This window comes from Phallusia mammillata, chromosome 3, assembly GCF_965637545.1.
Source record: "Phallusia mammillata chromosome 3, kaPhaMamm4.hap1.1, whole genome shotgun sequence".
NCBI classification, from domain to species: Eukaryota; Metazoa; Chordata; class Ascidiacea; order Phlebobranchia; family Ascidiidae; genus Phallusia; species Phallusia mammillata.
In genome coordinates, this window is record NC_137254.1 from 2,123,254 (window position 1) to 2,195,342 (window position 72,089).

The following is a 72,089-nucleotide window of genomic DNA, read 5'->3' on the forward strand; positions in this document are numbered from 1 at the left end:
CAATTATTTCATGCGTTTTAAATATCTGCAAAGCCAAACTCTCGACCTAAGTTATAAGCTAACTAGCGTTTCAAGTTTCTTGAACAAACAAAATAAATAACTCAACAACGTTACTGCGCCACGGAAAACCCCTTAACTACATCACCATGGCCAGTTGTTGCGCATACGTGTAATATTTTAGGAGATAATTGGTTGTAGAGCTGCGCCGTCTAAATTTCGTACGTTTGAAATTAAGTCTCAAAGTAAGATAAACCAGATGAGAACGAGTTAAACGCTGCATAGTGTTTCTGCACTGAACGTAAAAGATCCTGTCCGTTGTTGTTAAAAAAATACCATTGAATACTGCGCAAAATTTCTCCGCTAAAATAAGTCGATAGTTTTCAGCTCAAACTCTACACTCCTATTAACACAAAGCGTTAAATCTCTGGGGCTCTGAGTGTGTGCATTGATGCATGTAACTTGACCATTGGTGAAGTTACGACAATCGGTAGTTGTCGTCACGGTTAAGTAGACACGAACGATGTGAGAAAAACGCGTTAATACAGCGCTGACTGACCGGCCAAATGCTTCTGCTGTAGTTTAGCATTACGTCTAAGTCCTTTCATAATAGTCTGCCTATAAGTAAGCTTTGACATAAACCGATGTTTACGTATTTATTAAACTAATTTAGTGCGTTGAAATGACGTCGGTTTCTACACAAATGCAATACAAACAAATGTACATCGTTCTACCAATCATACTGTAACGCTCATATTTTTGCGTTTTACCTTACAGAAGATGTGATAATTTTGCAGAGATAAAACCTTTCGTCTGTTTGTTCATAACTTGGGCTATTTTACGCTGTAGAAATTGATTCTGATCTGGGCGATCCATGAACAACAATGAAATACAATTTACTGCACACTGCTGCTAAAAGAAAAGGCGAGTTTGACAAATGCCCGTCATTTATAAACGCATGACAAATCAAGCGGTCATTCGGCTATTGTCCAAATCGACGTTAACTGGGTGCGCGACTTTAGGATGCGGTTCGCTGTTGCAAACTTAGATGGGTCGCAGTTTTCCATCGTATATGTTGCTAATGTATTTTTTTAAACTGCAAATAAACACCTCGCCATACCATGATGTAGAGGAAATAAACCATTCTAATATCACATGTAGGCTTGCAATAAAACTGGGCAAATTAGTTATTGTTATGTCACAAAGTTGTAGGAATATACTGTTGTTTTCAGCTGACACGTGTTGACGCTCAACAGAAATAGAATAGAATGCTCGATTTGAAAGTTTGCTACTTAATTCCATTAAAATTTAAGTAAATGTAAAAATCGCTTTGAAACGTCCACCGCTCGCATTAATGATAAAATTAAATGCTTTTGTCGATGAAAACAGTCAGTAACCGGAATATATAAAATAGCAACGGACACAAGTGGTGTTAGGTCGCGCTTCATGAATAAATATAATCAAAATGACCGTAACTGCTCAAGAACTCAATGCACAATAAACTTAGTCCTTCCAATATTGCTGTTTCCCTAAACTCAGGCTTCAGTTATTTAAACATCATATTTGCCTCATTCCATCCAACACATTCCATCGTAACGTACCCGTACTTTGTCGTCTTTTTCATAGCGTACCTGGTTTGTAGAATATTATTCAACCGACTTATTTATTTATACTGGATCCACCACTGCAGATAAATATCTCTTGCAACATGTCAGAGTTTAAATCAGGGAGTCGAACCGGAACTAAACCCGAACCAGCGATCCGGGTTGAGCGGTTAATTCCATTAAACCCCAACCGAACCCGAACCGCTAATTACGATTTTCTAAAAACCCGAACCGGAGTTGAACCCCGTATTTCGTTTGGCGTTGAACCCGAACCGGAACCGAACCAGTAAAAAATGCAGTCTGTTTTATATTTTGCGAATTTGTTTCAAACACAGCACTGAAAGTACAATATAAAGTACAAAAAGAGTTTTATAAGGCCACGTAGATGATGGATAAAATAAAATTAAAATGAATAAAAATTTGAACCGGTTTAAAAACCGCAAACCGGTTCAGACCGGATAATTTGGCCGAACCGGAACAAAACCCTAACCCGAAAATATACATTTTTAAAAACCGGAACCGAACCCGAACCCTTAAAAACAAAACCAAGTGAACCCGAACCGAACCTTAACCCATATGACAAGCGGTTCGACTCCCTGGTTTAAATATGCACAGGACTTCTGTTTTGCTTTTGTCATTTTTTACCAGTTCACTAAAAAGGCTAAAAAAGAAAATGACGCTTCTGCAAATAATCTCATACATGCAGCATCACAAACTAGAACACTGTACATGGTTTTATATCAAACTTGCTTTGATTATGATATCGTTTAACATTCGCCATTTTCATTGATATTAAGCACTTTTCAAGCAAAAAGTTTTGTAGCGGAAAATCTAAGTCTAAAGTGCCCGACAAACTTCTTTACAAAACCATTTTTAAAAATGTTTATTGGTGAAATAGAAGCCTAAATACATTAAGTTTAACCAAAAAACCACTTCAATAAATGTGTGTCAACATGTGGCTTTTCAAAGTTCTACCCTGTGTAAATCTCTTTTCACAAACATTACATCGATGAGGTTTTTCTTTGGTATGTGTCAACATATGTGTTTTTAAATGTCCACGTCGCCGAAATCTTTTTTTACAAACATCACATCGATAAGGTTTTTCTTCAGTGTGTGTCAACATGTGACTTTTCAAAGCCCCACTTTGAGCAAATCTTTTCTCACAAACATCACATCGATGAGATTTTTCTTTGGTGTGTGTCAACACGTGCGTTTTTAAATGATCACGCCGTTTAAACCTTTTTTCACAAAAATCACAGCGATGGGGTTTCTTACTGGTGTGTATCAACATATGGGTTTTTAAATTTGAACCAAGACTGAATGTTTTACCACAAATATCACACCGATGTGTTTTTTTATTAGTGTGTGTTAGCATATGGTTCTTTAAATTTCCACTGATGCTAAATTGTTTCTCACAAACATCACATCGATCAGATTTTTCTTTGGAATGTGACAACATGTCTGTTTTCAACGTTCCACGATGGCTAAAATCTTTTCTCCCAAACATCACATTAATCAAAGTTCTTCAGATTCGTGTCAAAATTCTCACAATAAATGTTCTACAGATAAGAATGCTACATAAAACAAAAAAGAAAGTCATGTAATTGGTAATGCTGCGAAGCCTGAACTAACGTAATTGCAATCTAAATTTAAGTTCAAATTAAAATGAAAACTTATATTTCATGCCTTACACCGCTCATCTATAGTTGTATTAAAAACAGAGAAACACTCAGTGCGTGCGCTTTCAAATACCTGCAAAGCCGAATTGTCGAGTAAAGTTACACGTCAAACGGCACCAACTGGTTTCGCAATTTAGCAGTCAGCTGTTCAACAATTTCCTCTACAAGCGTGTCCGATTACAAGCGTCATTTATTAGTCACAAATTGAGGCAAACAATTGGGAGAACATGATCCTCAGTTGGTGGCAAAAGAGCTGAATCGAAATAAAAAGGTATCGTAAAATAATATTGGCTGGACAAATTTTTAAACGCAGATGTCTCTAACGTTTACTTGTAAATCAAACTCGTTTGTGGAAAAGTTTAACATGTAATAGTAATTTTAGTTTAGCTTGCTTTGTTTACAAAGTATTAAGTTACGCGCTCAACTTATTTACAAACTACTTGTGAAGTACAAAAAGCAACAAGCCCATTATTAATCTTTCCACTAGCTGTAAATCAGTTGTTCAGCTACGACCTCAAGTCTTTCACACCTGCCCACATTGCAATGTTACCCTGAAAAGTTAGAACCAAAACTTTTTATCGAATTTGGAGAATCAAATACGCTTTTAAGCTCTTCAGTTTGTGAAAATCAGATTATTTGTGTGTTTTTCACCTATGGCAACTGTTTTATTTTGGACAGAAATAATCTTTAAAGGCTTCATGCCGTAGCAATGGGTTGGACAAATTTAGCTGTTCACCTACGCTTACGTAAAAATACAAAACATTGGTAGTCTTAAAACAATACCGCCATATTTCATGCACAGCATGTACAGGCCTATTTTGGATTTATTTTAATTTACTGGATCCCACGCAGGCCAGACAGGGATGTGGCCGCAGGTCGTAAAATGCCCAGGTCAGTGTTAAATTCTCCATGTAGTGTTGATTCCATGAAACGTTTGGCTGCGTATGCTCCGATATGTTTTAAACATGCATAATGTTACACACATTCAACCACCGTAACGCATACGAACAGTTCGCATGTGGTTATAGGAAATAGCGAAACGAAAGGCTTCCAAATAAACAAACATAATTGCCCCAAATGTTAGTTAACATCTCGCCAACTATTTGGTCATGCAAGCCAACAAGTGGGTCACACGTTGTTACAGTTTTAACAAAATAAGCACAAACATGTCATGCCATTAAACACACAAACAAACCTAAGTTAAAGCCAAGTAAAATTCAACAATTGTCGTGCTACTGCTGTTGGGAATTTGCTCAGTTTATAATCGAACAAACAAAATCAACATAGTTCTGCTCGGCTGGTGCCTTTTGTTTGTGAATTCTATACCTCCGTTTCTGGTTGAATAAAAAAAACTTTTCCAAACACACAAGTTTTCACATTAGCATACAGCACATGTACAAAGATGCAAGTTAACACATCTACGTCACAAACAGACTTTTTGACGTCATTAACGTGTATGCGTCACTGCATCTCATTGTGTAACGCTTATAACGTAAAACAAGGCTTATCAAACAATTTTTTTAAGCCGCAACAAACGTACAGGATGGTTCTCCATTGTTAAATCTAACATGTTTATTTACATGTCACTCCGAAACAAAGAAATAATTACCGTGATACGTGACACTCGAAAAGAGGTTTTGTGATTGTGACGGGATTTAGGCGTAACAATTTATAAGGAACGTCTGCTAACTTACAAAGGGAAATAATTACAAGTATTAGATGACGTCCATAAGAAGGTTGAAACATACAATGAATTAATATACACCAAACATAAAAAACGCATTGCTACATGGTCATGCAAATAACCAAACAAATTAAACTTTGTTTCACACAAAGAGCATGCTACCTTATGTCTTCAAATTTTCAATTATTTTAAACAAATGTCAAACACATCACTTAGAATGAGTTGCTGTTTGGAGTTTGTTTATGGTGTATCAGCATGTAGGTTTAAAAATATCTACCTTAAACAAATGCTTTTTTTAGCAAACAACCTGTTGGTGTGTGTCAAGATGTGTCTGTTCGTAAAAAGCACTAATTCTTCCCCAAAATATCAATGGAGTTTCTCATTGGTGTGGGTCATCAAGTGCTTTTTCAAATTTGCAAGTTGGCGAAATCTTTTTTTCACAAACATCACATCGATACGGTTTTTCATTGGTGTGTATCAACATGTGTGTTTTTAAAGTTCTACGATCGCGAAATCTTTTTTCACAAACATCGCATCGATGGGGTTTGCTGTTGGTGTGAATTAACATGTGTTTGGTTAAAACTCCTCTTTGGGTAAATCTTTTTTCACAAACATCACATCCATGTGGTTTCTCTTTGGTATGGGTAAACATGTGTTTTTTCAAAGTTCCAGCTTCACGAAATCTTTTTTCACAAACATTACATCGATGAGGTTTCTCATTGGTGTGTGTTAACATGTGTGTTTTCAAATTTCCAATTTGGCGAATTTGTTTTTCACAAATATCACAACGATGTGGTTTGTCATTATTGTGATTCAACATATGTTTTTTCAAATTTCCACGGATACTAAATTCTTTTTCACAAACACTACATTGATGAGGTTTTTCATTTGTGTGTGTCAACATGTGTTTTTTTAAATATCCATTTCTAGAAAATTCTTTATCACAAACATCACATCGATGGGATTTTGCTTTAGTGTGAGTCAACATGTGACTATTCAAAGCTCCACTATGGGTAAAGCTTTTTTCACAAACATTGCATCTATGAGGTTTCTCCTTTGTGTGCGTCATCATGTGAAGTTTCAAATGTTCACTTCTAGCAAATCTTTTGTCACAGACATCACATCGATGAGGTTTTTCTTTGGTGTGTGTCAACATGTGCTTTTTTAAATTTCCAAGTTGACTAAACCTTTTTTCACAAACATCACATCGATGAGGTTTCTCATGGATTTGTGTCGACATGTGTGTTTTCAAAATGTCCGCTTATTGCAAATATTATTACACAAACAACATCACACTTTAAAGATTTATGAAAAGGTTTACTGGCACAATGAAACAAGAATACTACCTGAAGAAAGGTACAACCTTTAGTTTTGTAATACTTTACAATTAACTGGCACAGACGAAACAACAAGAATACTACAGGAAAAAAAGGAGGTACAACATGCAGTTCTGTGATACTTTGCAATTAACTTATGCGTTTAACTATGTGCAATCCTAATACTCGAGTAACGTTTAAGCTAACTGAAATCAAGTGGCTGTGTCAGTCTGCTGTGCTACAATTTTCTTTTCCAGCGTGTCCGATTACAAGCGTCATTTATATTGGTCACAATTTGGGCCAAACAACTGATAACGCATGAATGTAGCCGAGTAAAAGTAAATATTTTCGCGTAAATATGCAAGAAAATATATTTTCAGTTCAAAAGTTCTTATCTGAGGGTGAAGCGGTCGATGTCACGTCAAGACAAGTAAAGCCTTAAGATTACAACTATAAACTAAAACCAATATACGCTCAACAATTAAAGTGAGTTAACTTGTAGTTAAAGTCCTTCTATTCAAAACAAACTGATACATGCATTAAGCCAATAATTATTATAAACCCGTGTTTCCAAGGGACAAAACTCAAGTCCAAACCTTTGTGGAAATTCTAACCAGGTTTAACAATAATTCCTTAACGCCCTTAAAACACGTAACGCCCTTAAAAACATTTTTACTTTACTAAATCTAACTCAACTTAACATACCACTTTTAAAATAACTGAAATGGTGTGATCTTAACATGATAGACAAACTAATTCGTTCTTTCAAATCTAACTAACATGATACACTAGCTTTTCCTCGCTAGTGTAAACCTTAACTGGGGTTGCACGCACACGAAGTGATTTGGGCATTAACGGGTTGACAAACTAATTCGTTCTTTCAAATCTAACTAACATGATACACTAGCTTTTCCTCGCTAGTGTAAACCTTAACTGGGGTTGCACGCACACGAAGTGATTTAGGCATTAACGGGTTGTGCAGCTGCGACATCGACTTACGGCTTTACCACGTTTTCGTATTACAGGAAGCAATTCGACGCATGGCCAGAATAGCTAACTTCCATGGATTTAGAAACTAAGAGAACAGGCAGCTGGTGGGGTTTCAAAACTGATTTTGTGAATAATTATTCAACAAAACCATCACAACAAAAATGGGAACATGTCACATAATTTGATCCCACTTCTGCACACCAAATGACGAATAACAATGAGTTATTTTGTGCTATTGTTATGTAAACAAACAATTCAATTCGCTATTAAACAAAATATAATTTTAGAGTTAAAAAACATTTCAACAAAATGTTTCAACTGCAAAAGCAACAAGCATGGGTTTTACTTCAGTGTAAATCAGTAAGGGGGGCTTTCAAATATCCATGTTAGGGAAATGTTTTTTTTTCCCAAATATCTTGCAGAATATTTTAGTGTGCGTTAACATGTGTGTTTGGATTTTTCCTTTGGTAAAGAATTCTATGTTGAAACATCACATCCAAAGTCTGTATAAGTTGCCCAACGCACTGTTATGCGATAACCCCTCGTGGGTCAATTTTATATCCACAATAATGGGCCGTTGCGAACTTTGAATAGGTACTAGTTTCTCATCCATAGAATGGGTTAAAACTTGAAAGTAAAGTCAGTGCAACAACATAAGGTGAATTAGACTGAACATTTAACTTGCAATTTACAAGCACCAAGTTTTATGCTCAAATATTTGTGAAAAATCTGTCTTTGAGCAACGTTGATTTTGCCTCAGTTGCTTCATTTGACAGTTTTGGTTAAAAGACGTTTTTTTGTTTCTCTACTCCAATATTACAGGCCATAGGAAAAGTATCCAAGCAGCAAAGCAGACCAACGAAATCGCACTAACGAAACTAACTAACCAATACACAAGCCTGAGCTCGCCACTGTAACTTAACTGGGCTGTTAATGCCATTTATTATACGTGTTAATGCCATTTATTATACGTGTTAATGCCATTTATTATGCGTTAAATGCCATAACACAACTCATATAGTAATCGGTTGTGCAGCTGCGACCTCCGCCTTTAGTACGTGTTCGTATCCCATGTGGTTTAGGAAAATGCAACTCACTACGTTCACAGGAAACCCTGTCGTGCAGAATGGAACCAAGTAGCGCATGTACGTTAATGATGTCACAATGCCGATTTACAACGTATCTCTGTTACTTTTCAGTTGTGTTCTTGTGCGTGTTTTTAACGGGACTGTGTTTTTTTTTTCACTTTAAAACTAGCAGCTTTACGTATGACACAGTGGTCATCTTTCGTGTTAGAAACTGAGAGACCACATAACAGGTGGAATATCTATTTTTTACACTATAACGATCCAACAGAAACTACAGTGATAAAAAAACATGACCCGGAAAACAAGGTTTATTTACACTACACGACAAATGACGATATATATTGTGTTCTTGAGTTTCGTGATGAGCATTAACGAATATCATGTGGCAACAAATTCAACTTATTTCATTACAAGTAACATATCAAAGTCTTGTCAGTGCACAGTTTTGGTGTGGTCTTATAGTTCTGACCGGGACGTGATATTCTGCAAGGTGATTCAGCTAAACCCTAAAATTGACCCTACTTGTCGCTTGGGTAAACTCACGAATGAAGTAATTTTTAAACCACTACTATATGTCAAGAAAGAAATGCAATTCCCATTACCAACTAAAATGAATTAATTGGTTCAATTGTGACATAGTTTAACATTCCCTTTTTTGTGGGTCATTTTTATTATTTTTTAGCTCCCTACAAGATAAATTTAAAATGCCTAAAGAAAAAATAATTTCCAAATGTCTAAATCCGTTAAACACTTTAACAAACAGTACACAAGCATGTTTGAAAATGTCCATTCGTGCCATTTTTTTATTTATTTACAAAACACAGGAAGGGAATTTCACTTTAGTGCCAATACGTAATTCAAAATCTTGCACACGTTTGGTGTTTCAGATTGTGTATTATAATGTGTTTATTTCAAATATTTACTTCTGTCACACCTGTACTTGAATTGCATCGTTGGAGTTTGTTTTATTATCCGTCTTTTTAAACTACTACTTGTGGTGAAGAGTTTTTACAAATATCACTCGTTTCTGATTGGTGTGTGTCAACATGTGTCTTTTTAAGTGACAACTTTGGTTAAACCTTTTTTCACAAACATCACATCGATAAGGTTTTTCTTTGGTGTGTGTCAACATGTGCGTTTTTAACTGACCACCTTGATTAAAGCATTTTTCACAAACATCACATCGATAAGGTTTTTCTTTGGTGTGTGTCAACATGTGTGTTTTTAAATTTCCACTTAAGCTAAATCTTTTTTCACAAACATCACATCGATGAGATTTTTCTTTGGTGTGTGTCAAAATGTGTGTTTTCAAAGTTGCACTTTGGCCGAAGCGTTTTTCGCAAACAATGCAGCGATGAGGTTTCTCTTTGGTGTGTGTCAACATGTGCGTTTTCAAATTTCCACTTTTGCTAAAGTGTTTTTCGCAAACAATGCAGAGATGAGGTTTCTCTTTGGTGTGTGTCAACATGTGTCTTTTCAAATTTCCACTTACGTTAAATCTTTTTTCACAAACATTACATCGATAAGGTTTTTCTTTGGTGTGTGTCAACATGTGCCTTTTCAAATTTCCTCTTTCGCTAAAGCGTTTTTCGCAAACAATGCAGCGATGCGGTTTCTCTTTGGTGTGTGTCAACATGTGTGTTTTCAAATTTCCACTTTTGCTAAAGCGTTTTTGGCAAACAATGCAGCGATGAGGTTTTTCTTTGGTGTGTGTCAACATGTGTGTTTTTAAACTTCCCTTTAGCCTAAATCTTTTTTTGCAAACATCACATCGATGAGGTTTCTCTTTGGTGTGTGTCGACATGTGCCTTTTCAAATTTCCACTTTCGCTGAAGCGTTTTTCGCAAACAATGCAGCGATGAGATTTCTCTTTGGTGTGCGTCAACATGTGTCTTTTTAAATTTCCACGCAGACTAAATCTCTTTTCACAAACAACACATTGATGTGGTTTCTCTTTGGTGTGTGTCATCATTTCTTACTACCTGAAAAAATACAGTGTTTAGTTGTCGTCACGTGACGGCTACTGACGTTAACGCAATCATTCTGAGCGTCAATAACTAATTTACCATGTTTATCTCCTGCCAATAAACCAATCATTATTATAAACAATTATACTGTCCCTTTAGTAGTGCAGATGTTAAAATGTTGTAGAGATAATGCCTTTGTTTATATTCCCGTATTACACAAACGGACGCTGCAGCAGTTGATTATAAAATGCTTTTGTTGCATGGTTTTAACTTAAAAAATCGTTTGCAAACGCAAAACTGATGGATGATACGATACTAAATTATTTTGTCCCTGCTAACGTCTGTAAAACCGCGTTTCGAGAAGCAATAGACGCAAAAGATGTAGCAGTTCAACCCAGTGTAGGCCAATGGCGTATTGAACAAATTGGGCGTTGCCAGAAAACAAAAAAGTTGGTCGTTTCTCTCAAACATTGCATGTATCTGTCCGGCAGTGGAAAATAACACGCATCATGAAGTACGTAATCTAGAGGTGAGAGCTGCATAGCGTTTCTTGATTACATGAAGAACAATTTTTGTGCTAGCCCGTCGTCACAACAAGTGTCGTATTACTGTCCTAGTTTATCTCTAAACAAGCAATACATCTTTTGGGGTAAACAATTTGTTTTACTTGGATAATGCATCAACCAATACATCACTGCACAGATTAACTTTGTTTCACGCCTAAAAATAAAAGTCAATATGTTTCAGCTAAAACTCACGAGAGCACAAGAAAACCTGCAATGCCTGCGGCTCTGACTGTGTGCATCGATGCGTGTAAGTGACTTTATGTGAGAAAAAAATGCCTACATACAGCGCTGGCTGACAGGTCAAATCTTTCCTGCATTGGTTAAGTGTTACGCCTGAGGCCTTTTAATATATCCTACCTTTATGTAAGCTTTGACTTGGACTGGTGTTAACACATTAACACAATTATTGACCTGATTCAGATCGTTAAAACAGCTTCAGTTACTACAAAAATGCAATACTGTACAAACAAAACAAAACGCCTCACCTGCCACGCTGTACAGAAAATAAACAACTATTGTTGCTTGTAAAAAAATACACTGTTTTTGCGCAAATTATTTTTGTTACATTTGCAGATATCATAATGCGATAAAAAATGCCTTCCACTACCAAAAATTGCAGTAATTTCAAAAATCGCTCGAGTGAAATGCTGCATAGTATAAAAACAACCTTTGCACCACCCAGTCGTCACAACCAGTGCCTCTTACTGTTCTAATGGTTCTATAAACAAGCAACACTTGTTTGTGGTACAACAATTTGTTTTAGCGCGGGAAATGTATTTAATCAACACCTCACTGCACAGATAACATCGTTTGCCTAAAAATAAAAGTCAATACGTTTCAGCTAAAACACCAGACTTGTATTAGCACTACATAACCTGCAATGCCTGGAACTCTGACTGTGTGCATTGATGCGTGTAACTTGACCAGTGATAAAGTGGCGTCAGTGCATTGTTGTCGTCACAGTTAAGTGGACAATGTGTAAAAAATGCGCAGGCTGGCAGGTCAAATAATTCCTGTGTTGGTTAATTGTTATTACGCTTTAAGCCTGTCATTATTTTGCAAGCTCTGACTAAGACTCATGTTAACCAAGTCATTAACTACATTCAGAGCGTCAGAATAGCTTCAGTTTCTATTGTTACGCTCATATTTTTGTTTTACCTTACAGAAGATGTGATATAAGGACAAAACCCTTTCCTGATTGTTATCCTTTTTTCCAAACGCTAGATAAGTCTGCTTTTCTCCATCGAATACGAGTTGTTGCCCTGTACAGAATTCAGACTTGACTTAATGTTTGCTCTATGTCTACAAGTAACTTGCCATCTTTACAGTACAGTGTTGACACTTGTAAAGTCGTGTCCACGTGAGGCAACGCTCTGCTGCAAAAGTTTCATTCATTTGTCTTTTTTAGGTTGATACTAAGACGTGGAATTGATTTTGATTGTAGAAAATGTTGAGCCTTATACAATCACTGTTGCGCTGTCTTTAACTATAATTAAGGAAGGCGTGACTCCACCCACATCCAGACAGCACAGAGGGGCGATCTCGTATGTTCTTAAAACTTTCTTTAACGCGCCTTTTCTTGCGCTCAAACTCCAAGACACACGGCAGCACGGCGAGTACAAGGGTCAAAAGGCGGTTTCTGAAAACATGTTCAAATTCAGACAAGGCAACAGACAGAATTTCAGTGCCGAAGTCATTTAAATGCAAGCGATCAGTAGAAGGTCTATAAATTCAGCATCAAGTAACATCACATATAAACATCACTTAATCACACTAGTGACGGACAGTAAAACGTTAAGCAACTATAATCTTACCGGAATAACATAATTCGGTTCAGAATAAGACGTGGGTGGACGACGACACGATTAACGTCTGAATGAAGGTTTCACGTAAACTCAAATCCAAAAGCTTAAAAAGGTTTCAACATGTGCTCACCGGTCACTACAAGTGCAAGACTCACAATAAACGGTTCAGTTTTTACCAGCATAATTTTCCTGTTCGTTAACCAAAAACAACACAAGTAACCAATTAAAAAACGCATGCAGACGCTGAAAGTTCCAGTCACTAATAAACACGAGGCAGCCACGCTTACAGTTACGAATTTTTAACTGCTGTTTATTGCAGTGACTTTGTGGTTAAACGTAGAGCGTGGTAATAAATAAGGGTCAAAAATATCAACTATTAGCTGAAATAATTAGTTTTCATTTTGTTAGTGTTATTTAAGTTTGTTTCCTCATTAAGTATTGTCATATTCGGATGTCCCTTTCTTTGATTTTGCACTTGCGTGGTTTTATTTACGCATGACTTCGTTTTTAGGCATTCTGCCATATCGTGAAATTTGTTTGTTATTCAGCAGCATGTGTGTTGCTAGTGCAGGAAAATTTGTTGCTATGTTTGCTACTTGAATTAGCGCTGAAGCTATATGCTATCGCCACTGGATATTCTCGCTTTGGAGACATGGATTTTATTGACAACTTTCTTGGTTCTTGTATGAGTAGTGTGATATTTCCTAATAAAGTCTGCACTTTGCATATCATTTCTGCGTTGAATGTATTTTATATTTCAAGGCATTTTTAATGTTTTTTATTTATTTGAAAACTAAAAAATAAGATAAATGAGAAATGGTTGTTTTGTGATGCATCTTTACCTCTACCTATGGTTATAAATTGATCCTATTTTTGCGTTGTCTCTAAATTGGAACGTAAAATAAGGGTGACATGCTTTGACAGTAAACTTTTAATTTCATACTTCAAAATCTGTTATTGTACACTAGTGGCAGAAGGGTTAAAATACATATAACTATTATAACTGTCTGTGTTGTCTCAAGATCCTACGTTCACCAGAAGTTGAAAAACTTCAAGAAACTTAACATTCCTCCTCATGTTTTTAATAATGCATATATTGACGGGTCAATTTATCAATGTTGTTTGTTCCTTGACAAACAAATAATGAAATATTACCTGATTAAGTATTACAGTGACAAATATTTTTGTAAATCTTTATTTTTTTTGTATGTAAGCAAATTCTACAAAACGTTTGGTCATTTAAGTTCTCAAAACCATTTTTTTGAACTTGTTTTAGGGAGCCAAACCGCTTGTCATATGGGTTCAGGTTCGGTTCGGGTTCACGTTGTTTGGTTTTTAGGGCTTCAGTTCAGGTTTCAACAAATTAATATATTCGTGTTGTGTGTTACGTATTTCGCGCTTCGCCGAACTATTTTCGCACCCTGCGTTTTAATTACATGATTCGCATTCTTGTGCTGCCATGCTAATTGATTTCGATGCTATTTAAATTTTCGGGCTGGATTTGTTTTATTTATTCATATGATTTGCTCTGATCAGGAATACAGCATTGGCGACGAGGAAATTTTTTCTTTTATTGTTTACCTTCACGTTAATGGAAGTCTTCTTTATTTCTGTCGATGGAAAAGTTTTTCGACTTGATGCAAAAACAATGAAAGTTCAAGAAAGACGTCAACAAGAACAAATGGAAGTGTTATGATGACGCTACTGAAGAAGACATCTCCAGGTGAAAGTTCTTCTCTAGCTCGAATCAGCGAACCCCAGGCGACGCCTTATTTCTGCGCGTTCGGTTTTACACTTTCGTTAAGGCTCATAAAGCTCCCGAGACCAGACAAGTGCAAGTATTTCTGACGAATCAAAGCGGTGCTTTTTACAAGTTTCTAACCAACTTGATATCGCACAGTTCTCCGCCCAAACAGGTAAATTATTTGGAAGAGATTAAAGCTTTCATGAATGATCAGTATAACCCTAAGCGTTTCGTGGTAAGAGAACGATTCAAATTTTGGAGCAAAAATCAACGTAATCCGGGAGAATTGATGCAGTGACCTGCAGCACGCATTCGTCAGGACGCTTGCTATTCAGATTGCCACTGTTTTGCTGGATTTACCAACGAAACTGTTTGGAACATTTAGTAAACAAACCCAAGAGCCGTAAGAACCCCAGGAATTTAGGTTTTTGGATACGAGAAAAGAACCGTAATGTTATAAGTGCGGGGAGCCTGGACATCTTGCAACAACATTTCGATTAAAAAAAACTTTAGTTGTAAGTTCAAAAGAAACTTGCAAGCAGTATGTCGTAAGAAGATGCCAATTTCGAGCGTGTGATCAGTGGCATCTCTTGATTGACATCTCATGCCAAAACCTATTTCTATAGCGTTGAAATCCAAATCGTTCAACGTAGAACTCGGTATCGCTGCAGGTGGCCCTATAATATTTTGTCAATCAAGGTTTGGAGAAGTATTGAGCGGCCAAAGATTGAAGCCATAAGCGTTGCTTATCGGTTATTCTCTTAATTATCGGTTGCTGTGGAAAGGTCTGTGTTCCAAATTCAAATGCCACAGTAAAATGTATGTTGGCGGTTTCATATTATGAAGTAAAGAGGCCGCTTGTGGAGAGCTATGATGACATGGATTCAATTTCATTATCAGCTGCAACAGTAAAACGTAGGATTGAAGACATGTCCAATGACGTTCTTGACCAAATTGTCACTCAAGTAAATGTTTCTCCATGGTATGCAGTTCAATTAGACGAGTCTACTGATGTAGCCGACCTGCCTCAGCTTCCTGTATTTATTCGATATATCAACGAAGGAGAAGTATTAGAAGAGCTTTTGTTTTGCAAATCATTGCAATTGCATACTAGAGGTGAAGATATATTCAAAAGTCTTGACGATTTCTTTCACGATCGTTGTATATCCTGGGAAAAATGTGCTGGAATATGTACCGATGGTGCGGCAGCATGTACTGGCATCAATTCGGGGGTTGTAAAAAGGGTTCAGGACAAAGCACCATTCGCAAAATGGACGCACTGTTCTTTGCACATGCAACCACTTGCCGCCCAAAATTTATCAGAGGAACTGCATGATACTTTGAATTCGGTGACAAAATGTGTCAATTACTTTAAAGCAAGGCCACTCAACCAGCGTTTGTTTTTTTGTTTTTGTGATGAAATGGGTGCTGATCACACGGGATTACTATTGCTCACAGAAGTGCGTTGGCTGTCACGTGGTCAAATACTCAAACGGATTTATGAACTGCGAAAAAAATTGTTATTTTCCTCCAAAAACATGAACATTTGGCTTTGTCTGAAAAGTTTGGCCAGGAAAAGTTCATTGCAAACGTAGCTTACTTAGCCGACATATTTGATTCGCTGAACTGTTTGAATCAATCCATGCAAGGTTCTGGCTTTACAATTCTTGATTATATTGCAAAAATTACTGTTTTCTACAAAAAGCTGATCCTGTGGCAAAGTTATGTAAAGCGAAATGAGTTTGACATGTTTCCAGAACTACAGCAATACATTGTCGACAGAGATGTGGCTATCCAAGATACCATACTTGGACACCTTCAGCAGCTTAGTAAAAAGTTTGAGCACTACTATGGCAACATTCTCGCCGTCCAAAAGAACATGACTGGATAATAGATCCTTTTTTCTATCGTAGATTTGCCTAAACTGCCTCTCCGTGTTGCGGAAGAATTTACAGAAATGACAGCTGATGCATCAAACCGCATTTCTTTTAACATCTTTAAAGTAAAATACCCAAAGGTCTCCGCAAATATTTACTTTTGGGTGTCAATCCACTCAACCTACCCGACTATGTCAAATTTTGTTATTCAACTTCTAATCCCGTTTTCAACCACATGGCTGTGTGAAGCAGGATTTAGCTCCATGAGCATTTTAAAAACGAGACATCGTAATCGATTGGAAGAGCATGACATGCGGTTAAGCTTGTGCAAAGTCAAGCCGCGGCTTAAAAAACTTGTGGACAGTATACAGACGCAACCATCTCACTAACAGTGAAAACAAAATGTTGAACAACTTAACAAGTTTGTGTTCCTAAAATTTGGTTTATGTTTTAAATGAAACTCCATTATCTTTTAAATGAAAAAACTTTTTTCGTAACACTTTTGTGTAGCCTTTTTTTCGGAATACTTTTGTATCGCCGTATTTGTTTGTAATTACGTATAGTTTGTGTAGTTGTTCTTTCGTTATAGCAATACTTAAAACATTTTTCTCAGTGCCAAAAAATGGGGTCGCATGTAAATTCTGATATTATACTTACAATGGGCCAAACTCACTTTCTGGTAAGCTCCTGCCGCATAGCGTTTTATAAATACGGTGTAACGCGTTTCATCATAATCCACCAATCGTGTCCTCTTTTTGTGCCCCATAACGCCTTAACATTGCGTACTATTTCTGGCTTGGTGATTGTTCAGTGCAACTGTGTCGCTATGTTTTCTTCCACCAAGCGAACTAAACTCAACTTAAGTTCTTTGGGTCAACACTTCTGTTTGTTGTTCAAGAATTTTTTTAGGAAACCAAACCCCTTTTTACAAAAACATAATGATTAAGTTACTCTTTACCATGCATCAACATATGTCTGTTCAAACCGCCAATAAATCTTATTTTTTAGCAACACATCAATTACTTTTCTTCCTTTGTGTGTTTTATCGAGTGTACTTTTAAACTATCACAACGGGCAAATCTTTTTCCACAAACATCACATCGATGAGGTTTCTCTTTGTAGTGTGTTAACATACTAAATTATTTTGTCCCTGCTAACGTCTGGACAAACGCGTTTCAAGAAGCAATAGACGCAAAAGATGTAGCAGTTCAACCCAGTGTAGGCAAATGGCGTATTGAACAAATTGGGCGTTGCCAGAAAACAAAAAAGTTGGTCGTTTCTCTCAAGCCAACATACATTAAGTATAACCAAAAAAACACATCAATAAATGTGTGTCAACATGTGACTTTTCAAAGCTCCACCCTGTGTAAATCTCTTTTCACAAACATCACATCGATGAGGTTTCTCTTTGTAGTGTGTTAACATGTGTCTTTTCAAATTTCCACTTTGGGTAAATCTTTTTTCACAAACGTAACAATGATGAGGCTTCTCATTGGTGTGCAACAACATGTGTCTTTTCAAGTCGCAACCAAGACCGAATCTTTTTTCACAAACGTCACATTGGTGTGGTTTCTCATTAGTGTGAATCAGCATGTGCGTTTTCAAATTTCCTCTGAAACGAAATCTTTTTTCACAAACATCGCATCGAAAACATTTCTCCTTGGTGTGTGTCAACGTGTGAGTTCCTAAATGTTGACTGGTTCGAAATCGTTTTTCACAAATATCACATTGATACCGTTTTTCTTTAGTGTGGGTCAACATGTGTTTTTTCAAATATCCAACTTGGCTAAATTGCTTTTCACAAACATCACACGAATGTGGTCTTTCATTTGTGTGTGTCAACATGTGTTGTTTGAAATCCCCTCTTCGGATAAATCTTTTTTCACAAACGTCACATCGATGAGGCTTTTGATTGGTATGAATCAACATATGTGTTTTTAAAGTTGCATCGTAACTAAAAAGTTTTTCACAAACATCACAACGATGAGATTTCATATTATTATGTGTTGATTTGTGTGTTTCTAAATTTCCACCTTGATTAAACCTCTGATCAGCAACATCGGACTTCCTTGATTTTTTCCTCATGTTGGGGCGAATGTCGCCTTTCAGATCGTGGTTGAATGCAAAGGTTTCTCTCTTGTCGCTCACATGGATGTTTATTTATAGCAGTTAAATCAAATCGCTTTTCATTTTGCGAGTATGACTGTGCAGGGCGTAAAGTTTTTGCTTACGGTTTTTTTACAAACGAGTCCTGTGAGCTGAACTAAAATAGAAATTAAATGTTTTTGTTAAGTCGTTTAAATGGTGAAACATATTTCTAAATTCAGATAATTAGACTACGTCACTGAACAGGGTAAATTACACAAACACACAAATTACAAGCTAGAAGGGTGGTTTTGCTATATCTGCCAATTTATTTTTTGTATGTCCTATTTACGACTCTATACTATACACTAGGGGTGTGCAACCTTTTTCGTCGGTGGGCCATGAAACCAATTTCGGATACCAAGCAAGCGAGGGCGATGTTTTTCATGTAAACAGTCAATTTGAAGTTCTCCTAAAGCATAAATACATTTATTTTCTAAAACATACAGAGTTTCGCCGCAACACTGGCTTTAACAACCAAATAGTTGTTTGCTAGAAAAAGGGAATCATTAGGTCACATTCGGTGAAAATGGTTGCATGGCCCAGTGATTGGAAAACGCTGGTTTAGCTTATACTTGTCCCGTTAATAGAGCAACTTAGGAGATTTACCAAAAAATGTGCAGAATTTCCAGAAGAATTATATTTTTCTCTGAATCAGTGTGTTGGCGAGAGTCACAATAATCGGATTGTGGCCTGCGGGCGGCCGGTTGCACACCTCTGCTATACACCATCTGAGCTACTAACATGATTGTTTTGGCTTTGCAAAAACGAATAGGTCCCAACAGACGTGTACATGTAATTAATGAACAGTACGCGAATATATCAAGAAAAACATACAAAACAAGACTGGTAATTCCGTTAAAATGACACTAGCAAATTGGTACAGTTGCAATATGTACATGTATTCCTGCAGAAACTGCATGTAGTGCAAAAGTATTACAGATCATAGCCCCTTGAATTGGGGGCGATAACGGTCGTTAATCGTTTTGTTTACGTCTAATTGCCCGTCGTTTTCGAGATTTTTGTAAAGTTTGACGGTTTACTCTTTCATTTTAAAGTCAGCAAGTGGAGGATTACCAGCAAACCCTCTCGCGCAGTGCAGTGTCACGGTAAAAAAGAAACACGCCGCCAAAACAGCCTAACCTTCAGCAACTTTTTTCATTTTTCTATGTCATTCGCACTGGTTCAAACAAACTAAAACGGGAACAAAAACGTAAATTAGATTAAAGAAAACTTGACACCTCGACATTAGCGATATTTGGTTGTTTATTGCAGTACTTTGTTAAATTTAATTTAACTATTTACGATTGTTCTGCGTCTTGCCGCACAACGTATTATTCTAACCGACATCAACTGGCTTCCCAATGTGGCAGTCAGCTGTGTAACAATTTCCTTTTTCCTATGTGGCATATTACAAGCGTCATTTATAATGGTGCGGATAGGTTGATCGCTCAAAGGTTACTTGTCTTGAATTTATCGCAACATAACAGACCACTAGCAAAATAGTTAAGCTGTACGTCCTTAACATAATATGCAAACAAAAATGCCATAACGAAACCAAGTAATGTGCTTAATAGTTTTGCCTCGCTGCTGAAAAGTCACTCAACTTGTTTCATAACCTTTGAGTTGATGCACATACATAAAATGATTTAGAAAGTAATTAGTTTGTGAGGCTGTGGCCATTTGTACGTTCTGATATGACTGGTTTGAAATCAGAGCAATCAGTGCTAGTCAAATGCTACATAGCCTTTCTGCATAAAACGTAAAACAGTTTACTTGCCCAGTCAGTTGGTACAACAGTCTTATTATTCATCTATCAGTTCTTTTAAACAGCAACACAAGCTTGTCTGTAGTGCTAACACAGTTTAGACTGTAGCAAATATGCCGCTATAGTACTACACACCTTGTTCACCACCTAAAGTAAAAAGTAGTTTCAGTCTAAAGCTGGTTTTGAGACTAGATAGCCTACTATGTCTGGGATTCTGGGTGTCTGACTGTGCGCACCGATGCGTGTAACCAGACCAGTCGTGAAGTGACGTCAGGGCGTAGTTGCCGTCACGGTGAAGTGGACACGAAAAAAAGGTTGCGCCCACATACAGCGCTGGCTGGCAGATTAAATATCTCATGCTACAGTTATTTCTAAGGATCGAGGCCTCTTATTTTATCATCCCTTTTCGTAAGCTTTGACAGGAACTGATCTTAAATCTGCCTTCACAGTCCTTGAAAATCAATGACGTTTCTGTATTGTAGTGGCCAACGCATCGAATTGATAATATTTCCAGTACACATAACTTCACAAATCACTCCTATAAAGTATATTGTACATGTGTGTTATGATGTCACAATAGCGAAAACAATTACAAAAACGATATGTTCTTGGCCCAATTAAGTTGTAATAAACAGCGTGCACTCGTATGCAGGATTGTAAAAACGGTTGAGAAACTTAAAAATATTCTTCTGTTGGTTAATGATACTTAAAATATTTCCCTCCGTGGACCCCCTGAAACCAGCTTACGGACCCCTTGGGTGTCCGCGAACCCCAGGTTAAGAACCACTGCTTTAGACGGAATAACCTGTTTGTGATTAATGTAATTTTTTGCACTTGTGGTTTGGATTTTATCGCCATTGCCAGATTATTCTTTATCCATTCAGCTACAAATAAAGCTCACTAGCACAGTGGTTTTCAACCTTTTTAATCCCATTTAAACCCATTGTAGTAGCCAAAATAAATTAAGGCTCCCTTTAAAAAATCCATACATTTATCCCACCGGCCATGGCTAGATGATTAGATTTTTCATTTAGCAAAACCTAAATTCTAATACCAAATTTTTGTATTATTTTTATATTTTATTAGGTTTGATAAGAAGCTTGATGGATTAGCTGCATCTCAATGTTATCTATGACGCAACAGTTAGTTTGCAAGCTAGAAGTTCAACAACCCTAGCCAAGCGCGAGAGTGCCCGAACTAAATTAGAAGTGGAAGTATGACGTTTGACCAAACCGCACAAACGGTAACCGGTTGTGTCTTGTCTTTCAAGGCAAAGTTTTGTTGAGATACCTTAGTTAGTTAAACTATGTGTTTATAAAATTGCATTCGTTATTTTGCAAGTAAGAAGTGATAACCCTTGATATCTGTTAAGATGACAGTCTAAGGCAAGGATGTCCAAACTGCGACCCGCTAGTCATCTTCACGTCAAGTAGTATTTTGAACTTTGAATCTTAACCTAATTAAAATGTACCATTCAGCTTTTAAGGGCGCAGTGATAGTATAGTATGGGAGCTGTTACTCTCCCCGTTCGCCTTTTAATTTCTCGTGCGCGAGTGAAGACTGAAGAGTGATTGTTGCGCAATAATGCTCCCGAGACTGATTGAATCAGGCCAGAGTGCTAGTTATCAGTTAGGACACATGTTTTCATAGCGCAATGTTGATTGACTGTTGGTATGTTTTAAAAACTTGTGCATACATGCAACTTTTGTTAAAATTAAGTGCAACTTTCTCACGATTTTACTGCAACAAAAACTTGCCCTATTAATGATGTAAAACACACAACATTACCGCCTTAACTTGTAACGCTAATACATAACAACTTGTGTTTTACCAAAGAATATCGGATGTCTTCATTTGGATTACAGACCCCCCCAAAAACTTATTGCACGTTTGTTTGTTTTACGAATTTTATTTACAAACATTACATCAATAGGATGGCTCTTTAGCATAAATCAACATGTGTTGTTTAAACTGTCGACATCGACTGAATAATCGATGGATTTTTTCTTTGCTGTGAGGCAATATGTAGTTATCAAATGTCAGTTTTGGCAAGGCATTTATTACACACATAACACAGATGAGTTTTTTCCTTAATGTGAGCCAACATGTGTCTTTGAAATGTTCACCAATGTTTTAAAGTTCCGCCTTGGTCAAAGCTTCATTCCAAACACTACATCATTAGTGTTTCTGCTTGGTGTGAATCAACATGTGCGTTTTCAAATGTACACCTTGTCTGAAGCGTTTTTCACAAATATCACATCGATGGGGTTTCTGATCGGTGTGTATCATCATGTGTTTTTTTAAATAACTCAGTAGGGCAAAACTTTTTTCACAAATGTCACATCGATGGTTTTTCTGGTCGGTGTGTATTTCCATGTGTTTTTTCAAATTACTCTGTACGGAAAAACTTTTCTCACAAACATCACATCGATGTGGTTTCTCATCAGTATGTGTCTTCAGGTGTGTTTTCAAATGACTCCGTATAGCAAAACATTTCTCACAAACATCACATCGATGTGGTTTCTCCTTAGTGTGAGTCAACATGTGTCTTTTCAAACCTCCACTCTGGATAAAACATTTTCCACAAACATCACATCCATGTCGTTTCTCTTTAGTGTGGGTCAACATGTGTATTTTCAATGCTCCAACAGCGCAAAATCTTTTTTCACAAACAGTACAATGGTGTGGTTTCTCATTGGTGTGTGTCATCGTATGATATTGTAAACCTCCAACTTGACGAAATTTTTTCCCACAAACATCACATTGATAAGGTTTCTCATTGGTGTGTGTCAACAAATGTGTTTTTAAATTCCACTGTAGGGCAAAGCTCTTCTCACAAACATCACATCGATGTGGTTTCTCATTGGTGTGTGTCAGCATATGTCTTTTTAAACTCCCCCGTTGTGCAAATCCTTTTTCACAAATAGTCCATCGATAAAGTTTCTCTTTGGTGTGAGTCAATAGGTGTGTTGCTAAATTCCCATTTTCACTAAATCCTTTCTCACCATTCCTGCGAGCTTGTTTGTTTTGGGAAGAAGACATTCCCTGGAGTTTTATGTCTATCCAACTTGTCTAAACTTCATCTAAGAAAGACAATAACTTTTAATCTAAAATCGAGATGTCGGCTATTGCACCATTATTTCGGTTGTTTTGTCATTGACTTGTTTGAAACAAAAGAAAAATACTTCTAATATTGTCAAGTGGGTTAACTAATAATTGTCACAACATGCCTATAATAAAAAAGCTTTAGGCCGAGACTAATGTATCGTATTGAGGCAAAATTATGTAATCAGTCAGACAAACTTTGCATTTTTGGATTAAATTTATAGGGGGTAATGTCATAAAATATTTTGACTCACTGTGTTCGGTGAACGCTGCGTAGTTATTTAGGTTACCATACACGAAATGAACTCCGAAAGGATACATCTTTTTTATGATATATGAAACATACAAATTCGCAATTCAGCAAAAACAGACAGATTTGTAAAACGTTTGTCAACGGTTCCAAATGTCTAACTGACATCAACTGACTTCGCAATGTGACAGTCGGCTAAGATATGTCTCCTTTTTTTAAAAATGTCCGAATACAAGCGTTATTTATTTTGGTCACAAAACGTCTAAGCCGCTTGACGAACAGATTATCGCTCCCACTAGCATTTTGATAGCAAGTCTAACATTTTTTTCACTTTTTAATTCAAGACATGTCATTGCATAAAAAATAAATTCAATTGATACAGTCTTGTTCGAAACTAAAATATAGCAACAAGCATTTTAACAGGTATAGTCGACTCAGATGTTTTTCGAATCCGAAATTTGGACAATACAAAAAGTCATAACAGTGTGACAGGAACCAATTAAAGTAAACGTCTGAGTTTTGGGAATAATAGTCATGTGTCGTCTTTATTTTTGCGGAGCTTGTTACATTTGCTAACTCAGTTAAACTGCACGCTTAAAAGATAACAAAAGTTTGACTTAGCATAACAGACCAGTGGTGAATCGTTTTGAACAGTGTGTTCTTAACAAAGCTATCTTCCCAATGCAACTAACATGCGTACGAGCTTTATCTCGGTACTGCTAAATAACTACTCTACCCCTTGGTTCCCTGATTGTTTACACTTTTTACTGCAAAGAAAAAATATATGACCAGTTTTTGCGCGTAGTAAATAATTTAGATATTGGCCAGCTGTGCAGCTAGGTACTATGTGCGTTCTGATATTAACTAAGAAATTAAATCGTTTGAAATCAGATCACACTATCTGAGACGTGCATAATACTGCAAAGCGAAACTAGCCTTTTTTCAACAAATTCATGGCTACAAATGTTTAGTAATTCCCCTGCCATTTATCTTAAAATCAACGTAAAATTGTAAAATTAGTACGGCATTCTGCGACAAATATATCGGACAATACTGTACTTTGTAACACTTAAGCCTGAAAATAGCCTCTAATGCCCGGGGCTCTGACTGTGCGCACCGATGCGTGTGACTGACTACCGGTGACGCGAGGACATCAAGTTGATACGGTTGTCCACAGTGTTGGCTGTCAAGTCAAATTACGCCCGAGGCCTTTTTATTATGTCCTGCCGTAATATAAGCTTTCATGGCGTTTGGACAATGTCCGTTTCTACATAATTGCCATACAAGCAAATTTATCGTAAGCATTAAGTCTTACCTGCCACGTTTTACAGCAAATAAAACAATCATTACTACATTGTTCGTCTGGTTGCAATGTTATTCCAGCACACAATATTTTTTTTAAATATATGATAATGCTGTGGCAATAATTTCTTTGCCCGCCTACCTTGTTCACACAAATATACGCTGCGGCAGTTTGTTGCTATGTTTTTTCGTTGTAATCATATAAAGCTGGCTAATTATGTAGGCATAACCTGTGCAGCAATGTATCGCTTGCAAACACCTGACGGGTAATTATAAAATACGCAAACGGTCAGTAACTGGACAACTGCACTTAAGTAACCATGGACACAAAGAACAACAGTTTGAATAACAGGTGGATCTTTGAACAAATTGCCCGTTACTAGCAAACACTATAGTACTGGAAGTAATGGTGATTTATTACGACCTCCGACTTTTGCACATTTTTTCATTTTTTTTTTCAGTTTTGTATGTGATGTAAACTGCCACTGAGTTTAATTTAAATGATTTCTACTAGATGTATTTTTGCAAACCAGACAAAATTCTGCAAGAAGTAAACTATCCGTTAAGCTTTAAATCAAGCGTTTGTTTTGTTGATATTTGGATTATGCACCAACAATACATTTTAGCTTCATCTTGAATAAAAATATGATAAAAATGACAACCATACTATTCTAGTTTACTGTGTGTTGATTTCAGGTGAAAACGTTCGTTTTAAATATTAATTTCATGCGTTTTTTACAGTTGTTTAATGTGCACTGTTTTACTAATATGTGATATCTTTGTGCTTAAGATAGTGATGATGATGTAAAGGTGAAATATCTATTTTTAAAACTTTAAGAATATATGACTTGTTTTTCTAAATTTAAATGATAATCACCAACAAGCATTGAGCTGGGTAAAGAATATTACGATATATGGGTAAAGCTGGGTAAAGAATATTACCTCAATAGGTTAAAACTTTCGATACGGCTTTTCATTGGTGTGTGTCAACATGTGTGCTTTGAAACTGTCTCGTTGGGAAAATTTTTTTTCACAAACATTACATCGATGGGGTTTGCAGTTGGTATGATTCAATATATGCTTTTTCAAAACTCCATTTTGGGCAAATCGTTTTTTTTTCTGCAACGATAGGGTTTCTCTTTTGTGTGAGTCAGCAAGTGTTTTTTCAAATATTCCAAGTGGGCAAATCCTTCATGACAAAGATCACAATGATGGGTTTTCTCTTTAGTGTGGGTCATCATGTGTTTCTTCAAATCTCCATGTTGGCGACATCTTTTTCTACAAACATGACACTGATGGGGTTTCTCGTTGGTGTGTATCAACATGTGAACTTTCAAAGTTCTATTTAATGCAAAACTTTTTTCACAAACATTACATCGATGAGGTTTCTCATTGGTGTGCGTCATCATGTGTTTTTTCAAATCTCCAACTTGTCTGCTTCCTTTTCCACATATTTCACATATATAGGGTTTCTCGTTAGTGTGTGTCATAATGTGTGATTTCAAATTTCCACAGCCAATAAATCTTTTCTCACAAATGTTACATTGATAAGGTTTCTCATTGGTGTGACTCCTCATGTGTTTTTTTAAAGCTCCGTTTGCAGTGAAGCTTTTCTCACAAACATCACATCGATAAGGTTTCTCATTTGTGTGAATAAACATGTGCCTTTTCAAAAGTTCTCGTTGGGCAAATGTTCTTTTACAAATATCACATTGATGTGGTTTCTCACTGCTGTGAGAAAACATGTGTTTTTTTAAAGTACAACGTTGGCTGAATGTTTTTTCACGAACGTTACATCGATGGTTTTCTCTTTGGTGTGAATCAACAAGTGTTTGTTCAAATTTCCACGGGTGCTGATTTTTTTCTCACAAATATTACATCGATAAGACTTCTTACTGTTGGCTTGAATCGTATGTTGTTGTTGATTTTCACTTTCGATAAACATTTTCTCGCAAATATTACTCTGCTCAGAACACAAATCTTGAGAACCCATTTCTCTTTAAGTTAGTTGATTAAGTAATATGTATTTTTAACAATTATTTGACGTACGAGTGCTGTAATATGAAACATGATTTTAGCATTTTACCAAGTACTTCGGTTAAAAACAAAGGAATAATAACTCCTAAATTGTTCAAAAAACAAATTTAGTTAAACGTTTTACGTCCGCAAACGTAGAAAAAATGACAAATAAATAGTCACGTGCATAGGCGCCGACTTTAAATTTTTCCTGGGTATGCCATATATATGACGTCACAAAATGACGTCAAAAATGCTTTGTTTTCACGTAAGAAAGCCCGTACACTTCTGGCCTAGCAAAATCGTTTTATACGTTATAAAATCGTTTGTTTCGTTTACAACGTGTCGCATGTTTAAATGTGACGCATTATTAACGTAAAAGTTCAGTGTACTTCAAACGATGTCTTAAACTGGCAGAAACTTTTGACAAGCTAACACGTTAATTTTTATAAGTACCAACTTTTGTGCCGTAACAAAAAGCGTTGTTGTGTTTTCGATTAAACTAGACAGTCGTTGTTATTGCGTTAAAGGCAGTTAAAACAAAGATTGGACTGTATTCTCAAAATTTAGTTCACATACGCAAAACTTTGTCATCACGTGGTTGTTGACGTGTAACCCGGGACAGCGGTGTTCCCCTTCTCCCGTAAGCGAGCGCCCACACGTCGTTTTATTTTTTTACAACCTTGTAATGTTAAAATTCCAATGCTTCTTGAAGACGTGGCATACCCGTGTTCGGCGCCTATGGTTATGTAATACATATTTCAACTTATATGTCCTTACCCTAAATTCCGGTTTACACTATACTATGTGGCACCTGAGCTTACCATCACTTCCGTTTAAACTGCAATTTTCGGTGCGTACTAGAGTTTACTAAATTAAATGCTCTACTTAATTTTTATCTCACAACAACTTGGGATCACCATAAATTTAATGTTACATGTTCTAATTTGTCAAGGCTCTGTATAAGTGTAAATTACATAATACTTTGTGACAACATGCGATCATTACGATGTGAAAAGTAATTAGTCCAAATTTGAGTCAAAATGCGCACCGTAAAAAGCACATATCTTCTCAATTAGCTCATAATTATAGTTGACAAAACTAAAACTTTTACGCACATATACCCTCACAATATGCGCGCAAGCCGATACAAAACAATAATACATATGCAGGCGCGCTACGTATAGTGTAAACGGGCCTTAAGGATAAACTTGCTACAGGTAAAGTTGCACATTGCACCTGATAGACTGATCAAAATATCTTTCGCAAAAAAAAGTTTTTTTTCATCACAATTAGTTTGCTTTGTTGAAATTAGTCTTGTTTTGATAAATAACTGCACGCATGATTTCGTGAGTTTAACTCTTCAAAATACTTACCTAAATATTTAACGTAAGGTTTCGTGTTGTTGAGATGACGGATAGAGCCAAACAGACTCACTATACACTCTATCCGTCATCTCAACAACACGAAATACTTAAATATCTAACTTGCATCAACTGACTTCACTATGTGGCAGTCAGCTGTGCAACAACTTTTTTCCAGCGTGTCCGATTCCAATGGTCATTTGTATTTTTTAGAAACAACCGGTTGGGCCACTGACAAATGGTTTATACAGTACTTAACCAAATATGTGCAACAAACAAGCCTTCATAAGATGAGACAAAATAACACTCTCAAAATCATATGTAGAATTGTAAACATTTGCTAATTTTATTTAACCTGTCAAGGTCTTTTGACAAAAGAATCACGAATGAAATAATTTTAGTATTCATGTGCAGCAACGATTATGTGGGTTAGATACAATTACACATGCGATTTAAAATTTCACGCCAAATCTTCGTTAACTATTACCCACATGTGTAGGATTAATTTACGTTTAGCTTGCTTCATTACATTTTTAAGTTCTTTCTTTATATTATGACCATTGGTAAACTGTTAAACCAGTGCGTTGTAAACATACTGAAATCGTCCATAACACAAATTATTTAACCTGCCCACTAGCTTTACCTCGCTACCAAAAATTCTTAACTGCGCAATCAGTTGTGCAATTGCGTCCTTCCACTTTTCAATATTTCGATATTACAGGATGCAATTTGACTCGCTCGTTTGAACAATGCCAAATTGGCTGAACAATTTGCTAGCGCACGCTTTGATCCAATTTGGGTTGCAAACATCTATTCAATTGCTGTGGCGCATTGGAACCCCCCTTTCCTGTGTGGTGAACTTTTCACTGCAAAAATAGTAGAACGAAACGGTTTCTGAATTGGCACGAAGTGCCTGCTACCAACTTACCAACTATTGTGCGTTGTAAGCCAACAAATAGGTTACATATTATTACAGTTTTAGCACAATATGCACAAAAATATAGTGCCATAGGTTGCACTAGTAAACCATAAGTTAGAGGTAAAATACCAGTAGATCGTCATCATAAAACTGCTATTTTTAGAACGCTAACATTTGGAAACAAACAATTAATTGTGTTTTGTGTAGAGACTGAGTTTTACAACTTTGTTTATTTTTAATTTGGTATTATTATCTAATTTGGTGCGATTTGGTATTAATTTACGTTTAGCTTGGTTCATTTACATTTTATAAAGCTTAGGTTATGCACACAAACTCAACAGACCATTGGTAACTATTAAACCTGTGCGTGATAAACATTATGATATCGTCCAGTACAGAAATTATTCAACCTGCTCACTAGCTTCAGCTCGCTACTGAAAATTCCTCAACTGAGTAATCATTTGTGCAGCTGCTACCTCCCACTTTTGCACGTTTCCGTATTACAGGAAGCAATTCGATTCACTCGACTGAAATCAAAGCAGGCCATCAGCGACAAGTTGAATCCTGCATGTAGTGGTTATCGTGAATCTACAGTTCTGTTGTAATGCCATTTCTAGCGCATGCTTCGAAATCCAATTTAAATATCAAATTTTAGTCACTGTGGTGCATGTGACCCTTCTTTGTGGTGAAACGTTTACTGTGAAAATTAATAGAACGAAACGGTTATGAACAGCTAAACGAAAATGCACAATGTGTCTGCTACAATCTGTTCTGCAACGCAAGCCAACAAATTGCTTACATATTGTTGATTGCTTAGTGAGTCATTTTTCGGCGTTCAGAAAACTGCTGAAGCACAGATTTGACAATGTAGAAATTTCGGAAGCTACTTTACTCAAGTAGCGAGTTTTTATTATGTGTTTGCCATTTTTGATTTAGACTCGATCAACTTAAACAAGGATGAAATTTCAGGTTATTTATTTGTGCATTGTAAGTTGTAAAATAGATGACATAGTTGCTGGATTCTTAATCCCTATTTTACATGTTTACATTTATGTCATCTGTCTCATTCATATTTTGGCGTTGAAACAAATAAAACAGTGATTGATTGATTGATTATAACCTGTTGTTGTCACATCAGTGACTGCTTTACAAAAATGTTTGTTGCTGCAATTTGGAAAAGCAAAAAGTCAAGTGGAGCTTTTCCTTGAATGCTTTGTACTGTTTTAAATTTCATTTTTTTTCTTTCTCAAAACCAGGGAGTCGAACCGGAACTGAACCCGAACCCGCGAACCGGTTTGAGCGGTTAATTTCATTAAACCCGAACCGCCAATTACGATTTCCTAAAAACCCGAACCGGAGTTGAACCCTATATTCTGTTAGGCGTTGGACCCGAACCAGAACCGAACTCGCAAAAAATGAATAATGTTTTTAATTTTGTGACTATTTTCAAAACAGCGTACTGAATAATACGCGAGATAACATTTACAGGGCGTGTCCAAAATAACAGTGCACGGTCAAAATTATTTTTGAGTTTGATAAGGCCAGGTAGATGATGGGTAGAATTCAATTGAAACCAATGAAAATTTAAACCGGTTTAAAAACCGCAAACCGGTTCGGACCAGACAATTTGCCCAAACCGGAACTAAACTCGAAAATGTACATTTTTAAAAACATGAACCGAACCCGAACCCAAACCCTTAAAAACAAAACGAAGCGAACCCGAACTGAACCGAACCTGAACCCGTATGACAAGCGGTTCCACTCCCTGCTCAAAGCATACAAAAATCTGTTAAAGCAAACAGTTTTTCACAAACCCTACACTTGTGTGACTTTCCTACTTTGGACAAACAAATGTATTCCGACATACAGTCTTAGACTCAAATGTACACGAGATTTAAGTTTAAGACAACTCTCATTGTCTTGACATGTGTTAAATCACATTAAAATTTGCACCAAAACAAAATCTTTTTTACAAACATCACTTTAAAAGGTTTTTCATAGGTGTGATGAATATGTATTTTCCAAACCACCTTGTCCGCAATATATCTTTTCATCAAACATCGATGGAGTTTCTCTAAGTGTGTGTCAACATGTGTCGTTTCAAAGTTCCAACTTCGCGAAATCTTTTCTCGCAGACATCACATTGATGGGGTTTTTCATTTGTGTGAATCAACATGTGTCCTTTCAAATGTCCGACCCGGCTAAACATTTTCTTACAAACATCACACCGATGAGGTTTTTCTTTAGTGTGTGTCATCATATGTCTTTTCAAATGTCCAACATTGCTAAATCTTTTCTCACAAACATCACATCGATGAGGTTTTTCTTTTGTGTGTGTCAAACCGTGTGCTTTTAAGTTTCCACCTGTTCTAAATCTTTTTTCACAAACATCACATTGATGAGGCTTGACATTGGTGTGTGTCAACATATGGATTTTTAAGTGTCCAGTCCGTCTAAACCTTTTCTCACAAACATCACATCGATGGGTTTTTTCTTTAGTGTGTATCAGCATGTGTTTTTTCAAATCTCCACTTTGGGCAAACCTTTTTTCACAAACATCACATCGATGGGGTTTTTCTTTTGTGTGTGTCAAACCGTGTGCTTTTAAATTTCCACTTTTGCTAAACCTTTTTTCACAAACATCACATTGATGAGGCTTTTCTCTGGTGTGTGTCAACATGTGTGTTTTCAAATGTCCACTTCGGGAAAAACTTTTTTCACAAACATCACATTGATAAGACTTTTCTTTGGTGTGAGTCAACATGTGTGTTTTCAAAGTTCCACTTTGGGCAAACCTTTTTTCACAAACATCACATAGATGAGGTTTTTCTTTAGTGTGAATCAAAATGTGTTTTTTTAAATTTGCACTGTCGGCAAAACTTTTTTCACAAACATCACATCGATGAAGTTTCTCATTGGTGTGTGTCAACATGTGGCTTTTTAAATGCCCATGTCGGCGAAATCTTTTTTGACAAACATCACATCCATAAGGTTTTTCATTTTTGTAAATCAACATGTGTTTTTTTTTCATCTCTCCTTTGGTCAAACCTTTTTTCATCGATAAGGTTTCTCTTTAATTTGAGTAAAAATGTTACCATTTTATGTTCTAAAAACAACAATATTACATTTAAAAAATAAGATTGTCACATAACAACCTTGGTTTAATATATGGTCTCAGTCATTCCGTTTTTTTTAAGCGAATGGTGACAACTTGGTCATAAGACTATTGATTCCAGCAAGGTTACCACCCAGTCCCAACTTCATAACGTGCCAACGTCTTTTTCTAATGCGAGAAACCCGTTTGTAGTGTATAGTGAAGGTACCGCTGCAGCGTTTTTATCAACAATTCACCACTTGTGGTCAATACTTCGCAGCACAATTTCTTTTTCAAACCAAACACAAGGAAACTCAAATATTTCCACTAAATCATTCATTCATGACATTAACGTGAGGGTCATAGAGCAGTTTGCAGATAGGCTACGTATCGAACAATTGTTTTGGAAATACTAAAATCTTTGAACATAAACACAATTTGAAGATGAACTAAATATCAGCTGGTATATTTTCATGGTAATATATCTGGCAAATGCGCATTATAACGGTTTTTACGTAGCATTATGATTTGAAACAGTGATTTTCCATTGGGAGAAATTCCTTCTAACTTGGGAATTATAATTCTTTGGGGAAGGGATATGGTGTTGGTAAATAGATATCTCAGCTTTGCGGATATCACACATAAAGTTGATAAAATACACAAACACAATGCAAATGGATTTTGTTCTCAGGCCTAAAAATTTCTTACTTTGTTTTTTATTCAAGACATGCCATTCAATAAACAATTACATCAGCTCTACGTTTAAAAACCGAAAGTAAGCTATGATATCAAGAAATATTACAACAACAATTTTGCCATAAAAATGAAACCCAAATCCACATTTGCGCAGTGCAGTTAATTTGCTCCTTTAAAAGGTAGCTTACCACCAACGAAGTCAACACAACAGACCCTTTATGAAATATCTGTGTTCTGCAAAACCAACCAAAGAAATCGACTTTTGTACATTCTCGTATCACAGAAAGCAATTCACTTGTTTGAAAACAGAGTACGCAGTGAAATGTAGTCAGTACATCTAATGCAGTATTAGCATCACAAAACGTTTTACTACGGCATATATTCGTCAATACGGAACTGTAATAATTTAATGTTTGCCTGAAGAAATAACTTAAAAGCCGCTTCAAACTCGTATACAGCCTGTATTGCCTGGGGCTCTAACTGTGTGCACCAAAGCGTGCAATGTGAAAAAAGGAAACTTGCGCTCACATACAGCACTGGCTGGCAGGTCAAATAAACCAATCATTATTACTCTTAAACAATATTATTCCAGTTATACTTTCACGCTCACATTAGTTTCTTTTAACTAACAGAAATGCCCTCGCCTGTGTGTTTACAACTTTAAATGTTGGACGTGCTGTGTAAATGCACGGCAGTGAAAAATAACACACATCCATATCAAAAATCTGAACAGACAGATTTACAAAGATAACCACATTTCTTCGCAAAGTATAACGGTTATTGAAAGTAGCACAAGATGTTATGAGCAGCGAAACAATTATTTTATGTGTTTCAAATATTTGTAAAGCCAAATTCTCGACTAAAGTTATAAGCTAACTAGCGTCAACTGGCTGAGCTGTGCAACAATTTCCTTTTCCTGCGTGCCTGATTACAAGGGTCATTTATCTTGGTGCAGTTAAGTTGCAATATCCATCAACTACCATGAACAGTTGTTGCGCATACATGAAATATTTTAGAAAATAATTAGTTGTACAGCTAAGTCTTAAAGTCAGAAAAACCAGACGAGAACGAGTTAAATGTAGTATAGTGTTTCTGCACTAAACATAAAAAAATCCTGTTTGTTGTTGTTAAAAAACACTTACTGCCCAGATGAAACTTAAAAAATAAGTTAACACGTTCCAGCTAAACCTCTACACTCGCATAAGTACAAAGCTTCATTTCCCTGGGGCTCTAAATGTGCGCACTGATGCGTGTAACATTGGTAAAAAGACATCAGTGCGTATTTGTCGTCACGGTTAAGTAGACACAAGCCATGTAAGAACAAATGTTTACACACAGCGCTGGCTAGCAGGTAAAACGTTTCTGCTTTAGTTCTACATTTCGCGTAAGACCTTTTATAATAGCCCGACTGTATGTAACCTTTGACTTGAACTGATGTTTAAACTTTGAAGCATTCATTAGGGTAACTTAGAGCGTTGAAATAGCGTAAATACAAAAATACACGTAAATACAATACAAACATATCTATATTGTTCTTCCAATCATACTGTAACGCTCATATTTTTGCGTTTTACCTTAAAGAAGATGAGATAATGCTGTATAGATAAAACCGTCACCTGTTTGTTCAAAATCTGGGCAATTCTTGAACAACAATGGAATAAAATTTACCGACCACCGGTGCATAACAGCAAGAAAAAAGAGCGAGATCAACAAAGGCTTGGCACTTATAAACGCATGACAAATCAACCGGTCATTCAGCTATTGTCTAAACAATCGGGAGTTAACTGTCGGACAACTTAAAAACAATAAATAAATAAAATGGCGGACAACTTTAGGATGCGGTAGGCCGCTGCAAACTTTAAATATAAAAGACATCCATATTTAAATCTGAATTTTACTAAACAGTTAGATTTACAGAGATAACCAGATTTTTCTAAAGTTATAACGGTTATTAAAAGTAGCACAACATATAGGCAGCGAAAACAATTAATCCATGCGTTTCAAATATATGCAAAGCCAAATTCTCGACTTAAGTTATAAGCTGACTAGCATCAACTGGCTTGGCAGTCTTCTGCACAACAATTTCCTTTTCAGACGTGTCTGATTACAGACGTCATTTGTCTTGTTGCAATTAAAAAATCACTATATTTCAGTTCAAGCTGTACACTCGTATTAGCACAAAGCTTAAAATGTCTGGGGCAATGACTATGTGCACTGATGCGTGGTAGTTGACCATCGGTGAAGTGACGTTGTAACATAATGATGTAATATTCGCATTGACGTCATGAGTAAGAGCGGACGTGACTTGTAAGTTTTCCCATTACGTGATTTATATACCTCAAGTGTTTGATTGCGTGAGACCGCAGAGGTACATCCCATATAATTACTAATTGATGTTTTGAACACAGTATGGAAACGTTCTGTGCCTTCAGGCCAATAACAGATCCCATGTGCGTAGTTTAATGACGTTGTTTTGATATGTGTTTAAATACCGTGTGTTTCAAGTTCTCGTGGGGCAGAATTGACTGGGCTTCGCCCCAGCCCTGGACATTATTCTATTCGATTCGACTTCGGTTGGGCGTATGAATCACATTACGTCAAGCCACGTTTAAATTGCATTACCGTTGTTGTCAACCGCACAAACTAAACCAACCAAAGCTTCGTGCTTGCAATCGCCTTTTGGACCTTCAGAAATCAGGATCCCTGTGATAATTCCTACAATTGGTGTACCCCGACTGCGATTTGCTACCAGCAGTAAATTGCAAGAAGAGAAGAAGAAATACGTCAAACAACAACAACCACAACAACAACAACAACAACTGTTACCTGTCAAGCAACAATCAAGCAAGCGGTACAACTTAATTCCGCTACAATCAAGCATCGCTTCGACTACGACGAGTCGACGAACAAGCACTAAGCCTTGCCAAGTGCTAGAAGGTTACTATCAATCAATCAATCCATCCACAAGAATTCAAGAGCACGAGCTTTCAATTTCTTGACGAATCAATCGAGCTCGAGCCACTGAGGAGGACACTATCTATTCGCGTACGTTCAAACATCGGATTCGGTTTGGAGGTCGCACTAGTTCGCGTGCGGAGATTACACATCATTCGTGGTACGGATATCGGATCGTGTACGGGATTCACACTATTCGAGGTACGAAGATGGGAAACACAAACTGTCTATTATAACTGGATTACGGAACAAATGGAAACAAGCAAATACATCAAGCATCGTCATGAATCACTACTTCAACGATGACGCTTCTTGAATCTTACCAGTTAAGTTTTCCTTATTGTTTTTGTTATGTCATTAAGTTCTTTGCCTACCCCATTCTTGGGATATGTTATACTAACACCTTTTGTTTGTCTCTTTATTTGTAATGTGCTAGTTTAAAAGCTACTTATTGTGAAACACACACTTAATTTGAACTATTAATTTCGAAACTAAGCTTTTTATTATTGCTTTTGCTTGTCTCGATATCCATTAGCTTCGTGGAGACTCGACTTTTCGAGTTGAGACACTTTATTCTCTAGTATGCCACCGAGGAAAAGTTAGCTCTTGGTAGCGATTGTGACTGATCACCACAATTTTTTTTTACTTTTCGTGGTTCTGAGAAATACGTTAGCTTCTCGCGCGTACCTGCTTTACACCAGTCCTTATTGTCTGCAAGCAACATGCTCTATTTTTGACGGGATGAGCTTTTCCCCGCACTTATATTCTCCCATGACACTTCACAAGGTTGCTATACCTTTACTGGCTAGATGGCGTCCCAATTGGAAACATGATGCATTAGACACTAGACCAGATATCTTTACTAGGCCATAGCTGCCTCAGATGTTGCTTACCGAAGCATATTGCGTGAATAACTTTGACCACGTAGAGTAAAGGCGATATATATTTAGTGATGTTTTGTTATTTGTAATTGCATCTAAATCTTGCTCTAGCACAAAGCAAACCGTTTTTGTACGTGTACTGCTGTTTATTTTATTGTTGCAGAAATGTGAATTCATACAACTACTTGTGGCACAATGAAGGAGGACATTTGAATTTCCCATACCACTGCTGAGCCCGATTCTCGAATTTTCGGATAACTGTCGACAACCGAGCTCGAGAGACGCGCAAGCGTTATGACAAATTGTACTGTTAACGCGTATCAGTTTTGGTGTGGTAAATCAAATGCTTTTCTTTCGTATCGTCACAATTGTTTTTATATGTTGTCTCGCAATTCTTTCTTGTGAATGTTTCATGTAAAACACTTTTTGGAGGAAGACTAATGTAACATAATGATGTAATATTCGCATTGACGTCATGAGTAAGAGCGGACGTGACTTGTAAGTTTTCCCATTACGTGATTTATATACCTCAAGTGTTTGATTGCGTGAGACCGCAGAGGTACATCCCATATAATTACTAATTGATGTTTTGAACACAGTATGGAAACGTTCTGTGCCTTCAGGCCAATAACAGATCCCATGTGCGTAGTTTAATGACGTTGTTTTGATATGTGTTTAAATACCGTGTGTTTCAAGTTCTCGTGGGGCAGAATTGACTGGGCTTCGCCCCAGCCCTGGACATTATTCTATTCGATTCGACTTCGGTTGGGCGTATGAATCACATTACGTCAAGCCACGTTTAAATTGCATTACTGTTGGTGTTATAATAAAACAAACTAACCAACGGCTGGACTATTGCTGTTAGCACAATCGGAAGCGCAAGTCGCAGAACACGTAATACACATACATACCTAATTCCTACAACGTCAGCGCGCAGTTGTCGTCACGGTTACGTAGACATATGCAAATGCGAGAAAAAAAGTTAAAAAAAAACAAAACCAATAACTCACCAACTTTATTCCGCCAAAGTTTTATTGTTTCAAATAGTAACTCACCAACCGTATTGCGTTACGGAAAACCCCTCAACTAAGCTACCAAGACCAGTTGTTGCGCATACGTGAAATATTTTAGAAAATAATTGGTTGTACAGCTGCGCCTTCCAAATTTTGTATGTTTTGATATGACTCTTTTAAAATCAGAAAACCAGTTAAATGCTGCATAGTGTTTCCGCATACTTCTGCATTAAACGTAAACTATCCTGAACAAACTGTTGCTGCCGGGAATATTTTATCAACAAAATTTTAGCTCTTCCAGCAGTCTTTATTAAAGTATGCCAACGTTTCGATGTCCAATACGAGACACCTTCATCAGGGTAATGACATAAATTGCAAACACAAGTTATTTTAAAGCAAAAAGGGCGACGAAACACACACAAAAAGGGGTGGTAAAAAACGCAGTGTGCACCAATGGTCAATGATAACACCTAGCTCAATAGTGCAAAAGCGACCGATAAGTAATCGGCATTAGAACGTCCGTTTTAACGTGTATCGTGTTGGTGCGAAATTTTGTGCGAATTTTTTCATTGAAAAACCAATATGATTCAAATTCATACTTTTGGAAGACTGTGAAGTATATTTTGAATGTTATGTTTTTACGTTTTTAGGTATCTTTAATAGCCACCACATATTGGCATTTTACTTGCGATTTATAGGTTGAAAATATTGGAAGCTTTATATTTATGTTTAATAGCCACCACATATTGGCATTTTACTTGCGATTTATAGGTTGAAAATGTTGGAAGCTTTATATTTATCTTTTTGTTTAATTTTAAAATTTCGGAGACAATCATAATATTAAAACGAATGCCAGATGGGAAATTATTAAGCAGTCAAATTGTATGTTGCAAAAACGATGGCACAGTTATTGCATTTTAACGACTTGCTGATCAATTACTTGTGATGCAATACACAAATTCGTGTGAGTGTATTTTGTTTGTTTTGTTCTTTAAAAATTGTTGATAAAATATGAACCGTTTTTGGTTTTAGGTGCACTAATTTTTTACATTTTTTGGTTCATGAACAAATAATTTTTTGTCAGATGCTTTTCACTGTTGTTCCACACTATGTAACTGATAGAATCTTTTTCGATAGAAATGGCAACTGACTACTTATATTTTATACTATTAATCAAATCATTTCTCATTTTTTCACAACTTACACCTGTTTAGTGATACTTTGCTTTGAGTTTATATCTGATTAAGTCTTTGGAAACCAATACAGTCTTAAACATAAAGACACATTTAATTGTATGTTTTTTGAAAATTATTTTGGCAGGGATCTCTATACAGTGGCTGTGTGACTATGCCTTGTATCCAAAACAACTTGGTTCATGTGATTTGTAAAAACTTGTTTGAGCCATTTTTTTTCAACTTTTCCATACCTTTTTTGAAACCACATAGATTGGCTTTTTAGTAGCATTCATTAAAATGCTATTCAATCATTCCTACATAAAGCAATGTTACAGATCTGATAAAATTCTGCCTGTTTTTGTAAACGTTATTTTGCATAAACTAAATTATCTTTCAAAAAATCAAGCTAGGACAAATTAGAAAAGAATATACCGCCACATAAAACAAAAAGATTGACAATATAAGGAATGTAAAATTGAAGAAATTTTATCAATTAATTTAAATGACTCTATGCTGAAAGGTAAATTTTAAACAAAAGTTCTTTGGGTCAACAATTGCTTGATGTTTGAAAAATTTGCTACAAAAATCATACTGTTTAAATGACTTATAACAACAGATCAATGGCTTCTCTCTTTATGTGTTTTAGAAAGTGAACTTTTAAACTTCTACTGTGGGCAAGGTTCTTTTTACAAACATCACAATGGTTGTTTCTCACTTTAGTGTGAGTGAACATGTGATTTTTTAATGTTCAAAAATGGGATAAATCTTTTCCTACAAACGTCACATCGATGGGTTTTCTTTGGTCTTTGGATATAAGTTTTCTACTATTGATGAGATTTCTCACTGGTTTTAATTAACATGGTTGTTATTTGCGTTTGCGTTATGGTGTTAGTAGTAGTTAGTGATTGATTTTAATTCTTGTGATGGCAGTATAGTTTTGGTAGATTATCTTCAAAAATACGATAAATGGCAATTAATCTGTTATTTAAACAATTGTTGAAAAAATATACTTTGCCTTTGTAATCCTAATTGAATTTTTGGTTTTATTGTCACTTTGGACAAGTAAATTTTTGAGGCTAATGCTTTCCACTGTTGTTTCAAACTATGAAACTGACGCATTTTTTTTACGTAATAGACAACTAAATAGTTATATGTTTATTCTACCAATCCAGTAAGTTCTGATTTTTACACAACTTACACCTGTGTGGTGTTGATGCTTTACTATCAGTTTATATCTGTCTTTGGATAAATCAATGCTTCTAATATATGTTGCCCTAATACAGTATGAGACCCATATATATTTAAATTCATGTTAAAGCATCACGTCTAATGAAAACAAAATTGGCATCTCTATAGAATGGTGGTGTGTACAACTTGGTTTATGTGATTTTTAGCATCTTGTTGGGGTCCTCTTTTAACTATTCAAATTGTCCATACCTCTTTTTGGAGCATCATTTTTTTACAAGCCACACAACATTGTTGTTTTGGTTTTGTGTGTGATGTGATATAAACTGCTGCCAATCATTCCTACACACGATAATGTTCCAAACCTGGTAAATCTTGCCTGTTGTAAAATTGCATCAGATGCACCATGTTTTAAGTGTTTATATTGTTGAGGTTTATTTTAAGCACCAACACTATTTATGGCCCCCTTCCCTGAAGGGATACATCTTGATTTCACTTTTTTCTCCATTGAAGTTTGTCCATGCAATTTTTGATGGATTTGGATGAAACTTTTACAGATGGTGGACACAGATATGCAGTTGTGCCATCTGCTTCGTTTCACTTACTAACCCCAGTATTTACCGTGCAAGACCCAAAGTTTTTGGCCGCCTAAAAAGGGTGAATTTTTGGAAGAATGTCCGAAGCGGATGAATTTTCAAAAGTTTATAGAGTGTGCTATTTATTGTTGTCGAACCTTGTGTTCAACCCTGTCCCACTAACATTTACCCCACTCCCCCCCAAAAAAACTTGAAAAATGCATGAATGACATCACTGTGTTTGACCTTGCAATACCAAACTTTCTCATAGTTATTTCTAGATGCATGATTTACAACTTTTAATGTGTGGGGACCCATGCGTTTCTGCTTGCATAAACAACCAAGGTTAAAAATGACAATGGATGACACGGGATCCAATATAAAATAAGTGTAGGAAATATACTAATGTTTCAAAATGGGTTATAGTGTATATGTAAGGGCAATGTGTGCTAAGCCACCTTTCTAGTTTTAGCTTGGTTTTGATAAAAAGTATTCTGGGTGTTGACTTAGGGTGCTGTAGAATTAAACGTTTGTTTATAATATTAATTCCATGCATTTTTTACAGTTGTTTAAAGTATACTGTTTCACCTAAGTCATCTCTTTGTGTTTGTTTACAGATACTGATGCTGAGGTAATGGCAAAAACATATATATCTTAAAATCTGAAGGATGAATGACACTGAATGTTTTATAACTTTGAATCAATAATATAAAGTTCATTATAGTCATCACCAAGTTTTAAAGAAGTCTAATTCAAATATATACTTGACCAGTTGAGACTTTACCACTGGCAGGACGAATGAATTTCAATGAATGTTTAATTTCATGACAGTATGTACAGTAGGGAATTTGCAGGTCCCATCAAAAAAATGTTCTTATTTTATTTTTTGTTTGTTGTTTAACATCTTCAGAAATATGTCTTTTTTTACAATAATGACATCAATTAAGTTTCTTTTTTCAGTGTGTCAACATGTGATTGTTCAAAATTCAAATCCTCAATGGGACTAAATCTTATTTCATAAACAACACATCAATGATATTCTATTTTAGGTGTTTTAACAAGTGAATTTTCAATCTTCTACCTTGAGCAAAGTTTTTTTCACAAACATTGCAATGGTAGGGTTTTAGTTTAGTGTGGGTCAGCATGTGTTTTTTCAAATATTCCAAGTGGGCAAAGCTTTTATTACAAAGATCACAATGATGGGTTTTCTCTTTAATGTGAGTCATCATGTGCTTTTTTAAATCTCCATTTGTGGCACATCTTTTTTCACAAACATCACAACGATAAGGTTTCTCGTTGGTGTGAGTCATCATGTGCTTTTTCAAATCTCCAACTCGCCTGCTTTTTTTTTCACATATATCACATGTATAAGGTTTCTCTTTGGTGTGTGTCATTATGTGTGTTTTCAAATTTCCACAGTCATTAAATCGTTTCTCACAAATGTTACATTGATGAGGTTTCTCATTGGTGTGAATCCTCATGTGTCTTTTTAAAGTTTCCCTACGGGTAAACCTTTTTTCACAAACATCACATCGATGGGATTTGTCTTTGGTGTGTGTCAACATGTGTGTTTTTAATTCTTGCTTTATCTTAAATTGTTTTTCACAAACTTCACATCGACAAGGTTTCTCTTTAGTGTGTATCATCATGTGTGTTTTTAGGTATGCATTTGTGTTGAATCTTTTCTCACAAACATCACATTGATGGGGTTTCTCTTTCGTGTGTGTCAGCATGTGCGTTTTCAAATTTCCAAACTCAACAAATCTTTTTTCACAAACATCGCACCGATGAGGTTTCTCATTGGTGTGTGTTAACATGTGTCTTTTCAAATTTCCTCGTCGGCCAAATGTTTTGTCGCAAACAACACATTGATGTAGTTTCTCATTGCTGTGAGACAAAACATGTTTTTTCAAGTTACCACGCTGGCTAAATGTTTTCTCACAAACATTACATCTATAGGGCTTTTCTTCGGTGTGAATTAACATGTGTTTTTTCAAATTTCCACTGGTGCTGATTGTTTTTTCACAAATATCACATCGATAAGATTTCTTACTGATGGCTGTAGTCGTATGTTGTCGTAGATTTCCGCTTTGGATAAACGTTTTCTTGCAAATGTCATTTTGATCAGAACAAAAATCTTGAGAACCCATTTCTCTTGAAGTTGGTTAATCCAGTATTATATATTTTCAACAATTATTTGACTTACAAGTGCTGTAATCTAAAATATGATTTTAGAAGTTAACCAATTATTTCAACCGTTTTGTCGTTTGATTTTAAAAACAACGGAATACTATTTCCTATATTGTATGACACATATTTGGTTAGACAAAGTTATTACGTACCCAATCGTTGAAACAAGTGCAAATGAAATACACAATGTCATTTTTAGCTCACTATAACTGTCGATGACCACAAATGACCACATAAAATTAATGTTACATGTTTTAAGTTTGTAAAAACTATGTTTAAAACTAAATTAAATTTGTTGTGTCAGTAAGCATAATTGTGTATCTCGGTGATCATACAGGATTGTTTAGGATGCTGCAAGTTTGTGGCATGTTTATCCTACTTTTGAGTAGAAAGCTCTTCAATATGTTATTCAAACACAAAAACATGTCAACATAACAATGTGATCAATCGGGCGATTATTTTTTACCTTACAAAACGAAAAAAATAAAAAATTTAAAACAACTTTTTTACAAATTTTGACGTATGAAGAACTCAAGTAGTTAAATTACGTGTTATTGTACAAAAACATAAAATACGGCTGTAGGCTAATCTAACTAAAGCGAGAGCATGCGCAAAAGTCTATGTGCTAAATAACATACCCGACGTCGTTTTTAGCTCACAGTGACCGTCGATGGCCATAAATCACCACATAAATTTATTGTAACCTATTTTAGATTCAAAAAAGCTTGGTATGAATCTAAATTAAATAATATTTTGTTAGTAAACATGATTTTGCATCACGGCAATCATACAGGATTGCTTAGGATGTTGTTGCATAGATTTATGGCATGTTTATCTTGCGTTCATGTTTTTGTAGCATGTAGTCCCCTGTGCTGGTTAGAATGTACATTTTAAATGCACTTAATTACAATATTTAGGCACAAAAAAACAGAACATACAATCAAATAATGCAATAAATATTTAAATTTGAGGCAAATAGCGTACCATTATTTATTTTTGGCAAATGAACTAACTTTTTCAAATCAGAAACCCGCACACAGCGATAACACAAGCTGCTTGATAGGCAGAAAAACGCTCGGTAGGCGATCGCTCGCTCACTTCTACGAGACTTGAGCGCCCGAAATCAGTCAAGCACGAAACCAGACAGAAAAAATGAAACAAACAAACTTACGCAGGTTTGAGCGAGCGCGCTCCGCACAGTGTAAACGGGCCTTTAACGCTGCGCAGCTTTTTCCGGCTTGGTGATTGTTCAGTGCAATTGTGTAGTGCTTTTACTTTTACCAAATGTTTCTTGACAAACGATTCCTGTAAGCTGAACTAAAATAGAAATGAAATGTTTTTGTTGAGCCGTTTAAAAGGTGAAACATATTTCTAAATTTGTTTAATGAGACTGTATCACTGAACAGGGTAAATTACACAAACGAATTGTAAGGTCATAACACTAACGTATACACAAATTCCAAGCTAGAAGAGTGGTTTTGCTTAATACTGCCAATTTATTTTTATATGTCCTACTTACGACTCTTTACTGTACACTAGGGGTGTGCAACCTTTTTCGTCGGTGGGCCATAAAACCAATTTCGGATACCAAGCAAGCGAGGGCGATTTTTTTCAAGTAAACAGTCAATTTAAAGTTCTTTCAAAGCATAAATACATTTATTTTCTAAAACATACAGAGTTTCGCCGCAACATTGGCTTTCACAACAAAATAATTGTTTACCCGAAAAAGGGACCATTGCGTCACATTCGGTGAAGTGCAAACTGTTGTATGGCCCAGTGGTTGGAAAACGCTGGTTTAGCTTATACTAGTTTAGTTAGTATAGCAACTTAGGAGATTTACCAAAAACTAGAGGAAAAATGTGCAGAATTTTCAAAAGAATTATTATTTTCTTTGAATCAGTGTGTTGGCGAGGGCCACACTAATTAGATTGGCGGGCCGGATTATGGCCCGCGGGCCGGTTTACTGCCCTGCTATACACCAACAACAACCAAACTGCAAAGCTAAATTCTTGACTGAAGTTACAGGCAAACCGGCATCAACTGGCTTCGTAATGTGGCAGTCAGCTGTGCAACAATTTCCTTTTCCTGTGTGTCTGATTACAAGCGTCATTTATAATGTGCGGGTAGGTTGATCGCCGTAGGGTTACTTGAAGCAAATCCAACATAACAAACCACTAGTTAAGCTGTACGTTCTTAACATATTATACGAACAAATTACCATAACAAAACCAAAAAGACAGAGGTTTTTACCTCGCTGCTGAAAAGTCCCTCTACTCGGCTTACATATAACTAGTTGTTGCTTATGCATGAAATAAATTAAAAAGTAATGAGGTTGTGTAGCTGCGGCCATTTGTAAGTTCTGATAAGACTGGCTCGAATTCAGAGCAATCAGTGACCAGTCAAATGCTACTTAGTCTTTCTACATGAAACGTAAAACAGTTTGCTTGCCCAGTCAGTAGGTGCAACAATCCTATTATTCATTTAACAGTTCCCTCAAACAGAAACACAATCTTGACTGTCGTGCAATTACACTTTGTATTGTAGCAAACATGTCACTCTAGTAATACACACATTGTTCACCACCTAAAGTAATAAACAGTTTCGGTCTAAAGCTGCTTTCATAACTAGAAAGCCTACTATGTCTCGGACATTTACTGTGCGCACCGATGCGTGTAACTAGACCAGTCATGAAGTGACGTCAGTGCGTAGTTGTCGTCACGGTCAAGCGGACACGAAAAAGGGCTGGCAGATGTAATTTCTCGTGCTAAAGTTGTTTCTAATGCTTGAGGCCTTTTATTGTACTATCCCTCTATGTAAGCCGTTACAGCAGTGATTCCCAAACTTTTTCATATTTTTTTTAAAACGGCCCCTTTGCCATTATTTCGAGGGCTCGCGGTCGTTAAGCCTAAATGTGTATTTCATAAAAACGAAAGTTGATTGCAGTATTTTAGACAGTTATGCAAAATTGCGCAAAAAATCATTCAAAGACAGCATGAGACATCACAAACAGGACAAAAAACATTACGATTGTGCGCGAACAATTGCATTTTTGATAGTTGTCATTCAATAAAAGCCATTGTTTAGCAATGGAGACAGTCGATTATCATTTCTACTTTGATTTTAAAGTTATTTAGTGGCACAATTACTGAGGCCAAGATTGTAGAATTACTTCAACCGCTTCGCGGTCCCCCCAAAATTGCCTCACGGACCCCTAAGGGACCGCGGACCCCAGTTTGGGAACCGCTGCTTTACAGGGACCATTCTTAACACAACGAGTGACCTGATTTAAAGCGTTGGAATGCCTTTGCTTTGTTCATAAATGTAATACAAATAAAATTACCGTTAGCAGCAATAAAGTTCCTTACCTGCTTATGCTTTTGTCCATTCAAACGTTCATTAACTGGACAACTGTGGCTATTAGTTGCAACGAGCACAACGAATACATTAACCAGATGACTATTGAACAAGTCAATGGTAGCCTGCAGTATAAACGTTTGGCTGTTACTAGCAAACATTAAAGTAGGTCGTATTGAGCAAACATTGGCCGACCGCGGAAATTAACACATACACTCTAAAAAAATGAATGAAGTTTGAATGAAATTTCCTGCCAACCTTTTAAAGATTGAACCGATTTGAATAATTCACTTGATTCATTTTTTTAAATGAATGGAAAGATTCAATTCGGCAGTTTTTAATCTTTTTTTGAATCATTTGTTTTATTGAGATTTTTGAATGATTAGAATAGTTGAAACCTCACATGAAAAATCTTTTAAATACTGAAATCTTCAGTGGTGTCTTTTTATTGTGAAACGAAATGCATAAATCACACCACATGTACACTGACACATCAGAGAGGCAGTGATCACAGCACATTGTGTTAAAACTTGAAACAGGTGCACTTCAAAAGAAAGCAAACATCTTTTCAAATGCACACAACAAGTCTGGCCCTTCTGGCCAAATGTCACTGGCGATTCCAAATTAAGAAAGAACTCGTCAGGTTAAACCTTTGGCCCAACGATCCCAAAACAAATCGCAGAAAAGTATAATCTTGTCGTTTCATGTTTAGGGATGGCATTTGAACAGGTATAATGCTGATAGATTCTCTGTAAAAGCAAAATATTAGCAGTTGGTTAGTGCTAAATGCTCCCTTATTTCAAACAATAGTTTGTCACAAACCCACAACACATATTGTTATAACAATGTGCAAATCAACATTTTATGCTAAAGTTTATCGCAGTGCTTATTTTGTAGATGTTTTCATAACCCTTTTCCATCATTGCTAAATCAACGTTTAAAACAGGTAGAAATAACGTTAAACATCTATTATCAATACACACAGAACACCAGTGCCAAAACTTAAATAAAATAAATAGTATCTTACTTTTCATCTCTTCTTCAATTGCCATGTCAATTGGGCTCTTTTCGTTTGAATAACAATCACTTGATATCCAGTGAGCAAATTTCCTTTTCCTTCATTATCTTTATATCGCATCCACTTAGATGTAACCATTCTCATTTTACCGACTATAAATAATCGACGTTTTTTTTACAACAAAACTGCTGGAAGAGCAATACTCGGTTAAACATCATGCCTGGCAGCAATAGCCTATTTCAATTCCGAAAACCGCTTAGCAGCATATTCGCGCACTTTTCGCGATATAATGGCTGCCAGATACTAAGGCATGCTGGGCAACTTTTGAGCGAGGGGAGTTCGTGAGGATGGAATGCATTGTTAGCCATAATTCAATTATGACCTCACCAACGAACTGGCCAATCGGAGCGCCTTCTCATTTCTCTACGATTGGCGCGCAAATTCATAGTAGGAAAAAAGGGAATCTCGCACCCAATAAAAAACTTTTTTCTCGCAATTTCGGTACTGTAAATGAAAACTTGACACAAAGACGCCGTGAAAGATTGAAAAAGACTTGTATCTTTCAAAAGATTCACAAAAATGAATGAAGTTTTTTTAGAGTGTAGGTTTAGATAGTAAATAGTCGTAAGATAATAAATACTCGTGATACTGGAACCTCTAAAATTTTCTGCACTATAGGAAGCAAATGACTTGTTGAAAACCAAGACACGCTGTCAGAATTTGCAACAATTTAGTTTATGAGCCACCCGGTACAACAAAAGTGTTACTCACCAGATTTTTATTTAAAAAGCAACACATTTAATTATTGAATGCAGCAATTTGTTTTAAGGCGGGAAGTATAACATTCAATAGTAATAGACTTGTACTACCACAAAGTCTACAAAAACGAGCTTTGGGTGTGTGCACTGATGCGACGAACTGGAACATTCGTGTAGTGACGTCAGTGCGCAGTTGTCGGGACCTAAATCTTACAGATGTGGGTTAAGTTGTATTCACTTAGCTTTGTAAATAATCACATAGCTTTAGCGAAACAACATGAAATTTACGCTACTTGTCGCTTTGGCATGCTCTCAAAAGAAACAATCTAGACAACCACTACAACGTTATAAGAAATGCATCCAGTCATGATTTATTTAACGATGTGTTGTATTGTTGACTAGGTTTACACAACAAAAAACATTAATTGGTGGCAAACATGGTTTAACATTTGATATTATTTTTCTGGTTTTTCTAGAGTGTGTATCATCATAGATTTATTTCAAATTTTATCTTCTGTTAAGCCTCTACTTTTTCTTTAGTGTGTGTCAACATGTGCCTTTTTAAATGACTACTTTGGTTAAAGCTTTTTTCACAAACATCACATCGATAAGGTTTTTCTTTGGTGTGTGTCAACATGTGCGTTTTCAAATGACCACCTTGATGAAAGCATTTTTCGCAAACATCACATCGATGAGGTTTTTCTTTGGTGTGTGTCAAGATGTGCGTTTTTAAATTTCCACTTAAACTAAATCTTTTTTCACAAACATCACATCGATAAGGTTTTTCTTTGGTGTGTGTCAACATGTGCCTTTTCAAAGTTGTACTTGCGCAGAAGCGTTTTGCGCATACAATGCATCGATGAGGCTTCTCTTTGGTGTGTGTCAACATGTGTCTTTTCAAATTTCCAACGATACTAAATCTCTTTTCACAAACATTACACTGATGAGGTTTCTCTTTAGTGTGTGTCAACATGTGTCTTTTCAAGTCTCCACTTGTGCGAAATCTTTTCTCGCAAACATCACAAACATGGGCATTCACATGGGTGTGTGTCAACATGTGCCGTTTTAAACTTCTTCTTAAACTGAATGTTTTTTCACAAACGTCACATCGATGAGGTTTCTCTTTGTTGTGTGTCAACATGTGGCTATTTAAATGTCCATGTCGGCGAAACCGTTTTTCACAAAGAACACATTCATGAGGTTTCTCATTTGTGTGAATCAACATATGTCTTTTTAAATCTCCCTTTTGAGCAAACCTTTTTTTGCAAACATCACATCGATGAGGTATCTGTTTAGTTTGAGTCAACATGTTACTATCCTGTGTTCTGCAAACAAGAATACGACATTCAAAAAATAAGATAGACACTTAAAAACTTTGGCTATTTTATGATCTCAGTCATTCTGTTTTTTCATGTAAATGGGGACAACCCCCTTAACACTGTACAGTGAAGGTGCAGCTGCAGCAGCGCTCCAACCGCCAATACTGTAATGTAATGATTTAATGCTCGCCTAAAGAAATCAGTTTAAAGCAGCTTCAAACTCGTTTTCAGTCTGCATTGCTCTCTAAACATGGTACATAGGCTACAATCTGTGCGTTTCTTAAGTCTTTAGCTTTAACCAGAACTCAAGTTAACCCATTTACCCGATTCAAAGCGTTGGAAAACCGTCAGTTTCTACATAAATGCAATACAAACAAATGTACCGCTTATCGCGATAAAGTATCTAACCTGCTACACAGTACAGAAATTAAATCAATAAATATTACGTGTAAAAAATATTCTTCCCAAATATATTTTTGCGGTCACATTAGTTTTTTTTTCAACTAGCAGAAATGCCGTATTGGCAAGAGAAATGACGACATCGCTACTCACATATGTATGACAAGTCAACTTTAACGGCGTTCACTGAACAGGTGACATTAAGATGCGATGGGCCGTTGCAGATATACACACACACACACACACACATTCATAAGTAGCAAAAAAAAACTAACACAATCAATAAAGTCGTTCCAACAAACGGATCTACTTACTGACACAAACCCAACTAAGCTACTGTAACTGATGGTTGTGTGAACACGAAATAATTTAAATAATATTCAGTTGCGCAACTGCGAATTATTTTGTACGTTTCCATATTTTTCAGAAAAAAAAGTCAGAAAATCAAGCAAGGGCAAACATTACTGCATGGCGTTGCTGCATAAAACGAAAAAAAAACACTTAACAAGTCAGAAAACTTGATTGTTCGTGCACCACTAACAGTCTAGCAAATTGAAAAATCGCTTGCAAACGCTAACGCAAGGCTGATATAATACTAAAATGCTATTGTCTCTGTTAACAGTCGGTGTCTGGACGCCTGAGCCTCGATAAGCGATAGACAAAAAAAGATAGCAGTTCAATCCAGAAACTTAAATGCAAAGTATCAAAAGGGTGTAAAAAAGGTGTTGGTTCTGTCAAACATGCTGTGTATATGGACGGCAGTGAAACATAAAACACATCCATATTTAAATCTGAATTTTACTAAACAGTCAGATTTACAGAGATAACCAGATTTTTCTAAAGTTATAACGGTTATTAAAAGTAGCACAACATATGAAAGCGAAAACAATTAATCCACGCGTTTCAAATGTATGCAAAGCCAAATTCTCGACTTAAGTTATAAGCTAACTAGCATCAACTGGCTTCGATGTGGCAGTCTTCTGCACAACAATTTCCTTTTCAGACGTGTCTGATTACAGACGTCATTTATCTTGTTGCAATTAAAAAATCACTATATTTCAGTTCAAGATGTACACTCGTATTAGCACAAAGCTTAAAATGTCTGGGGCAATGACTATGTGCACTGATGCGTGGTAGTTGACCATCGGTGAAGTGACGTCAGCGCGCAGTTGTCGTCACGGTTACGTAGACATATGCAAATGCGAGAAAAAAAAGTCAAAAAAACAAAACCAATAACTCACCAACTTTATTCCGCCAAAGTTTTATTGTTTCAAATAGTAACTCACCAACCGTACTGCGTTACGGAAAACCCCTCAACTAAGCTACCAAGACCAGTTGTTGCGCATACGTGAAATATTTTAGAAAATAATTGGTTGTACAGCTGCGCCTTCTAAATTTTGTATGTTTTGATATGACTCTTTTAAAATCAGAAAACCAGTTAAATGCTGCATAGTGTTTCCGCATGCTTCTGCATTAAACGTAAACTATCCTGAATAAACTGTTGCTGCCAGACATATTGTATCAACAATATTTTAGCTTTTCCAGCAGTCTTCAATAAAGTATGCCAACCTCTCGATATCCCCCATACGAGACACCTTCACCAGGGTAATGACATAAATTGCAAACACAAGTTATTATAAAGCAAAAAGGGCGACGAAACACACACAAAAAAGGCGGTAGTAAAAAACGCAGTGGCTTGTGAAAGCCGGTTTCTCTCGCTAACCTCCCCGTATTGCCGATGTAAATATCGTTGCACTGTTCACATGGGACTGCGTACACCACACCCGTTGCCGCGTTTATTGTATCTACATTAGAAGCTATAATGTCTGAACGTTTGTCAAAACTGGAATTAATAAAATTAAAACTGATCTTATCACCAGAATTGATCAAAAAAAGTAATTTACCCCTTTATTTATTTTATGTTTGATCAAATGGAAGAATATGTGTAAAAAAAGTGACAAAACTTTCACGCCGACTCTTCGGTAAAAAATACCAATATGTAGTAATAATTTACGCTTGACTCGCTTCATTTACATTTTTTTAACTTGAGTTAGGTCATAAACAACCACAGCAGACCATTAGTAAACTATTTAATTATTTAACCTATCCACTAGCGTTACCTCGCTACTGAAAATTCCTTAACTGAGTAATCAGTTGTGCAGCAGTTACCCACCACTTTTGCACGTTCCCGTATTACAGGAAGAAATTCGACTCTGTCGTTTGAAATCAAAGCAAACGATCAGCGACGAGTTGAATCCTGCATGTGGTGGTTATGGTGAACTTACTGTTCTGAAAAATGCCATTTCTGCTGAAGCTAGCGCATGCATTGAAATCCAATTTAAATATCAAATATGCGTTCAGTTACTGTCGTGTATGCGACCCTTCTTGTGTGGCGAACCTTTTATTGTAAAAATAGTAGAACAAAGCGGCTACGATTAGGCAAACGAAAATGCACAAAGTGTCTGCTACCACCTGTTCTGCCACGCAAGTTACACATTGTCACAGTTTTGGCAAAATGAACACAAAACACTTCAACATACGAACTGCTGGGTAAAGTTATTTGGATTAGTAACAATTGTTTCCATTAGCTTTACATTGCCAATGAATCAACTATTGTGAAACAATAATGTCAATCAGGTAAAACATTTACCGTATTTTAAGCAACCTGGGCTGGTTAGCAGTACAAAAAAATTTCATCATAGGAAATAAAATCGTGCATGTTGTTATAAAACACTTTGGCAAGGAGTAAATTTTGTTTGAAAAATATGATCAGCATCAACAATAATATATGTGGCATGAAATACGAGTGCCCGTACAAAAATAACAAGGGACAAATATGAAAAACAAAACAGTTTTTTAACTTCTAATAGTGACAAATGTATATCTTTTTTCATTTCAATTAACATGTACGGATCCTCGTTAGCGTGCATTTTTGCGTTTAAATCATAGTAATTATTCTCCATCGAAAACGCGATTTGAGTACTGTTAATTTTAATACTTTTCAAAACAATCATTTGGATTTTGAGAAGTTTTCTACGAAAGCAAAATTATTAAACGAACATCACATCATAAGGTATCACATCGGTGTGTGTTATTATGTGCGTCTTTTTTTCATTTGAGTGTACCCGCATGTGTGATCTTAAAAGTCCAGTGTGGGCAAATCGTTTTTTACAAATATGACATTGATGCGGTTTTTCTTTGGTGTGAATCGAAATGTGTGTTTTCAAACTTCCACTATGGGCAAATCTTTTTTCACAAATATGACATTGATGGTTTTTTTCATTTGTATGTGTCAACATGTGTGTTTTCAAGACTCCACTTTGTGCAAATCTTTTTTCACAAACATCACATCGATGAGGTTTCTCATTTGTGTGAATCAATATGTGTGTTTTCAAATATCCAGCATGGGAAAAACTTTTTTCACAAATATGACATCGATGGGATTTCTCTTTGGTGTGAATCAACATGTGTCTTTTCAAGTTTCCACTAACGGCAAACTGTTTTTCACAAATATGACATTGATAAGGTTTCTCTTTCGTGTGAATCAACATGTGTCTTTTCAAACCTTCTTTTTGACTAAATCTTTTCTCACAAATTTCACATCCATGTGCTTTCTCATTTGTGTGTGTCAACATGTGTGTTTTTAAAGAACTCCGTAAGGCGAATCTTTTCTCACAAACATCACATCGATGTAGTTTCTCACTGGTGTGTGTAACTAGGTGTTTTTTCAAATAATCACGTCGGTTGAATCTTTTTCTACAAACATGACATTCGTGAGCTTTCTCATTGGTGTGTGTCAACATGTGACTTTTCAAATTAGTACTTCTAGGAAATCTTTTTTCACAAACATGACATTCATGGGCTATTTTATTGGTCTGCTTCAACAAGGGCGTTTTGGATGTTACACTTTCAGAAAGTTTCTTATTATTGTGGGTTGACTTGCGTGTTATTGAAAGAGGATGATTCCCGCTAGTTTGTTGGAAGTTTGTAGACAAACCAAACGTCTTTTCATTTTGCAAGGATGATTGATTGGAGTCCGAATCCCAGGAAATCATTTTCTTTCAAGTTGGGTACTCAATATTCAATGTTGTCAAAATTGTTCCTATTACCTGCACTTTATATGCTAACCTCACTCTATAAAAAAAACGAAAATGTCAAGCACAAATAATGTTTGTGACACAGTAGCTGTTGTAAGATTCCAAGGGTATATTTCGCCAACCCTTGCTTTCATACCACTTAAACCCACTAAATTTGTAACGCCAAAAATACACACTTTAACTCCACTAGCCTGTCGGTACAACAATTACCTTAACTTCCCCGATTATTCTCTAAAAACGCCTGAGTGGCAGTACTACACTTCTCAAACTTTCTTTCTCGACCAAAGAAATGAGTCAAAACGTTTCGGCTAAAACTCGCCACTCGTGCTAGCACTAGACAACCAGAAATCCCTGAGGCTGCTACTGTGCGCATCGATGCGTATAATTTGACCGTTCTTGAAGCCACGTCAGTGCGTGGTTGTCCTCACGGTTGAGTAGACATGACCAACTTATGCTGACATACAGCGGTTAAAGATTTTGTCAGTTGTTTCGTGCATAAATTGAGTCTTACCTGTGGTGTTGCGATATTTTATATATCGCACGAAGGCAGTACTGTTAAAATGACAAGTAATTTACGTCACAAGACCTTGGTTACTGGGAAGTCACTTACATAAAAAAATAGGATTGTGTTGAGCCATGTTGAGGGTTTCAAATGGTCTTACAGCGCCTTTAATCAAACATTTCGTTTTGAGGGTAAATTGACGTAGTGAAAACGTTTTAGTGCATCGATGCAGTAGTCCATCTGTAGGCGTGACCCATTGTGTTTTTAATGACCAATCTAGTTTATACGTTTTCTTAAGTCGCTCATGTTTATTTTAGTGGATCGCCATTTCTTTAAATAATCTTTAATGGGATTACTAACGAAATCGAAATTTCCGTCCGCATTTTTGAAAGGTCAAGCTAAACCTCTCTGCAGTGTACATAACGTTTGCATTTCACCGCTAAATAAGTTCTTGATGTAGGTAATTAAATAGGACTTAGGTCGCAACATCTGGGGCCTTTTATAATATCTTGTATTGATGCAATCGTTGACTCGAACTCATGTTAACGCGTTTATTGAGCTGATTGCGTTGGAATAGCGATAGTTTCTGCATATATGCAATACAACCAAACTTACAATAAGACTATTTATTGCGTTAAACAAGATGTTGCTGTAAGGATAAAACCTTCGCCTGCCTGTTCATAACTTATTGGACTATTGTATGCTGCAGGTATTGATTGTTTGTTTGTTGATTCGAATCTGCTTGCAAACTCTAAACGAATTGATTATAGAACTGAAATGTCTCTGCGAACAGTCAATGTCTGGACAGCCGTGCTTTGAGAAGCAATAGACACAAAAATAGCAGTTTAATCCAAAAATTTGAATGCAAAGAACCAAAGGGGCGTAAAAAAGTTCGTCGTTTATCTCACACATGCTGTCTACATGCATTGCAGTGAAAAATACAACACATTCACATTTACATCTGAATCTAACTAAATTCTGAATCTAAAGCCAAATTCTGACTAAAGTTGTAACCTAACTACCGTCAACTGGCTTCTCAATGTGGCAGTCAGCTGCACAACAATTTCTTTTTCAGACGTGTCTGATTACAAGCGTCATTTATCTGGTTGCAGTTCAGTTTCCCGCTCAAGATTCTTGAACAAACAACAACAATAATTCACCAACTTTATTCCGGCAAAGTTTTATTTTTTGCTCACCAACCTTCGCTACGGAAAACCTCTCAACTACGCTAGCAAGACCAGTTGTTGCGCATACATGAACTATTTTACAAAATAATTAGTTGTACAGCTGCGCCCTCTAAATTTTTAATTTTTTGATATGACTCTTTCAAAATCAGAAAACCAGTTAAATGCTGCATAGCGTTTCCGCATGCTTCTGCATTAAACGTAAACTAGCCTAAATATACTGTTGCTTCCAGGCATATTGTATTCGATGTCTATGCGACACACCTTCATCAGGGTAATGACATAAATTGCAAACACAGGTTATTATAAAGCGAAAAGGGCGGCGAAACACACACACAAAGGACGGTGGTAAAAAAAAACGCAGTGCGCATCTATGGTCGAGTGATAACACCTAGCTCAATGGTGCGAAAGCGGCCGATAAGTAATCGGTATTAGAACGTCCGTTTCAACGTTTATCGTTTTGGTGTGAGTATGTTCCACGACTCCGGGAAACCTCGCTTGTGAAAGTCGGTTTCTCTTGCTAACACCTTGATCAAAACCTAATAATTTTTCTTCATTCAAAAAAACAATGTGATTCAAATTTATATTCTTTTTGAAGACTGTGCAGTATATTTTGAATGTTATGTTTTTAAGTTCTTTGGTATCTTCTATATCATATATATAATGGCATTTTAGTTGCGATTGATGGGTTGAAAATAATGGAAGCTTTATATCTATCTTTTTCAGCATCTTCTACTGTGGGCAAGGTTCTTTTCACAAACACCACAAGGGTGGGTCTTTTTAGTGTGAGTAAACATGTGGTTTTTTTAATGTTCAAATCTGGGCTAAATCTTTTCCCACAAACATCACATCAATGGGTTTTCTTTGCTGTGTGGAAATGAGTCTTCAAATAATATGATGGAATTTCTCACTGGTTTGAATTAACATATTTATATTTCCTCTTATGGCATTTTTTCCCACAAACACCCCAATGATAAGACTACTCTTTGGTGTGAGTGAACATATGGTCTTTTTATGTTCCAATCTCGGCAACCCTTTTTTTCACAAACATGATATCGATAGAGTTTCTCTGTTGTGTGTGTTAACATGTGTGCTTTTAAATTTCCATTTTGACTAAATCTCTTTTCACAGACATGACATTGATAAGGCTTCTCATTGGTGTGTGTGTCGACTAGTGCAGCGCTCTTCAACCTTTTTTGGCAATTTTCAAGCAACTTTGTAAACCCTACACATGGTAATTTTTAATTGCGCACGTAAAGTAAAACAGTCAATTAATGGTTACTTGCCTGGTCACGTGAGTTATTGTTATACTAACTAGACCAATGGTAGACAGCTTGTCGACGTGAACATGTAAACTGAAATGCATGTACTGGCGGCCGTGATGTAAATAAAACACGGTACGTATTTGGATTGTAAAACTAGCACGTCACTATGACGTCATCATAGAACTTTACAGGCCTTAAAAAAACGCCATTTTGTGAAATATTCATTGTAGCGAGCCCAAACTTTACACATGACGTCATCATACATTCTGATGACGTCATGCAAAAAATGACGTCAATCGCTCATCATTAACACAACTTTTTTGCATCTTAAACTGAGTTAACCTTGTGACGCGACCAACGCAATCACAACAGTCGCGTCTCTGCCGTGAAACAGGAGTTAGGTACACTCCCGAAATAATATTTAAAATGGCAATGATGAATGATTGCACCCAAAGCAAGAAACCGTGCATGGAAATGCATGTTCATATGGTTCCACCCGCGCGTGATCATGCTGACCCAATTACAAGTCACCAACAGCCGTAAATCAAATGAACAATAATATGTGGAGATGTGAATTGCGATGCCCAAAAAGAATATTGCAGAACATTGGATCAGGTTCGATGGAAAAGGCAATTCTTTACAAAGCGACAATCCCGATATCGATGGAAAGGCCCACCCCTCCTCTCGACCTTGCACCCCTTACTTTGCCCACCCAAGTACGTGCGCCACCCAGCGATTGTCTGAACAAAGGTGATTTTCGTCTTATTGTGACGTCACAACGGATTATGGTAAAATTATGGGACCGCGCTCGATGGAAAGAGTAATACTTCGTGATAGTTCGTACAAAATTTCGAATTGATACCTCAAAAGGTGTGTCGTTAAGAGCTGCCGCAAGGGGGGCACCTCGAAGTGACGTAATCCCAGACTTTAACAACGTAAAAGGCCTATGCTTGCAGCAAGTGTACTTTCTTGACCAGAATTCGCGACCTTGCAAAGAGTAGAACGCCTGGAGCGACAATCGGGGTATCGTTGAAAAGGTTGATCTGCATTCTCGGTCTTGTACTTCCACCACATGGTTGTTGTTTTGGTGTCTTCTGGTTTTGTTTTCAATACAAAAATATTGCCGTAGCTAGTTTTTCCCACTGTGAAATCTTTTTTTTTACTCAATAAGGTAATTATCGACCAGATGCGACGACGCCCGTTTTAGATACATTGTAACAAGAGTTTAAATCTTAGTTACGTTTTATTGATGAAACATGACCAGTTACGCCAATTGTCATTATTTTTGTTCGTTTATCTACCATGGTGCCGTATGCAGAGGCTCAGTAATTAACATTTTTGTCCAAAATCAAGCAAATACGCTTGCGGTCCCCTTTTTGTAATTACGCTGCACACTGCTGTGCTTTTGCTGATGTTCGTGATTAGGCTAGTTAAAGATGTAGTTCTTTGTGTTAGGAGAGTTTACAGTTTACATTTTGCGAAAAGTTTATTGTAAAAATTAAAAGCGATCGCTGCTTTGATATGTTGTGTTTATCCACAAACTACAAGTAAAGCAAGACAATTTTGTTTACGTTTGGTTGTGGACGTTCAACAGGTGAAACAAGATGAAATATGTTTACACTTATTGTGAAGATAAAAACAGGTATATGTATTTTTCAACGGAGAAAAGCGGATTTATTGTTGTTGTATTCGCAGGTAGAAAAAATGGTTCCGAAATTCGTCAAAAGCTACATCTTTTACAAAGTAAAATAATTACGTACTTTACACATCAGCTGAAAACAGATTCCGGCAACAACTACTGAGACCTATTTAAAACGATCGATATAGTCTATCTGTAAAAATGTTGGCGCTTAGAGCTTATGGGGAAGTGGGAAAGGTAAATTCATTGAAACTGCTACAAAACTTGGTTCAAAGCTCAGTTATTAAAAAAAAAACTATTTCCCAAGTCTATCCCTCTCAGCAAATTCAGGACCCGCCTTGTTTGGAAGTGTTTGCAGCTTTAACTGAGTTTTTTGGCTGTTGATGCAAATAAGTAACGTCTGATAGGACATGAAAACGCAGTCAAGGACATGAAAACGCAGTAGGTTTTGTCGCTCAAAAAACAAGGAAGCATCTTATTTTTATAAATGCAGAACGCACATTACTAATTTTAACTGGAAGAAGCAGACGGGCTGTAAAAAATTTAATCAAAAGATCTTGATTGTTGCCAAAATAACACAAAAAAATGCTAAAACAGACAAGCGGAAACAAATACTGTTTGCTATAGAGTATCACGTGTAAGCAGGGTTACCATACTGTCCTAATTTCGCAGATTTAGCCTTATTTCGAAGGGCAATGTCTTGGAAAAAACAAAAATTTTGTTCTTACTTGTAAGACCTTGTGAGTTGTGACCCTATTTTGTCTTGTTTTGACATTTTTTGGATAATAACCCTCCTACAAGTAAAAGTAAACCAAGATTGTTATGACAAAATATGCCGTGTAATATGACTCGTATAAATGCAAAGATTTGTTTAAAAACCTATATTTCGTTTCGCCAAAAAAGCCATAGTGTGTTTTGTTACTTTTTAAGCCATATTGCGGTTATATTTTATTCTGGGGTCCATGCCGATTGGAACCGTGCGTATAAGTCAATAAATTTAAACGAAAAAGAATAAAAACACAAAAAACAAAAATCTATTTTTTGAAAGAAGATTTTGTACGAACTATCAAGAAGTCCGCGATTGGGGTGCCCCCCTTGGGGCTCGAAGCGCCCCCCTTGGGGCAGCTCTCAACGACAGACCCTTTGAGGTATCAATTCGAAACTTTGTACGAACTATCAAGAAGTATTACTCTTTCCATCGAGCGCGGTCCCATAATTTTACCATAATCCGTTGTGACGTCACAATGCGACGAAAATCACCTTTGTTTAAACAATCGCTGGGTGGCGTACGTACTTGGGATGGCAAAGTGATGGGGTGCAAAGTCGAGAGGAGGGATAGACCTTTCCAACGGTACCGCTCTACCTTTTGCCCAGTAGGCTCATAAACTGCGGTGTTGGATTCAGTGTATACCCCTTTCGTACTTTGCTCGTATGGGATATAGGGGGAAAGGAACCCAATATCGTCATAATTCGCGGATTCATGGAAATCATATGCCTAATTACAAAATGAAGCGTTTTTGATGATTTATTTTGTATTAATAATATTTGTCAATGTCAGAAGAAGAAGAAAAGGCAAGAAAACTGCTTTTGTTGTGACGCTTTTGGGCAAAAGGAGGCTGTTTTGTCTTAAAATTTGTGTTGAACGTTACCATACTCCTATTTACGGTAGAGACGCGACTGTTGTGCTTGCGCTGGTCGCGTCACAGGGTTAACTTAGTTTAAGGTGTAAAAAAGTTGTGTTAATGATGAGCGATTGACGTCATTTTTTGCATGACTTCATCAGAAGGTGTGATGACGTCATGTATAAAGTTTGGGCTCGCTACGATGAGTATTTCACAAAATGACGTTTTTTAGAATGCGTGTAAAATTCTATGATGACGTCATAGTGACGTCATTATGTGTGTGACGTATCCGGCTTATGACGTAGTTCATTATATATCAATATTGTTAGGTTACGTCATAGGGTTCGGAAGTTATTGCGTTTGGTCAAGAAAGTACACCAGACCCACACATCCTAACTAGCAAGCCCATGGGCTTGCAGGACAATAAACTGGTCGTTAGTCTGCATACAACTAGCCTGGCATCTACTAACCCAGTTTGCACTTCTACTGTGCGACAATTTGCACCTTACGTCCATTATTACAAAACATTTCAATGCAAAGAAAATAAACTTGCAACACAACATTTTTCTAACCTCCGCCGAACCTTACAACACAGCAAACGCGCCTTGGCGAGAAGGCGGATTAAGCGCGAAACGGATCAAACCACCTAGTCGGGGCGGCAGCGGCAAAAACGAGAGAAGCGGATTGACGAAACGGATTCGAATCAAAACATGTTCAATACCAAGTGAATTTATGCTATCTAGAAACACCGTTTTTTAGGCTGACACAAGACGAAATGTTAAGTTTCATTAAATGTTAAGCTTGGAAGACAAACTAAATAATTTACTTTATTGTAGTTGCAGGAACCGCTTGATCTTATTGTCGTCAATAGTCAATCGACTGTGCGCAAAACTTACTTTATTGTGAGCCCTCGTCACATAACGCTTTATAATACGGCGTAGCTGCAGCACGTTTCACTCTTTTGCACCGATGGTACCCTTCTAAATTGTGCAGTTCATGTCGTTTCAACCTGGTGCAGCTCTTTTGGATTCGGGGAAAAGCTGTGACTAATGTCACAATTTTCCATGAATAGAGTGACGTTCAGGGTAAGCAACTACCGTGTTTTGAACCCAAAGAGTCAATACATAATATTTTGCGTTGAATGTATTTGCTGTGCTTTAAATGTCACCCTTTCATGTGAGTTTTTTATGTTTTTTGTCGATTATGTGCTATTGTAATTTAGAAGTTTCAGCCGGCTTACCTACTAATGCTTCTTAAATGTAAAATGTTAAGCAAACAACTACATGTCTTAATCCCTAAGCTTGCAGTTATACGATGCTTGCATATTACTGGTGTAATTGATTGCTCAAAAGGCCCAAATTACCAATACCTAGGTATGGTACGAACAAAGTCTACACAAAACACAAGTTGTCCAACCCATTGTTACGCGATAAAGCGTATGAAGCTATTTTGTGTCCAAAATAAGTACAGCGTAAGAACCGAAAAATTTGATTCCAGTTGGCCAATCACATTCGCGTTGAAACCAATTTAATAAGCAATTAATGCTGATTTGAATTGCTTTACTGCAAAAGTCAAGACTTGTTTAAAGCGACTAAAAGTGATTATTTTTTTTGTTTTACTACACAATGGCTGCAATCATAAACAAGGAGAAACAAAACAGCTCTGCTTGAACGGCTTCCTGCTTGATGACTGACTGGTTATAATGTTATTCTGTTTTGTTGCATAGCGCATACAGATGCATCAACATTAATCTATCATATGTCAATATTAGCGCTATTTGCAAGTTCCAGTTATTTGAAGGTAAAACTTGACAAAGTGGAGTTGCCAATGACCAGAATTTCCAGCTCAACAGACAAGAGTGGACTTTTCGACAGCAGCCACTGTTTGTAGATTTTAAACTCACCTGATTGTGGTGATGTTGTGCTGAACATTTTACATTTCACAGATAACTGGTAATAGAATATATGCATTGAAACATTTTTTTGTGTTGGATTAACAGGGTGTTGCAATAAACAATGAATACTTGCCCAATTGCTGCGGTGTTAAGCAACGTTTAGGTTAAAGAAGGAAAATGCGCGATCTGACTCCAAAATTGAAGAACCTCGAAACAAAGAAACAATTATCGTACAACGAAGGCGGCTACAAGAAACAGTTTTACGATTACGTCCGTCCCAGGGGGTGTGGTTTTAGAAAACGCAACATCTAAGGCCGTTATACTTCAAAGGAAATACAAAATTGCTTTGAATTTCTGATGTGTCGCTAAAATGAAATGCACAAAAATATAAAAACACATTGCTACAATACCAACTAATCCAGTTGCTTAATCCTGGACAAATTAATCCTAGATTATGACCTAATCCAGATAAAGTTAATCTTTCTTGGTGAATTTCACCCTAAGAGAACAGACAACATGTGGGATTTCAAAACTGAGTTCGTGAACAACTTATTTAGCAAACCATCACAACATAAATGGAAACATGTCGCATAGTGTGATCCCACTACTAAACACCAAATGACGATTAACAATGCGTTGTTTTGTTTTGTGCCATTGTTAAATAAACAAACAATTCAATTCGCTGTTACACAAACTATATTTTAGAGTTGAAAAAGATTTCAACATCCTGTTGTTTGCTACAAAAGCAACAAGCATTGGTTTTTTTCTTCAGTGTGAATCAGTAAGTGTGTTTGGAAATATCCATACTGGGGAATGTTGTTTCCTTTGGTACAGAATTCTATGTTAAAACATCTCATCCGAAGTCTGCGTAAGTTGTCCAGCGCGTAGAATGGGTTGAAAGTAAAGTAAGTGCATTGACAGGTGATTTAGACTACGGTCGCCATACGTCAGGATTTTCCCTGACATGTGAGGGAATTAAAATGTACTTAAAAGTCTGGAGTTTAAGAAAAAATATATATACTATGCAATTAGTGTACCAACGGAGAAAGTTTCTAGTAGTTAGCTACAACCGTGTCTATGCCATGAAACGTCAAGAGGTAAACTGGCGGCGCGCAAGTTAACGCACAAAGTTACTGCTTCGTTTTGTATTGTGTGTGCGCGCGTAACAATACCTGTTTGTTACAAGTTGTCTAACAGTACGCGTTAAAAACACAAATAAAAATCCGCGTTTCACGAAAACACAGCATTCGTTGCTACGTGGGAACTAACTAACAACGAAAAGTCAAATGTCGTGAGACATAAAAACGTTTTTTCATTGGCATTTTATTTCAAATTTAAAAAGGGCTTTGTGGCTCACCTTGTTAATTTTTTCTTTTTTGTTAAATTGGTCCGAATGGTTTTTAGAGTTGTAAAGGTTGGCGACCCCTGACATATGTGCTTAAGAGTAGTGAGCTTATAGCCTAATAAACTTAACTAAACGGAAGCCTACACAGAAAGTTAATTGACAAGGATCAGAGCACCGTATCTAACGTGATCGCAAAAATGGTTAACGTAGCGGTTCTCAAACTGAGATCCGCGGTCCTTTAGTTTAGGGTATTTTGCGGGAATCGCGAAAAGGTGGAAGAAATTCTATATTTGTCTTTGGCGTCAGTTTGTGCAACTGAATAAGTTTAAATCAAAGTGAAAATGAGGATCGGCCGTCTCCATTGCTAAACAATAGGCTTTATTGTATGCCAACTAACAAAAATGCAATTGTTCGCGCACAATGGTAATGCTTTTGTCTTGTCTGTGATGTCAGATTTGAATAATTGTTATGCGCAATTTTGCATAACTAACTAAATTCCTGCAATCAACTTTCGTTTTTCTGAAATACACATTCAGGCTTGCGGACCGCGAGCTCTCGAAATAATGGCAAAGCGACCGTTTAGAAAAAATAACGAAAATGTTTGAGAAAAACTGGGTTAACGCAACCGAGATAAATTTTGTCAGGGATTGTGTATCATAAAATATGGCAACTATGTACAGGTACCAACTTTTATGCTCAAATATTCGTGAAAAATCTATTTTTGAGCAATGTTGGTTGTGCGTCGGTTGCTTGATTGGACAGTTTTTGTTAAAAAAGGTTTTTTGTTTTCTACTCTAATGCAAGATTACATACAAGTATCTAAGAAGCATAGCAGACCAACGAAACTAACTAACCAATGCACAGCTTTACCTCGCCACTGTAACTTAACTGGGCTAATAATACCATTTATTATGCGAACATCAAACAACTCGGACAGTAATCGGTTGTGCAGCTGCAACGTCCGCCTTTAGACCGTGTACGTATCCTATGTGGTTTAGGAAATTGCCACCTTAGTAAATTACGTTCACAGAGGAATTCCTGCCGTGCAGAACGGTGGAACAAAGTGACGCATTCATGTTTGTTTCACAATGCCTGTCGACGACGTATGTCTCTGCTACTTTGCATTTGTGCTATTACTTGTGCGGTTTTTCAACGGGACTCTTTATTGTATTCACACCATAACGATCCAACAGAAAACTGTATTCACACCATAACGATCCAACAGAAAAAATATATATTTTTCACACCATAACGATCCAACAGAAACAACAGGTATAAAAACGAAACATGAACCCGTAAAATAACGTCTGTTTACACACGCCAAAGGACGATTTACATCGCAATAAGCGTTAACGAAAATCTTGTTGCAACAAATTGAACTTGTTTCATTGCAAGTAACAAATCAAAGTCTTATTAGTGCACAGTTTTAATATGGTCCTTGTGTTGCCCGGGAGGTTATAATCTGCAATGTAAAACAACATAAAATTGGCACTACATTTGGCAGGCTTTGGAACGACGTATTCTCAAAAATCACTGCCAAGCCATAAGAAATGCATCAAGCCATTTTCGGGGTAGCGGTGTGTTGCGTTATAGTTGATTGGGTTTAAACATCTAAAATAAACTTATTGGTTGAATTATGACAAGGTTCAACATTAGCTGTTCTGTTTGGACATTTTTCTGAAGTTTTCAACTATTTGCAAGATAAATTTGAAATGCCTTACATCGGCAGTTTTTTTTCTAGAGTGTGTATCATAATGTGTTTTATCAATGGAATTTGTCTTTATTGTGTGTCGTTATGTGACTTTTTAAACTACTACTTGCGGTGAAGCATTTTTCACAAATATCACATCGATAAGGTTTTTCTTTGGTGTGTGTCAACATGTGCATTTTTAAGTGATAACGTCGGTTAAATCCTTTTTCACAAACACCACATCGATGCGTTTTTTCTTTGGTGTGTGTCAACATGTGTGTTTTTAAATGACTAACTTGGCTAAAGCATTTTTCACAAACATCACATCGATAAGGTTTTTCTTTGGTGTGTGTCAACAAGTGTGTTTTCAAATTTCCACTGATGCTAAATCTTTTTTCACAAACATCACATCGATAAGGCTTTTCTTTGGTATGTGTCAACATGTGTGTTTTCAGATGGTCACCTTGGTTAAAGCATTTTTCACAAATATCACATCGATAACGTTTTCGATTGCTGTGAGTCAACATGTGTGTTTTTAAACTTCCACATTGGGTAAAGAATTTTTCACAAATATCACATCGATAACGTTTTTCTTTGGTGTGTGTCAACATGTGTCTTTTCAAAGTTCCACTTTCGCTGAAGCGTTTTTCGCAAACAATGCAGACATGAGGTTTCTCTTTGGTGTGTGTCAGCATGTGTGTTTTTAAATTTCCACGCTGACTAAATCTTCTTTCGCAAACATTACATTGGTGGGGTTTTTCGTTGGTGTGAATACACATGTGTGTCTTCAAATTTCCACTTTGACTAAATCTCTTTTCACAAACAACACATTGATATGGTTTCTCTTTAGTGTGGATCAACATGTGTGTTTTCAAACCTTGTGAACTGGTGAATCTTTTTTCACAAACATCACATCGATGAGGTTTCTCTTTGGTGTGTGTCAACATGTCTGCTTTTAAATGCCCACTTATTGCAAATATTTTTTACACAAACATCACATTTATCAGGTTTGTGTTTAGAGTGAGTTTCACGACACAATGAAACAATAAAAATACTATGTGAAAAAAATATGAAAGTTGCAACCTTCAGTTCTGTAATACTCTCCAATTAACTTATGTGTGCAACTATCTACAATCCTAATACACGAGTAATGTTTTAAGCTAACCGAAATCAACTGGCTACGCAGTGCGGCAGTCAGCTGTGCAACAATTTCCTCTTCCAGCGTGTCCGATTACAAGCGTCTACTGGGCCAAACAACTGATCGGACCTATTCCAGTGGCACTGGTAAAGTAGCCAAATCGTCTATCCAGTATTGAGTCAATTTAACCTACAAAGGTTACCGAGCGAAGGTAATTATTTTCCCGTAAATATCTCAAATATATTTTTTTCACTTCAAAAGTTCTTATCTGTACGTGAACGGGTCGACTTCACATCGGCAAAAACATTTGTCTTTTACGAAAAGTCATTGCCCTTCGGGGGATTGGTCTTAAACTTTTTTACGATTACAGCCGATGCACTATGAATTGAAACTATAATATTCACGCAACGGTAAAAGTGATTTAACATTTGCTTGTAGCAAGAGAACTGAAGTTATTTAAAACAAAACGTATAAAAGCATCAAGTCAATAAATATTATATATCAGTGTTTCCAAGTATTAACACTTAAATCCATTTCTTTGCGAAAATTCAAACCAGGTTTGATATTAGTTCCGCGTCGCTTCTTTATTTCAGACTGTAATTACGTAACGCCTAACACAACACAACATAACAGACCACTGGTAAAATCATTGAAACGATGCATTCTAAACATGACAGACAAACAAATTTGCCCTTCCAAATCTAACTAACATACACTCTAGCTTTCCCACGCTACTATAAACCTTAACTGAACTACTAAGACTACTTGGTGCAGGTAAACGAAGTAATCGGGTTGTGCAGCTGCGACTTGCAGCTTTACCACGTTCTCGTATTACAGGAAGCAATTCGACGCATGGCCAGTTTAGCTAGCTTCCATCAAGTTAGAAAATAAGAGAACAGTTAACAGGTGGGATTTCAAAACTGAGTTTGTTAACAACTTATTTAACAAACCATCACAACAAAAATGGAAACACGTCACAGAGTTTGATCCCACCACTACAAACCAAATGACGTTTAACAATGCGTTATTTTGTGCTATTGTTACATAAACAAACAATTCAATTCGCTGTTAAACAAAGGATGATTTTAGAGTTGAAAAATATTTCAACATCCTGTTGTGTCTTACAGAAGCAACAAGCATGATTTTTTTCCTCAGTGTGAATCAGTGAGTGTGTTTTTAAACATCCATGTTGGGAAATGTTTTTTTCCCAAATATCTTGCAGTATATTTGTAGTGTGTGTTTTGAAATTTCCTTTGGTGCAGAATTCTATGTTGAAACATCAAATCCAAAGTGTGTATAAGTTGTCCAGCGCATTGTTACGCGATAAACTCACGTGAGGCAATTTTGTATCATCAATAATAGGCCGTTGCGAACTTTAAATAGGTACTAGTTGTTCATCCGTAGAATGGGTTAAAAGTAAAGTAAGTGCAAGGACATACGGTGATTTAGACTGAACATTTAACTTGCAATTACCACTACCAACTTTTATTCTCAAATTTTTGCGGAAAATCTATCTTTGAGCAATGTTGATTTTGCTTCCGTTGCTTCATTTGACAGTTTTTTCTCCATTCTAATGCAAGAGTACAGGCCACAGGAAACGTATCTAAGCCGCATAGCAGACCAACGAAATCCTACGAAACTAACAAACCAAAATACCCTTGGTTTAACCCGCCACTGTAACTTAACTGGGCTGCTAATACCATTTATTATGCGTACATAAAACAACTCGGACAGTAATCGATTGTGCAGCTGCGACCTCAGCCTTTAGTACATGTTCGTATCATATGTGGTTTAGGAAATTGCCACTCATTACGTTCACATGGGAAACCCTGTCGTGCAGAATAAACCTAAGTGGCGCATGTACGTCAATAATGTCCCAATGCCTATTTACGACGTATCTCTGCTACTCTTTTGTTTTGTTAATACTTGTGTTTGTTTTTTTCACAGAACTGTTTATTGTTTACTTTGAAATTAGCAGCTGTAAGTACGACACGTGGTCAGCTTTTGTGTTAGAAACTAAGAGACCACGTATCAAGTGAAATATCGATTTTTCTCACCATAACGATGTAACAGGAAACACAGCGATAAAAAAGAACATGAACCCATAAAATAACGTTTATTTACACAACGATTTACGTTGTGTTCTTTAGTTTCGTGATGAGCATTAACGAATATCCTGTTGCAACAAATAAAACTTATTTCATTGCAAGTAACAAAACAAAAGTCTTGCCAGTGTACGGTTTAACATGGTATTTGTGTTTTCCGAAACGTGATAAACTGCAAGGTAATTTAGGAAAACTACATAAAATTTGTTCTACATGTCGCTTTCGCAAGCTTTCCAAAGAAGTAATCTCGAAAACCACTACTATTTGTCAAGCAATAAGAAATAGAGTGTCTACTATTTTCGATTTAGCGATGTATTGTATTGTTGATTGGGTTTGAACAACCAATGTCCAGTGAAAAACATGGTTTAAAATTTGCTATTCTTTTCGAGATTTTTTTAAAAAATCTAAAAACTACTTGCAAGACAAAATCTGCCATAACACTGGTAAAAATAGTTTCAAAGAATCTAAATGCGTTAAACATTTTCGCAAACAGCACACAAGCGTGTTTTCAAAGACCCATTCATGCTATTTGTTTATTTAACAAAACACACAAAGGGAATTCCACTTTGAAGCAAGCCAACACACATAATCCAAAATCTTACACTAGTTTGATTTTTTCTAGAGTGTGTATTATAATGTGTTCATTTCAAATTTTCACTTCCCTTAAACTACTTGTATTACTTCGATGCAGTGTGTCTTTATTGTGTGTCGTGATGTGACTTTTTAAACTTCCACTTGCGGCAAATCGTTTTTCACAAACATCACATCGATAAGGTTTTTCTTTGGTGTGAATCAACATGTGTATTTTCAAGTGTCCAGTCAGTCTAAACCTATTCGCACAAACATCACACTGATAAGGTTTTTCTCTGGTGTGAATCAACATGAGTCTATTCAAAACTCCACTTTGAGCAAAACTTTTTTCACAAACATCACATTGATGGGGTTTCTCTTTAGTGTGTGTCGACATGTGTCCTTTTAAATGTCCACTTGTGCGAAACCTTTTTTCACAAACATCACATTGATGAGGTTTTTCTCTGGTGTGAGTCAACATGTGTATTTTCAATGCTCCACTTTGGGCAAAACGTTTTTCACAAACATCACATTGATGAGGTTTCTTTAGTGTGAATCAACATGTGTGTTTTTAAATCACTGCCTCGGTTAAACCTTTTTTCACAAATATTGCATTGATAAGGTCTTTCATTTGTGTGAATCAACATGTGTTTTTTCACATCTCTTCGGGCAAAAGTTTTTTCACAAACATTATGAGGAAGCCTAGATATTCAAAAGTGTATCGTACGGTTTCAGTCTAATTGTTAAGCAGCTGGTTAAATCTTAACTAAACACAAAATGACCAAGGATGGTCGGTTTGATGGGTAGCTATTATGAATATAAGATTCGAGCAGTGCGTTTTGTCAGGCGTGACTGCAAATTATCATCCTGCCAAATAACTATTTACAGATATTGTTGTAAAAGGATTACCAGCATATGCTTCGTATCACATGAATTCAATTTTCAAAAAGGTCAAAACAGGCGTCAAAATTAAGTTTGAACATTTACCCAACATTTTTTATATCAAAATCTTGCTGCCTTCTTTGCATAGTTAGTGGGCCATGCTACGAGCAAACACTCCCAAAGGAAACATGCCTCTCTGTGGGATTTCCGGCGAAAAGATCCTTAGGCTAATGTGACCGCGAAGCATTATGCTTTAGAACTTGTTTCAAATACAAAGCAGCAATGGGCGCCGATACGTAAGGATAATATAGGGCACTGGCTGTATGTGGACTTTGATATCTTAAGCCCAATTTTACCGCATATGTTTATTGCCTATGTACTGTTTAAAAGTCGTTTACCCATGAAAGTAAAGATTTGTCAATATTTGTCCTTGCAAAGTTGCCTCCATGTGCCACCGAAATCAACGGGTTGTATGGTAAAGGAAAATTGCAGCACATCAGACTCAATGAAGGCGTTGCACCGATTCAGCTGTTTGCCGAGCGTTGTCATACATAGGACAGATTTTTCTGTGGGGGGATTCGAACCCACGACAGGACCATACCGTGGGCTGGTACACTACAAATATGCGACTTAGGCTCGGTGCTGAGTCTTTAGAAACTGTTATCACTAGAGTTTTGTGAGCCAAGATGTAATTGAATTAATTACTGGGACGAACCCCGAAACGCCTATGTTTAATTTTAGTTTGTTTTTTTATGTGAGGCCGTTACAGGTCAACACATACGAACTGTACCATTTGTTTTATTGTAGCAAAAGAATCAACGATTGTGAAACAACAGTGTCCAACATTACAGCATGCAGCTTACACTATTATTTGACAACTTTACATGCGTCTTAACAATCACATAAAACAGCAACTCTGCGGTCATTAGGTTCAGCAAAAGGGTAAAAACTAGTCCCATATTTTATCACATATACTTTATATACATATACTATTTTAGCAACCAGTAAATTTTGTTTGAAAAAAAATAGCATAAACAATATATGTGACTTTAACTGCGAGTGCTCAAAAAAAGAGGGAACAGATATGATAAAAAGTTTTTTAGCTTCTAGTCTAGTGAATAATTTTGATACTTTCTTAAGTTCTTTAGCAAATACGGATTCCCGTCCGCGTGCATTTTTGCATTTGAATTATAGTAACCAATCTCCATCGAAAACGCAATTAAACATATGTTTTTTTAATGCAATGTACGTTTCAAAGAATCCATTTGGATTTAGAGCAATCTTCTATGAAATCATTATTATTTTACGAACAGCATATTGGTGTGTCGGCAAATACTTTTTCACAAATATGACATCAAAGGGTTTTTTCATTTGTATGTGTCAACATATGTCTTTTCAATTGTCCACCTTGTATAAATCTTTTTTCACAAGCATCACATCGATAAGGTTTCTCGTTTGTGTGCGTCAACATGTGTCTTTTCAAACCTCCTCTAAGACTAAATCGTTTGTTACAAACATCACATTGATGAAGTTTCTCATGGGTGTGAGTCAACATGTGAGCTTTCAAATTTCCACCAGTGGCAAATCTTTTTTCACAAACATAGCATCGATGTGCTTTTTCATTGGTATGTGTTAACATGTGTGTTTTTAAGTTTGAACGCATGCTAAATTTTTTTTCGCAAACATCACATCGATGAGGTTTCTCATTGGTATGTGTCGACATGTGCTTGTTTAAATCTGCACCTCGTTTAAAGCTTTTTTCACAAACATCACATCTGTGAGGTTTTTTTGTGGTGTGAATCAACATGTGTTCATTCAATTGTCCACTTTGACGAAACCGTTTCTCACAAATTTCACATACATGTGCTTTCTTATTAGCGTGTGTCAGCATGTGTTTTTTCAAATCTCCACGTCGTTTAAAGCATTTTTTACACACATCACATCGATGAGGTTTCTCCACAGTGTGTATCAACATGTGTTGTTTTAAAGTTCCACTGAGACCAAATCTTTTCTCGCAAACATGACATTGATAAGATTTTTGTGAATCAATTTTGTTGTTGTGAATCAACATGTGTCTTCTCAAACTACATCTTTCGGTAAATCGTTTTTCACAAACATCACACTGATGGAGTTTCGCATTGGTGTGTTTCAACATGTGTCTTTTCAAATTTCCACGTTGGCTGAAACTTTTCTCACAAACATCACATCGATGGAGTTTCGCATTGGTGTGTTTCAACATGTGTCTTTTCAAATTTCCACGTTGGCTGAAACTTTTCTCACAAACATCACATCGATGGTTTTTTTCACTGGAGGGTGTCATCATGTTTTTTTTAAACTTCAACCCTATTGATTCGCAAA

The 72,089-nt window shown here is 36.5% G+C and overlaps 6 protein-coding genes across 6 annotated transcripts in view; 1 reads left to right on the forward strand and 5 right to left on the reverse strand.

Moving 5' to 3' along the window:
• Positions 1-4,971: 4,971 nt before the first annotated feature.
• Positions 4,972-10,339, reverse strand: LOC145217723 (uncharacterized). The gene is made up of 2 exons (XM_080085063.1): positions 9,438-10,339; positions 4,972-6,151 (listed from the first exon to the last, which is right to left on the reverse strand). The coding sequence occupies exons 1-2, from the start codon at positions 10,328-10,330 to the stop codon at positions 5,344-5,346; spliced, it is 1,701 nt and encodes a 566-aa protein (XP_079941189.1). The 5' UTR covers positions 10,331-10,339; the 3' UTR covers positions 4,972-5,343.
• Positions 10,340-15,318: 4,979 nt separating this feature from the next.
• Positions 15,319-16,331, forward strand: LOC145218169 (protein FAM200C-like). The gene is made up of 2 exons (XM_080085566.1): positions 15,319-15,789; positions 16,146-16,331. Exons 1-2 carry the CDS (start codon positions 15,319-15,321, stop codon positions 16,329-16,331), a joined length of 657 nt encoding a protein of 218 aa, XP_079941692.1.
• Positions 16,332-17,308: 977 nt separating this feature from the next.
• Positions 17,309-38,185, reverse strand: LOC145218170 (uncharacterized). The gene is made up of 4 exons (XM_080085567.1): positions 31,266-38,185; positions 25,976-26,751; positions 22,498-23,302; positions 17,309-18,305 (listed from the first exon to the last, which is right to left on the reverse strand). The coding sequence occupies exons 1-4, from the start codon at positions 32,242-32,244 to the stop codon at positions 17,638-17,640; spliced, it is 3,228 nt and encodes a 1,075-aa protein (XP_079941693.1). The 5' UTR covers positions 32,245-38,185; the 3' UTR covers positions 17,309-17,637.
• A 3,000-nt stretch (positions 38,186-41,185) lies between these two features.
• Positions 41,186-52,112, reverse strand: LOC145218171 (uncharacterized). Its single transcript, XM_080085568.1, has 3 exons — positions 48,610-52,112; positions 44,251-44,267; positions 41,186-42,914 (listed from the first exon to the last, which is right to left on the reverse strand). The coding sequence occupies exons 1-3, from the start codon at positions 49,387-49,389 to the stop codon at positions 41,801-41,803; spliced, it is 1,911 nt and encodes a 636-aa protein (XP_079941694.1). The 5' UTR covers positions 49,390-52,112; the 3' UTR covers positions 41,186-41,800.
• A 68-nt stretch (positions 52,113-52,180) lies between these two features.
• Positions 52,181-55,923, reverse strand: LOC145217832 (uncharacterized). Its single transcript, XM_080085174.1, has one exon. The coding sequence runs from the start codon at positions 53,851-53,853 to the stop codon at positions 52,849-52,851; it is 1,005 nt and encodes a 334-aa protein (XP_079941300.1). The 5' UTR covers positions 53,854-55,923; the 3' UTR covers positions 52,181-52,848.
• An 8,608-nt stretch (positions 55,924-64,531) lies between these two features.
• Positions 64,532-72,089, reverse strand: part of LOC145217831 (uncharacterized) — a 7,642-nt gene continuing 84 nt past the window's right edge. Inside the window, exons 1-3 of the mRNA XM_080085173.1 lie at positions 71,100-72,089; positions 69,009-69,395; positions 64,532-65,913 (exon numbers count right to left, since the gene is read on the reverse strand). The exon at positions 71,100-72,089 is cut by the window's right edge and continues 84 nt beyond it. Of these exons, the coding sequence (XP_079941299.1) occupies positions 65,111-65,913; positions 69,009-69,395; positions 71,100-72,054 (2,145 nt within the window). The 5' untranslated portion in view covers positions 72,055-72,089 and the 3' untranslated portion in view covers positions 64,532-65,110. The remainder of the gene's footprint in view (positions 65,914-69,008; positions 69,396-71,099) is intronic.

Coding starts and splice junctions, on each gene's coding strand:
- LOC145217723 (XM_080085063.1), bottom strand. CDS start 10,330: ATGATGACACACACCAAAGAGAAACCACATCAATGTGTTGTTTGTGAA. Junction 6,152..9,437: donor TGTGATGTTTGTGAAAAAAG/GTTTAACCAAAG, acceptor TTGTGAAAAAAG/GTTTAGTCAACTTGGAAATT.
- LOC145218169 (XM_080085566.1), top strand. CDS start 15,319: ATGGATTCAATTTCATTATCAGCTGCAACAGTAAAACGTAGGATTGAA. Junction 15,790..16,145: donor TGCATGATACTTTGAATTCG/GTGACAAAATGT, acceptor TTCTACAAAAAG/CTGATCCTGTGGCAAAGTTA.
- LOC145218170 (XM_080085567.1), bottom strand. CDS start 32,244: ATGAAAAAAGGTTTGACCAAAGGAGAGATGAAAAAAAAACACATGTTG. Junction 26,752..31,265: donor ACGACACATGTTGACACACA/CTTAGAGAAACT, acceptor AATATTTGTGAG/AAAAAAATCAGCACCCGTGG. Junction 23,303..25,975: donor ATTTGCCCAAAATGGAGTTT/TGAAAAAGCATA, acceptor GATGAAGTTTAG/ACAAGTTGGATAGACATAAA.
- LOC145218171 (XM_080085568.1), bottom strand. CDS start 49,389: ATGTTGACTCAAACTAAACAGATACCTCATCGATGTGATGTTTGCAAA.
- LOC145217832 (XM_080085174.1), bottom strand. CDS start 53,853: ATGATTTCCTGGGATTCGGACTCCAATCAATCATCCTTGCAAAATGAA.